Genomic DNA, 72,089 nt, shown 5'->3' with positions numbered 1-72,089 from the left:
AAAAGACCATTCAATGAAAGTAAAATTTGGATCTTTTCTTGCCAGTGATGCTGGAATGGCTAGGACCCCCGTGAAAGAGCAGAGAACTGGGTAATCATCTATCAAAGCTCACCTAGACGTTACACACCTCAGGGATATTTTTTAACTTAATGGAATTTTTTGGTCTTTATTACCTAAATGATTTTTTTAAGTTTCAAAAGTTAACTCTAGCCATGTGTACATTTTGTCACTTCTCTCAAGAAATCACTCATGAATAGCTACATGACTGTTTCATGTAATATGACATCATGCAAATAAACCAAAGCATATTTTCTGAAATACTACATATGACAACAAAAGCCAAGACACGGCTCATGTTCAACAATGGGTTCTACTTCAAACATTTGGCTGAAGGAGAAAAGAAATTACAATTTTTTTTAAAAGCTGGGAATATTTTTACACGAAACAGACAGCAGTTACCAAAATCATAACTTTTTTTGTTTTGCTTTCAGCATTGCTGGGTTTTCAGTACTTTTTTTTTTTTTTTGGTCACACTGTCTGCATTTTAGACACAGGACATCAGATAGCTAAAGGCAACATTCCTCACTCACATTACTCACGCGAGGTCTCGTGATGTGCAATAACCGAACTCATGGTCAAAACAAAAACAAGTTCATGATCCTCAAAACCACGACTTTTAATTATTTCACACAAGTAGAACATTGCAAAAAAGTATGCTGGTATCTTAGTGCCACAACAGCATTCAGAACTAAAAGTATTCTTTCCAGATAAGACGTGTGAAATGTGCATTTCCTAGTTTCATTTTCTCCTGATCTTGGGGCAGATTTTTGAGGTGACAGGAATCTTTAGTCATAAGATTTCCAGATGTGAGTTAGAAATACTGAGTCTTTCTGATTTCCCATTTAACCACTGGTTTCACCACTTTAGTCCTTGATTTCTTTATCTATAATTGAATGCTGTGAAAAAGACAGTATCTAAGACTGCTTTCATTCTACATTTTGGGAGTGTATGATTCTTTCAGAACTTGGTTGTGAATTCTGTGAGTGTTTGAGAAACTTTATCTCACTAAAAGAAGTACGAGTTTAATTCACTCACTAAGTTGTTTGCCTAAATGTATTAACCTTTGTGCCATGATTCTTAACATTTTCACATTACGTATTGCATGTTGCAGATATTAGTTCAGTGATGCCATCCGGGGAAAATCCTTGTTTCTGCATGAGGCAGCGTCACTGACTAGCAGCCACAGTTTCCTGTGGCCTTCAGGTTTTGCCTTAAGATTTCTTAGAGAAGGAGCTGGTGATAAATATTTCACAGTCTAATTAGAAAGGGTAAGATAATTTTTACAAGTTAGATATCCTCTCTAATTTACATCTCCGAGTAACTGAGGAGTGACTAATGTGAAAGCAAATATTATTTCAATACATAAGTTTATTTGTACCACACTTCCAAGATGCAGATTAATGATAACGCCTTATGAGTTGGTGTTAGGACATTATAGCCTTAAATATCATCTCAACATTTAAAAACACATCCTCCTAAGTATATCTTTTTTAGTTTAAGCTTATGTCCAAAGGAAGAGAACTTTGTTTTGTTTGTTTTAAATCTTGTAGTTATTTTAATAGATGTGTTTACACATATGTAAGGGAGAGAAAGAGTGAGAGGGAAGAAACCTTGTTAACTTAAAGGAAGGTTAGGGCAGGGAAGTTGAATGAGGAAAAAACAAATTCATCTTTGTTTGCAGCACAGCCTTACACATATATTGCAGATAATTTTAATTTCTTATATTTATTCCACTCATGTGAATATTGTTTTCTAGTCACTCTGTTTATGTCTATACAAACTAGCTAAGTAAGAAATTAAGACTTCCTATTAAATATGGTGGGGTGAATTTCTAACTTTATCTAAACTCTCTCCCAAAGCCCTACTAAAAAGATAATAAAATTTAAAAAGAGGCATAAACAGTGCTGGGCTGGAGCCAGCTCTTACCTGGTGTCAAGACACAATTGTTAAATATTCAGGACTCTTACAAGCCATTGTTAAATTATTGGTAGCTTGAAAACAGTCATAGTGTGAGTACACACCACTAAAATGAGCGAATGCTACAAAGTAGGGCCTTCTCTTTCTCCTCTTTCTCCTTCGTTTCTCAGAGAGCCATTTACCAGCACACCACTGAACAAACCCATCAGGAAAGAAACCTTCAGAGAGTGAAAGACAGGAGATGGGAGTTATCAGTATGAATCAGAAGCTAGAAAGCTGATGTTTAACTGGTAAATGACTTAGTTGACTGAAAAAAAAAACAAAGAAAGCCTTCAGTGAGGGAAAGTCTACCCTCTCACCCCAACCCCAAAAGTTATTCAATGCAGAAACTCCTGGAAAGACTTATGAATCTGAGACCTCAGTTGCCTGTGAAAGCAGAAGGGCAAAGTGGGGCTGAAAATAGGAAGAAAGTTTATTAAAAGAGAAATTGGATCCTTAGATCCAGCACTACACCCAGCCAGGTAATAACTACTCCCATAACCTGAAGAAGATGGGAGAGGTTAAACAAGACAGATATAAACTCTGGTGCAACAGTGGTGCTGAGAGTGAGTCCCATGTGCTGAAACCAGGGGAATTAATTGAGAAGTAATGTACTGAATGGAGATACCCAACCTCTCTTCTCCTGCTCAGCTTCTAGGATGCTGAGAACCAAGTATGAGATTGGAGGACTAAAATCTAAGGAAACTACCCTTAGGGATGGTGGGTAGTTAGTGATGCTCAGAGTTGGGGATCTCCCAATAATGGCCTGTTCCCTGCCAGGTTAGCCTGTGGTAAAGCCCACAGCTGCCTTCACCTTTGTGAAAACCAGAGTTTCTAGTCAAAATCTTACTCTTAAAAACTTTACTCTTACAATGTCAATGGACAACCAAGAGTCAACAGATATTACAGGAAAGACTTAAGTAAAGGAAATGACCAAAACAACTAGATTAAAAAAAAAAAGAATCTGAAGGAAATAGAGACAATGTAGAGAGTAGGAAAATATTTTAAAATTAATTAACATTTTCAGAGCTATAGAAGAAGATATTACATCCATGAAACAAGAGCAGCAGGCTATGAAGAGGACCATACAGAGAAAAAGGACAAAATCTTTGTAATTAAAAATATGTTAACATAACTTAAAAACTTACCAGGAAACTTGAAAGATAAAAATAAGGACAAATCTCAGGAAGCAGGACAACATAAAAGTAGGAAAATTAGAAAAATTAAAAAAGATATAGGAGATGGAGAGGGGGAAGGGTAAGCTGTGACAAAGTAAAAGAGCGGCATGGACATATATACACTACCAAACGTAAGGTAGATAGCTAGTGGGAAGCAGCCGCATAGCACAGGGAGATCAGCTCGGTGCTTTGTGACCGCCTGGAGGGGTGGGATAGGGAGGGTGGGAGGGAGACGCAAAAGGGAGGGGATATGGGAACATATGTATATGTATAACTGATTAAATTTGTTATAAAGCAAAAAAAAAAAAAAGATATAGGAGAAAGTCTAACTTCTGAATAATGTTAAATTCTAAAAAGGGAAAATGGAGCAAAATAGAATGGGAAAATTGTCAAATAAATAATAATGGAATATTTCCTAGGATGAAAATGAATGGATTTTCAGATTGATACGGTCACAGAATCACAGAAAAATAAATTTTAAAATACTCAAATAAAGGTACATGGATGCAAAAGTTCAGCATGCTAGAAATGGAAGATTCTAAAAGCAACTGGCAAATAAGGAATAAAAAAGTCACTTTGAGAATCAAAAAGAAATATTAGAAAATATAAATAATAGACCAATTCCTTGGAAAAGCTTCAGGAAAATTATTTTCAGACTATAATTCTATTTTAAGCAATATTAACAAACGAGTATGAGGGTAGAAAAAATATATTGTTAGTTGCAGGTAGAAAATAAATATTTTTAATTGCAAGGCCTCAAAATGATACCTCCCACATACCATGTCTTCAGAACTATTGGAGGGTGTGTTTCAGCAACATGAGGGAATAACACAAGAAAGAGGAAGCTAGAGGCTTCAGGAAACAGAGTTTCAGAAACAGAAAAGAGACAGAAATTCCCAGGACACTGATGAAGAGAAGTCCCAGGTCAACAATTGCCCTGCAGGCTGGTAGAGAAACTAGTTGAGAGAAAGAGATTGGAGGGCTCCAGATGGAATAACAGATATGTCGGAATGCCTAGTACACATTTGGAAGAGAGTTTGGGGATGAATTAGCTATTGATAGGAAAAAGGAAAATAAAGGAAAAAACTGGAGTAATGCTTAAGTACAGGGAAAGCATGTTATACAAAAAGAAATGTAATCATAATTAAGAACATTGTTCATTAATGGCTAATATTTCCACTGTAATAACAATTTTGCTTTAACCAAAAAGAGTAGTGAGGGTAAAAGGTAAGTGCACCTGCTTTTCTGTTGGGGTTAGGAATAGAATAGATTGAAAAAGCTAAATTTTTAAATTTCACAGTAGCAAGTCAACAGATAACATCTACAACTGGCTGCCTTCTTAAATCATATACATGTATTATTTTGATAAAAAATTAAATGTATATAAAGCAAACAACAAAAAAGAAAAGCAACTAAGGTGGAAAACTTAAGCCAAACTCCATCACTTTTCCAATATTTTGACACCATTATTTGAACAGTTTAGACATACCTAAAAACTGAAAATCATGACTTCGATTTTCAACGACCTCAGGGTCTCCCAAGGCTATAATCATGGTGTTGCCAGGGCTGCAATTTCATCTGAAGCTAAGGTCCTCTCTTTCAAGCTCATGTGGTTGTTTTCAGAATCCACTTTCTCACAGCTGTAGAACTCAGGGCAGCCTGCTTTTTCAAGGCCAGCAGAAGAGAACATTTCTGACCTCCAGACTTTCTTTGAGCAGATTCATGATTAAGTCAAACACACTCAAGATAATCTCCCTTTAGTTTAAATCAAAATTAACTAATTTGGGGCCTTAATTACATGGCATAATCCCTTTACCTTCCCAAATAAAGTAACTGAATCATAGAAGCAACAGTCCCTCATGTTTACAGGTCCTCCCCACATTCAGCAGGGGGAGATAACAGGACTGCAGGACATATAGACTAGGGTAAGGGGATCTTGAGGGCCATCTTAGACTTTTGCCCACCCCATCTGGTTTGAGGCTCTCATCTACAGCTGTATTTGCTCAGTCAACTTTAAAACTTTGCAACCCCTAGGAAAATATTCTAGGATGATCACTTTCCTTTTATATGCACTCAGTTTTTCTCTGTTTCATATAATCTAATGATACCCTTATTCTCTATTTGAATATATATTCCAAATATTTGTTACAAACTGAAATTTAGAGAGAAAAATTATAGGAATTCAAATTCTCCAGGTCAACTGCTTAGGTTAGTTTTTCCAAGATCTGCTAAATAGAGTTTAATTCTTTCTTAAATATTATTATATATGGATTCCACCCTCCTCCCCAATAAAACAGCTGTTCCTGAAAAGGCAAGGAATTCATGCCTAGATTTTACCTGAACAAGTTTTTCAAAAGAGAACATTGTGACTAAAGCTTGCATTCTGGTGACCTTTCCATTTCTATAAGGGCAAGTAGTTCATTTGAATTAAATAGAAATAATTTGTTTTTGTAATAAGCAATGGCTGACAAGACCTACATCATTGTTGAAATCTATTGTTTTTATCCTAATATCAGAAGTCCTTATGTTTCCCCTCTCTGGAGGCACAGTATTTACCAGTATTACTTCTAACTGGAACATTAAAAAGTCAATTTTCTTAGACTTTTAGAGCAAAAATCTTGGAGGATTGTGATCCTTTTATAAATGTGCCTGGAAAGATAGTAGTTACAAATACAACAGTAGAACTCTGAAGGGTTTACAAGCCTTGGAAAGTACCTTGAATCCAGCAGGCATTTTAGAATATATACAAACTATTTATTAAAAAAAAGAAAAGATGATGAATTGGGCAATTGGGATTGACATGTATACACTGATGTGTATAAAATTGATGACTAATAAGGACCTGCTGTATAAAAAAATAAATAAAATAAAATTAAAAAATTAAAAAAAAACCCAAAGTTATAGAAGGTTTGTAAAAGATGAATCTTAGGAAAGGAATTTTATGTGTGATCAAGCTGGATAAGATGAAATGAATTTATTATAATTGTTTTAAATATAAACTTTAAGATCAATAGTGTACTTATATAAAACTGGAAATTAATTTTCTTTCATCTGCTAAGAGGATGAAGTTTTCTTGGACTATTGCTCTGCTCTTGATAAGACATTATGAAAGGCTTTTCTTTACCTTTTAAATGATCTGCCTAGAAAACAAAGAATGTGTGCCTTTTCAAAAAAAAAAAAGAAGAGATTGTTCCTGAAATTCAGTTTTAGGAACATATGAACAATCTTTTTATCAAATTGAAATCAAGACACATACTTATTTTTACTCTTTTAGATCAAGTGAATTATTTTTGGAATGCAAATACTTGCTTTTTGTCTTATTTGTTTTGAAATTTTGTAAGATGAAATATTTAAAATGGGGTGTATTCATATAAATGCTTTAACTATGTATGGAATGTTTTATTAAAAGGGAGAACCCAGCTTGGAAATTATGATTTTCCAGCTCTAATGAGTGGAAACTCACCACACTTCTGGCATCACTTTTCCAAAGGGGAAAAAAATGATAAATGATTTCAATAATTCTTAAGTCTGTTCTTCGAATGTTTCATGAGAAAAGTAAATGAAGTTTGGAAAGAAATTCCCCTTATAAGTTCCAAAGAGTATTGCCAAACACTTATTTTGAATTTTCTTTTCTTTAATTTACAATTTTTATAAAACCTTCTGGAAGAGTGCTGCTAAAACAAACTGAAGAGTTCTAATAATCTATGTTACAGTTAAATATGTTAATAGTCACCATAATTGTCCCTTAAACCAATTAGATTTTAGTACTGATTTCTTGCTCTCTATTCCTATCTTTCACTTAATAACTTTACAGTTTTTTTAATAAAAAATTTTTTTCTGAGTATGTTTTCAGTTCCTCTAGTTCTAGATAATACAATTTTTCTCTTTTATATTGGTCAGCTCATTTCAGAAATAAGAAATATTTTGCCATTTTCCTTCTTAAAAATCTTTGTGTGATTTTTCAGCATTCAATAGGTGCTAAAATTGTGAATTTGGTCAACAGAGTAACTAAGTGGTATGATATGAGGGGAAGCATCTTTAGCATAGGAAAACGTCTCCAAAATAAAACTATTTTCAATTTTTTAACACCATTAGCAAAGCTTCCATAGTATATTATTCTCTATAGAAGAATCTTTTAATCTTTTTCATGTTTAACCAAAATTCACTCCTTTTATTTATTATAAAATATATTAATCATACTAAGGTAAATATGTTAAAAGAATTTTTAGCCAGTGTAAAAGGCTGAATGAGGAAGAAATAAATGTATAGCAATGATATATACTGAATTTAATACTCAATATCTTATAATAAGCTATAATGGAAAAGAATCTGAAAAAGAATATATGTATAACTTTGTATACAAAGTTTGTATAACTTTATGTATAACTTTGCTGTACACTTGAAACTAATACAACATTGTAAATTAACTATACCTCAATGCAATACAGACTATTTTCTGACCAAATGGGTCATGCAATAATGTGCATAGGTGTTGAACTCTTAAAAGAATTACAAAATGTTAATTCATTCATTCGTTCATTTCCTAATTAGAGTTTGGTAAAAACTTCTTGAAATTCTCATATTTTATAATATAGCAGATTTGGCTGTGCTAATGAACTCTAAGTTAACAATCACACTTTTTAAAAATACAGAACTTGGCTTCATAACGATTTTCTTTCTACTAGGCATTTTTGTGAGAAAAGCCATTTTATTTTTATTCTTAGAAGGACTTCATGCATGAGCTTGCCACTTCACAGTGTATTTGTCAAACATGGACCAGCTTATTTTTAATCAATGTGTTAGGAGAGGTAAGTTAAAAGGGCATATCATCCTACACATAGGAGGCAGGATGAATTTTCAAATTGTTACATTAGAGAAATGTCCCACTCTGTAGAGCTAAGCATCTTCAACTGGAGTTTTCACTGTTGATGGGTACTTCTTTTTTTAAAAAAAATAAATTTATTTATTTATTTATTTATTTTCGGCTGTGTTGGGTCTTCGTTGCTGTGCATGGCTTTCTCTAGTGGCGGCGAGTGGGAGCTACTCTTTGTTGCAGGCTGTGGGCTTCTCACTGCGGTGGCTTCTCTTGTTGAGGAGCACAGGCTCTAGGCACGTGGGCTTCAGTAGTTGTGGCATGCGGGCTCAGTAATTGTGGCACACAGGCTTAGTTGTTCCACGGCATGTGGGATCTTCCTGGACCAGGGCTTGAACCCGTGTCCCCTGCATTGGCAGGCGGATTCCTAACCACTGCACCACCAGGGAAGTCCTTGATGGGTACTTCTATGCAACTTGGTTAGAGAGATAGCATCTCCCTGTTAAAGTTATGATACTAGCAGTTCATGTTGATTTTCTTAAGAATATCACAAATCACACACACCTAACATTTTAAACAAATGTTATCCTTCCTAAGCACTGTTTGATTAAATTCCTCTTATTCATTTTAGTACTAATCTACACACTACTAGCATGGACATTCTTGAGAGCAAAAACTCTTTAAAACTGCATCTTCTCAATGGAATATTACTCAGCCATTAAAAAGAATGAAATAATGCCATTTGCAGCAACATGGATGGACCTAGAGATTGCCATACTGAGTGAAGTCAGACAGAGAAAGAGAACTATTGCATGATATCCCTTATACACAGAATCTAAAAAGGAATGATACAAATGAACCTATTTACAAAACAAAAACAGACTCACAGACTTAGGGAATGAACTTAGGGTTACCAGCGGGGGAAGGGTGGGGGAAGGGATAGTCAGGGAGTTTGGGATTGACATGTACACACTGCTATATTCAAAATGGATAACCAACAAGGACCTAGTGTATAGCACAGGGAACTCTGCTCAATGTTATGTGGCAGCCTGGATGGGAAGGGAGTTTGGGGAAGAATGGATACATGTTTATGTATGGCTGAGTCCCTTTGCTGTGCACCTGAAACTATCACAACATTGTTAATCAGCTATACTCCAATAAAAAAATAACAAGTTAAAAAAAACCTCATCTTCTTATGACTATTTACAGGGAGTTATTGGAAACCTGAATCAGAAAATATGGATTTAGGTAAATGTGATGTTGCCTATATCTATATATAATATTAAGATGGATTTCTCACTGTTTATGTAATCCATATTGTTATAGGTTATAAATGTTGAAAAGTAATTAATCTCCTATCAAAGAGAGCCCTAGGCAAAGTTTAATTGTATAAATGTTGTCATATGCATTCCCAACTTATTTTTTTAGCCATATCCCCTACTCTAGCCACTGCTCCTCTTTTGTCATACCCATGGTTAAAAACACAGACTTTGAGTCAGACAGAACTAGTTCTAATTTTAGCACTTTTTGAGCTGCTTTCTTTACTTCTCTGATCCTCCAAGTCTTCATCTGTAGAATGCTGACAACAATGCCAACATCATAGGCTTATTGTGAGAAATTCCTGCCTTAATGTATATGAAATGCTGACACCAGTCTCTGCCAGGTAGAACACATATATTCATGTTCCAATAGTCCTAATTTTTTACCTACTGGTGTTATCTTGGTCAGGAATTATTTCACTGCAAAGAACAGAAAACTACAAATATTATAATAAGAAAAAAAAAGAAATTCAAGGGAAGGGATTTATTATGAGGAATCAATGCTATCTCATAACCCAAGGACAGGATGCATTTCTTCCTTCACGTGGGCTTAATTCTTTCTTTATTCAGACTGTTGTTCTCAGTTTTTCTTGGCTCATGTGCCAAACATGACCATCCCTGTCCTGGTATTATAAGGAACTCTATGAAAGTTGTTTTGGGGAGCTTGTACTTCTCCTGTTTCACTTGCTACCTTGTAATAAGCTTTCTGCTTTGGATCACCAACTACCCCTTAAAGTAGTTGAAGCTGTCAGCCTTAAATGTAAACAAGATGAGCTAAATTGAGCCTAAATATTATACCCATTTTAACATATACTATGCTCTGCCTGGCAAGGTAATATGCTAGAGCAGGGTTCCCCAACCCCCAGGCCATGGACCGGTACCGGTCCGTGGTCAGTTAGGAACCGGGCGGCACAGCAGGCAGTGAGCGACAGGTGAGCGAGCGAAGCTTCATCTGTATTTACAGCCGCTCCCCATCGCTCGCATTACCACCTGAGCTCCACCTCCCGTCAGATCAGTGGCAGCATTAGATTCTCATAGAAGCATGAACGCTACTGTGAACTGCACATGCGAGAGATCTAGGTTGCACGCTCCTTATGAGAATCTAATGATGATGATTAGATTCATCATAATGCCTGATGGTCTGAGGTGGAGCTGGGGTGCTGATGCTAGCACTGGGGAGTGGCTGCAAATACAGGTTATCATTAGCAGAGAGGTTTCACTGCACAGAGACCATAATAAACGAATTGCTTACACACTCATACCAAAACCCTATCAGTGAGTGGCAAGTGACAATTAAGCTGCATCTGGTGGCAGGCTTTAAGTCAGAATCTGACACTTATTTTAGTCCTTGCATGGCCTGCCCATTATTTTATTTACCACTGCTGTCGGCGCCTCTTTCCCACACTGCACACTTGTCTCAGTCATAGTTTTGGTAAGCCCACAGGCTAACCCTAGCCAAAACGAGTAAAAACCAAATGTCAAAGGAGAGCTTCTTTGAAAAGGGGGAAAGACCCAGTGATGAGACAGCAGAAGACTCTACAACTGCCAACAAAACGAAAGCTGCATTTAAAAGAACATACCAAGAGTCCTACCTCAATTACAGGTTCATTGCAACAGGTGATTCACATGCTCCAAGCCCACTTTGTATAATATGTGGCGACCGGCTATCCAAAGAAGCCATGAAACCTTCAAAACTGCTTCACCACGTGGAGACCAAGCACCCTGAATTAAAGGACAAGCCTTTGGAGTTTTTCCAAAAGAAAACAAAGTGAATACGAAGAACAGAAGCAATTATTGAAGGCCACCACTTCATCAAATGTGTCTGCACTGAGAGCATCATTCTTAGTGGCTAACCTCATGGCTAAAGCTAGGAAGCCCTTTACTGTTGAGGCAGAGTTGATCCTGCTGCTGCTAAGGACATTTGTTGGTGAACTTTTAGGAGAGGCTGCTGTTCAAAAGGTGGTACGTGCTCCTCTTTCGGCTAGCACCATAACTAGATGAATTAATGAAACAGCAGAAGATACTGAGGCACAACTGTTACAGGGGATTAATGAGTCACCGTGGTTGACCAGTCTACTGATGTTGACAACAAGGCGACAATGCTTGCTTTTGTGTGATATATTTTTCAGGAGGATGTGCATGAGGATATGTTATGTGCACTTTTGTTGCCAACCAACACTGTAGCTGCAGAACTATTCAAGTCTTTGAATGACTACGTATCAGGAAAACTGAATTGGTCATTTTGTGTCGGTATATGCACGGACGGAGTGGCTGCCACAACTGGATGGCTTTCTGGTTTCACTACTCGGGTCAAAGAGGTCGCTTCTGAATGTGAGTCTATACACTGTGTCATCCACAGAGAAATGCTGGTTAGCCTAAAAACGTCACCTGAACTTAACAACGCTTTTCAGGATGTGATTAGAATTATCAACCACATTAAAGTACATGCCCTTAACTCACGTCTGTTCGCGCAGCTCTGTAGGAGATGGATGCAGAGCACACAAGTCTTCTCTTATACACAGAGTGAGATGGCTTTCTAGAGGTAGATCACTGGCCAGAGTTTTTGAGTTACTAGAGCCTCTCCAGAGATTTCTTTTAGAAAAACAGTCACTACTGGCATCACATTTCAGTGACACAGAATGGGTCTCAAAACTTGCTTCCTTGTGTGACGTATTCAACCTGCTCAATGAACTCTATCTATCACTTCAGGGCAGAATGACAACTGTGTTCACGTTGGCAGATAAAGTGGCTGCATTCAAAGCAAACTGGAATTATGGGGGTCGTGAGTGAACATTAGGATTTTTTTTTTTTTGCAGTACGCGGGCCTCTCACCGCTGTGGCCTCTCCCGTTGCGGAGCACAGGCTCCAGACACGCAGGCTCAGCAGCCACGGCTCACAGGCCCAGCTGCTCCGCAGCATGTGGGATCTTCCCGGACCGGGGCACGAACCCGCGTCCCCTGCATCGGCAGGTGGACTCTCAACCACTGTGCCACCAGGGAAGCCCCAACATTGGGATTCTTGACATGTTTCAAACATTAGCAGAGATTTTCAAAGAGACTGAGCCGGGGCCTTCTTTCTCCCAGCTGGTGCATGATCACCTATCTCAGCTTTCAAAAGAGTTTGAGCATTACTTCCCAACCACAAAAGACCCCCTAACTGGGAAGGAATGGATCCACGACCCAATTGTGAATAAGCCAGGTGAATCGACTTTGTTCGTGCTAGAAGAGGATCAACTGCTTGAGATCACAAATGACGGTGGCCTTAAAAGTATGTTTGAGACAACGTCAAATCTCCATACATTCTGGATTAAAGTCAAGGTGGAATATCCTGAGATCGCTACAAAAACACTGAAAAGCCTGCTTCCATTTCTAACATCCTATCTTTGTGAAGCAGGGTTTTCTGCAGTGACAGCAACCGTAAACGAGATTACAGAGTAGACTGGACATAAGCAACACACTTCGGGTGTCACTGTCTCCCATCGCCCCAAGATAGGACCATCTAGTTGCAGGAAAACAAGCTCAGGGCTCCCACTGATTCTGCATTATGGTGAGTTGTATAATTATTTCATTCTATATTACAATGTAATAATAATAGAAATAAAGGGCACAATAAATGTAATGCGCTTGAATCATCCCCAAACCATCTGCCCACTCTCCACCCCGGTCCGTGGAAAAACTGTCTTCCACGAAACCGGCCCCTGGTGCCAAAAAGGTCGGGGACTGCTATGCTAGAGTCTTTATTCCTATTTAGATGGGAATTCTCCCCTTTTTTCCCCACACTTTGTTTTGGGGGCATGGGAAGTGGTATTAAATTTCCTTTTGTTTTATTCATACAATGTGAGTTTGTTTCTATAAAATTATCTCTATCTCTATTTGTTTCTATCTATCTACCTATCTCTCTATCTATCATCTATCTATATACATATTTTAATTCTATCTTTGGGGCTAGAAAATTAGTCTTTAATTAAGTGAATGCACTTGCTTTGTATTGCTTCTCAGTTCCCAACAGAGGTTGACCAGTCTTTGAGTCTGAATGACAGTTAACTAGAGAGAGTGGCTCATGGGTCCATTTTGGTTCAGGGCTCCATCTTTGTTCTACTTAACTATGGACAATAGCAGGGACCATGGGACTCAGACCCTTTAGGTGCAGAGTGAAGGCAGGTTCTTCAAGAAAAGAGTGAGAGAGGGGGAGGGAAGATTGGAAAAGAAACTTACAGGAGTACCCTGCAAACTACAGAAATCCCACCACCTAGGCCAGCAGGTTTCTATTTTTGGTATTCATGAGAATTACCAGGGACATTTGTTTAAAAAATGCAAATTCTCATGCTCCATCTTTTGAACATGACTGTTTATGTTGAAATAACTAACACGACACATTGTTACTTGTTGGTAAATTCCACATTACTAAGCTGTGGTAAGAACAAAATGTATCATATTTATCTTTTCAGCATAAACTGGCTTTTCTAAATAACATTTTCTGAGTTCTTAATGCAACCAACAAAATGGGAGTGAAAATTCTTTAAATAAAAAAATGATACATGAGGCGATATTTGATTAAATTGAATAAACAATATATGAGAAGTAACCCAAAGCTTAATTTCAGGACCACTGTGATTTGATTATTGTTGTTGAATATAATTGTTTAAAATTTAAACCATCTTTCATGAAGCATTTTCTTTTTTTAAATATTGAAGTATAAATGACTTATTATATTTTATTAGTTTCATGTGTACAACATAGTGATTTGATATTTTTATATGTTAGAAATGATCCCCATGATGTCTAGTAACCATCTGTCACCATACAAAGTTATTACAATATTATTGACTATATTCCCCATGCTGTACATTACATCCCTGGGACTTATTTATTTTATAACTGGAAGTTTGTACCTCTTAATCCCTTTCACCTATTTCACCCTTTGCAACCCTCCCGTTTGGCAACCATACGTGTGTTCTCTGAGTCTGTCTTTGTTTTGTTATGTTTGTTTTTCTTTAGATTCCACACATAAGTGAAATCCTATGGTACTTGTCTTTCTCTGTCTGACTTATCTCATGTAGCATAATAACTCCTAGGTCCATCCATGTTGTCATAATTGGCAAGAGTTCATTCTTTTTTTACAGCTGAGTAATATATATATATATATATATATATATATATATATATATCACATCTTTCTTTATCTATCAATGGATTTTTAGGTTGCTTCCATATTTGGCTATTGTAAGCAATACTGCAATGAACATTGGCATGCATAAATCTTTTCAATTTAAATGCCCAGGAGTGGAGTTCCTTTTCTTTAAATAAATGCCCAGGAGTGGAGTTCCTTTAAATAAATGCCCAGGAGTGGAGTTCCTAGATCATATGGTAGTCCAATTTTTAATTTTTTGAGGAACCTCTATACTGTTCTCCAGAGTGGCTGTACTAACTTACATTCCCAAAGCAACGCATGAGGGTTCCCTTTTATCCACACCCTTAGCAACACGTATTTCTTGTCTTTTTGATAGTAGCCATTCTGACAGGTGTGAGGTGACACCTCATTGTGGTTTTCATTTGTATTTCCCTGGTGATTAGTGATATTGAGCCTCTTTTTCATGTGCCAGTTGGCCATCAGTATGTCTTCTTTGGAAAAATATCCATTCAGATCCTTTGTCCATTTTTTTTTTAATGAGTTGTTTGGTTGTTGTTGTTGTTGTTTTTGATGTTGAGTTGTATAAGGTCTTTGTACATATTGGAAATTAACCCTTTATCAGATATATCATTTGCAAATATGTTCTCTCATTCAGTAGGTGGCCTTTTTGCTTTGTCGATAGTTTCCTTGGATATGCAAAAGCTTTTTAGTTTGATGTAGTCCCGTTTATTTATTTCTGCTTTTGTTTCCCTTGCCTGAGGAGACATGTCCAAAAAGAATTCTGTCCTCCAGATCACTGACCCATTCTTCTGCATCATCTAATCTGTTGTTGATTTTCTCTAGTGTATTTTTCATTTCAGTTATTTTATTTTTCAGCTGATTGGTTCTTTATATTTTATGACTCTTTGTTGAAGTTCCCACTGTGTTCTCCATTCCTCTTCCAAGTTCCATGAGCATCTTTATGACCATGACTTTGAACTCTTTTTCAGTTAAATTACTTATCTCCGTTCCATTAGGTTTTTTTTGTTTTTTTTTTCTGGGATTTTATCTTGTCCTTTCATTTGGGACATACTCTTCTGCCTTTCATTTTATTTGACCTTCTGTGTTTGTTTCCTTGAATTAAGTGAAACAGCTACCTCTCCCAGCCTTGAAGGCATGACCTTCTGTAGGAACATCCCCTGTGTAGACTGCATGTTTTGGGCACCTCTGGTAGGCCAGCTGGAATTAGAGCAGGCATGGGCCAGGGGATTCTCAGGGTGCAGTGTTTGAGGTCACTTGATGGGATGACTGGCACTGGAGTTGACATTGCCAGGGGTTCCTGGGGCACATTGTGCCAGGGCCACTTGGTGGGATGTCTAGAACTGGAGTGGGCCTTGGCAGGGTGGCTAGAGCAGACACAGGCCAGAGCATCCTGGAGCATACAGCACTGTGGCCACCTTGGCAGGACAGTTTGAGCTGGGATGAGTATAAGCAGGGGGGCCTGGGGTGCCCCACTGGGGCTGCCTTGGGGGGACAGCTGGAGCTGCTCTGAGCCAGAGGCTTGGGACATGCTGGGGATCATATTCCATGCTATCAATGTGTTTATATATGTAAGGTGCTTAGCATAGATACTGGTAGGTGAGAAACACTCAATAAATCTTAGTTTTTACTTTATTACTTACAGAAGTTGGATATAACATAGTCAGTAATAAGGTGTTGACCTGTGCTCTTTCACCATATATGTGTTTACTTGTAGATGAATAACAGAGATTTATTAGGAAATCTATGGATTGATGTCATAGAAACTTCAGACTATAACTACAATTAATACTATCATTCCCCCTAATATATTGTTCTTATAGCTTTTCCTTTTCCAAGGATAACTAGGTAAACAGGTAGATAGACAGATAGATAGACAGGTGAATTAACACATAAATATATAAAATGAATATATTCAGTATAATTAATAGTCATACAGCTTTTAGTGCTATGGCTTATGCTTATCTAGGTGTTTGTGTACATATGTATGTAAAAATTTTTTTTATATAAGAACTTAAGTATTTTTCCAGTTAAATGAGTATACATTTCAGTATTATTGTTTTTCCTTTTAAAAAATACATTTAATGTTTCCATATATCCAGTGCTGAAACCTTCATCAGACCTACTTTAAACTTATTTTGTGACTGGATCCTTGAACCCTGCCTACAGTTAAATAAGTTGGGAGAAATATCTACTTCCTGGAAAGAAGCACTGCTGGGACACTTGGGATATTTAAAGCCGGTTACACTTCTCTAAATTTTTAGAATTACTAGCTGTTTGACACTTACTTCTATTTCTATGTTCCTCCTTCTTCTCTAAAACATATCTTCTTTCTTTTGAGGAGGCCTGTTCGGTGACTTCTTCCCCACCCTTTTGTTCAACATGCTAAGGTAGTTTCTCTGTTGTTTCCACTGACAGATATCAGTTTTCCATTTGTAGAAAGGATCTGGGGGAAATTGAACGATGATCTAGTCAGCTCGCCTTCCCAAGTCAGGAAAAAGGGAAAAGAGTAAGATTCTATCTGCTACAATTATTATTTTGGAATTGTGGTGTAAACATTCCCCTCCAACCTACACCTGACAAAAAACATGGACTATTAACTCCAGTCTGCATCTTTTGGCACCAGTGACTGCTCAGGCATTGAAGGCTGAGTTGATAGTGGCTTCCCACAGTGGGGCTGAATTACAGGGCAAAGAGTTGTCATGAGGACCAGTGTGTTTGCACATGGCTGTGTCAACCCAGGAGTCATAAATGTGACATGCAAGCTCTAAATTTTCTAAGAAGTGTTAATATTTAAGAGTACATTAGATCCAGGAATTTGTAAATCAGCAGTTTTACTTTGAACAGATCTCCTGCCAGTTTTGACATTGTTGAGTAAATTGGCAGCCTGTTTGCTGTTGTTTCCTCTTGAAATTTAACCTCTTGGAAAAACAGCAGTCTGAGCTGTTATATGTCTCAACATAGGCCACCAGAGAAGACCACTTAAAATTGTTTTTTTGATCTGGAGTATGAATTCCCCTCTAGCCTTCTAGCAACTTTCTTTCCTCCTTTTAAATCATTTTGACAGGGCATCTTTGCTGGGTTCAATTTTTGTGCCCTTTGAAAAGCTGGGGGCATAGGATTTAGGATGGAATATTCACCCTTGGAGTTTCCTTCAGCTCACATTGTAAAAGAAGAAAGTTCTCAAATTTTCACGCTGTGAATGGACACCTTTTTTACTCCAGTTAACTGATGTTTAATTCCATGCAACAGCATTTCAGATGTCAGATTTTTTACCATTTTTTTAAACACATGCAGACTTAGAATTAGCTGTGTTTGAATAATTAACAGTAATATAGATAGTGATCACAATGATTCAAGTCATTGTTGTAAATAATATATGTTTAATATATCACAGCTTCATTATTTTTAAATTGCAAACAGAAGTTTACCATTTTTGAGTGGATTCAGAGGAAAAGTTTGTAGGGAAGGGATAGGCTTTGAAAAGAAATCAGTTCTAGGATATTCAGCCTCTGAATGTGTCTCTCCATGCAGTGTATAGAGATCTGGATATAATAAGATGATGATTATGATATTTCTCTTGGATTAAAATTGGTTCAAGTCTTTCTCTGCCACTAGTAACAAATTATATAGCTGGCCAAAATCTGCTTTTTTGGCTTTTTAGTCTCAAATGTCAGTTGGTAGAATTCCATAGAAAGGAGACTTTGAGACAATCAGCCATGTTGGTAAAACAATGTTTTGTTTGGAAATATCACAGACTGCTGCTTCAAAGTGCTTAATGAATGGGTATGTGTGTGTTTCTACATTTTTTTTAAAGGAAACCAAAAGATAGGAAATACAAACCTACACATTAAAGAGTTCTGCCAAATGAAGAGCTCTGTCCTTTTAATAAAGACATTCTCTGCCAAGAGTTTCCCAAAACCTAATTGCAAATGAGCATCAAAACTTCTCACAAACAAATCAGGAAATCCTGTGAATGGATGCCCAGTGTTTTCATGTGCATTGCCAAGAAATCACTGCCCACTGGACAGAGATAAAAGGAGAAATATATTGCAATGTCTATATATGGGTGTACTAATATCCTGCGGTTCAGACCATAGCTTCATAGCTATGATAATCCCTCATTTACGAAGCCTTTGATTATTTCCATAAATGGTGAGCAAACAGTGGTCCAGACAGTTCTAGTTTCTTGTAGAAAAACAAATATTGGTGTCTCTTTTCCAAATACCTGGAAATATGGATTCTAATTTTTTTTTAAATCTAGAGTTAGTTCAGTTTTATTTTGGTGCTAAGAGGCCAGAAAAATCTCAACTAGTAGAGCAATAATTTTATGGATTTTTATTTTTAAGGCAGTACTTAATGAGGCAGTAAATAGTAAAATATTTTTGAAGTCAGATTTTTGGTCAAGCTTTCAACATAATGAATATCATTTCCTATCACTTTGTGATAGGCAGTATGTTACTCCTTTAAATATATGCAATAATTTTAATAGTCTGGATCCCTATGAGCAAGTTCATACATTTTCAAAGAGTTCAGGAAATTTATCTCAAATTATTTAGCTAGCAAATGGCAGGTCTAGATTTTTAACAAAATTTTGTCTTACTCTAAACCTCTGCTCTTTCTTTTTTATAAAGTTATTTATTTATTTATTTTTGGCTGTGTTGGGTCTTCGTTGCTGTGCACGGACTTTCTCTAGTTGTGGTGAGTGGGGGCTACTCTTTGTTACGGTGCGCAGGCTTCTCATTGTGGTGGCTTCTCTTGTTGCCAAGCACAGGCTCTAGGTGCACGGGCTTCAGTAGTTGTGGCTCATGGGCTGAGTAGTTGTGGCTCAAGGGCTCTAGTGCGCAGGCTCAGTGGTTGTGGCACACGGGCTTAGTTGCTCCATGGCATGTGAGCTCTTCCCGGACCAGGGATCAAACCCATGTCCCCTGCATTGGCAGGCTGATTCTTAACCACTGCGCCACCAGGGAAGTCCATAAGCCCTCTGCTCTTTATGACTATATTCTAATGATTTCCTTATATCAATAATAAGGCAAAGCATCTCACTTGACTCCAAAAAGGAAATTAAAAATTCCACTTATAATTTAATCCACAGAACTAAATTAGTATTTATTTTCAAAATATCTCTCATAACTTCCTTTATTATTTCTCACATTATTGAAGTGGCATAACTACTTCCACTATCTTTACCCTTAATCTGACCCGGGGCCAACAAATGTACAGCACAACTGCTGCACCCTCCTTTCCCTCGCCCCTGTCAGACATCACTAATAGAAAACCATGCTCTTCTCACTGAGGCCAGCCTCAGCCTTGTGTTCTTCATCACAATGCTCCAGACAAACAATACCAGTCATCTGAACTTGTACTGCCCCCCCCAAAAAAAAACTATATTTGCCATTAGAGATTCATTTCATCCTGTGCACTGTTACCAGAAAAATCCCCTTAATATATTTCTCTTATAATTTCACTGTTCTGAACAAAGTTAGTCAGAGGCTCAATATGGCCTACTACTTAAAATCAGATTCTGTAGCTCCTCTGAGAGCTTTCCAAAAGCTTCTTCTCAGCCTTTTCTTCCCCTCTCTTTACTCTTCTCCATAGATTTTACCTTTCATGTCCTGAATTTTGCATTCTCCTATCATTTGTGTGTTTGCTCTTGATCTAAGAATGTTGCTTTGTTACTTTCGAGCAGGGGTCCCCAACCACCAGGCTGCAGACCATTACCAGTCCACGGCCTGTTAGGAACCAGGCCGCACAGCAGGAGGTGAGCGGTGGGCAAATGAAGCTTCATCTGCCGCTCCCCATCGCTTCTCATCACTCGCATTACCACCTGAACCATCCCCCAGCCCCTGGGTCAGTGGAAAAATTGTCTTCCATGAAACCAGTACCTGGTGCCAACAAAAAGGCTGGGGACTGCTGCTTTAGAGTGATATAATTGTGCCAGTCATTTTAGGTCAATCTCCCAACTATTTCAAAACCAACAGATTTCTTCTTTTTCCAAATTTCCAGATTTTCAATATAGTAGAAGTTCTCTAATTTAATGAGATCAAGACCAGTGGTTGACTAGTCAAATCAACAACAACAACGAATGCTAAAGGAAAGAATCATACATTTAGTAAATATTCTAACATAAAACTTTAAAAACTGTACATTAATTCATCAAGCTTCTAATACAGGACCATTTTTCTTCTTTGATTAAGAGTCTGTTAAACAGCTCATACAGCTCAATAGCAAGGAAACAAACAACCCAATCAAAAAGTGTGCAGAAAACCTAAATAATCATTTCTCCAGAGAAAACATACAGATGGCCAAAAAGCACATGACAAGATGCTCAACATCACTAATTATTACAGAAATGCAAATCAAAACTACAATGAGGTATCACCTGACACCAGTCAGAATGGCCATCATCAAAAAGTCTACAAATAATAAAGGCTGGAGAGGGTGTGGAGAAAAGGGAACCCTCCTACACTGTTTGATGAGAATGTAAATTGGTGCAGCCACTATGGAGAATAGTATGGAGGTTCCTTAAAAAACTAAGAATAGAGTTACCATATGATCCTGCAATCCCACTCCTGGGCATATATCTGGAAAAGATGAAAACTTTAATTCAAAAAGATACATGTTTGGGCTTCCCTGGTGGCGCAGTGGTTGAGAGTCCGCCTGCCGATGCAGGGGACACGGGTTCGTGCCCCTATCCCGGAAGATCCCACATGCCGCGCAGCGGCTGGGCCCGCGAGCCATGGCCGCGGAGCCTGTGTGTCCGGAGCCTGTGCTCCGCAACGGGAGAGGCCACAGCAGTGAGAGGCCCGCGTACAGCAAAAAAAAAAAAAAAAAAAAAAAAAAAAAAAAGACAAAAAGATACATGTACCCCAATGGTCATAGCAGCACAAGACATGGAAGCAGTCTAAACGTCCATCAACAGATAAATGGATAAAGAAGATGTGGTATATATACATACAATGGAATATTTCTCAGCCATAAAAAAGAGTGAAATAATGCCATTTGCAGCAACATGGATGGACCTAGATATTATCATACTAAGTGAAGCAAATCAGACAGAAAGAAAAATATCACATGATATCAGTTACATGTGGAATCTAAAAAAAATGGTACAAATGAACTTATTTACAAAACAGAAACAGACTCACAGACATACAAAATAAATTGATGGTTACCAAAGGGGAAAGGTGGGGCAGGGATAAATTACGAGTTTGGGATTAACATATAGACACTACTATATATAAAATAAACAACAAGGACATACTGTATAGAACAGGGAACTATATTTAATATCTTGTAATAACCTATAATGGAAAATAATCTGAAAAATTATATACATGTATAACTGAATCACCCTGCTGTACACCTGAAATTAACACAGCATTGTAAATCAACTATACATCAATTTTAAAAGTCTACTAATAGGAATTTTACAGCATCTTTCTTGCATAAAACACATTCATAATGCTTCCTTCATGATTCCCAATTGTGTTTTTTTTAAAAAAGTGGAGCAAGAACCTTCCAAGTACCACGAGTGCAAAATCTACCTAAATTTTTGTGATTTTTTTCCCCTAATATTTTAAGTTTTCTTGCAATACTTAATCTGTTAGTGATTGTTTCTAGCCACTCACATTTAAGTCTTTATAAAGCAATCAATTTAGTTTTCATACAAAAAATCCCCACAACTCTCTTTATGCCCTATATTCCACTGATTTAATTATGTGATTTTAATAACAAGTACCACTGATATATTTGGAACAAACATGTTTGGGCAGCATAGCACTCAACCTGCCGCTGTTCTTGAGGGGTCTTGAGAGCTGTGGGCAGGCAGCATGCTGTGACAATGTACTTGAGTGAATGGAGAGCCGAAGTTATTTGAGAGAGTTGGTTAAGTGAATGGTGAAGAGAAATTCTTCTCATTTATATGCATAGTCTATCTCGTTACTTGGCTCTGATTATACACGGTTTTTGGGGGGAGGGACATAATTATTTTTTAATGTAAACTGTTGTAGTTGACTCTACAGAGCTGGAACTTCAAGATTTCTTCGGAGTCTTCCTCACAGCAAATCATACTGACTTTATAATGAGAATATATAAAGTATTCAATACATTCTATTTGCTGATTAAACTCGTATGGCAAGGTGAAGAAGGGAAGAGACTTTTTAGAAATCCACAGAAGGGAAACACTCCAAAGATTCACAACCTCAAACAATATATTGTAATTGGACTGGGAGAGATAATCAGAACATAAGAACATTTTGGAAACTAAGAGTATGGTTCCTGCACTAAAATTTTGGATACATTTATGGATATGAAGTAGTGTCCAAAGCACAAAATAAATTAGTGGTAATTGGGGTAATTGTTGAAATAAACTTACATTGAATAATTAAAATGGCATTTTAGAATTTCAAAAAAATTTTAAACATTTTTGTTTCCATTATTTTAGATATTGTCACTCTATCATTTTCAGTTTAATGAAAGAGAAATGGAAAGGCTGAGAGATTTGTCCTAGTGATCTAAACATCGCTAACCAACCACAGGGTACCCAAAATGTTCTTAGTTCTTAGTCAAAAGACTTAATAGCTTTTTACCAAAAATAACTACTTCAGTCAAAGAGAGAAGGATAATTGCTACTTCCATAGACAACTTAAGAAACCAGCATCATTCCAGCCCAGAAAACAACATTAAATGACCACCCACATACCCCATCACAGATTTATCTTCTCCAGCTGCAAGACCCTCTTCTCTTTGGCTTCCCACCAACCTAGAAAGAAGAACTAATGAATACACAAAGTTTGAAACAGATGCAAAGGCCGTATGTGTTAAGAAGTGCCACTGTGCTTAATTTAATCTCTGGGTCAGCTATTTCCTGCTCACTGGTGCAGTCAAGGATCCAAGCCAGACCTTTGCAGAGACTGTGGTGGCTCTATATCTGCCAATAAAAATACCCACTGTGCAGAACAGGAAACCTCAGCCAGGCGTTGAAAAGTCCTCAGCTTAGGCAACAGGCAACCTTCTTTTTTGTCTGGACAACAAGCTATTGGTGGTTCCCAAAGGCAATCGTGATTGACCACGTGTGGCTGTGTCAGGTGCCCACTCTCAAGAGAGTGCTCTGGAGGGACAGCTTAAGATTCATCCATTAGAGATTCATCTCTTTATTAAAAAAATTTTTTTTCACATCTTTATTGGAGTATAAATGCTTTACAATATTGTGTTAGTCTCTACTGTACAACAAAGTGAATCAGCTATATGTATACATATATCCCCGTATCCCCTCCCTCTTGAGCCTCTCTCCCACCCTCCCTATCCCACCCCTCTAGGTGGTCACAAAGCACTGAGCTGACCTCCCTGTGCTAAGAGATGCATATCTTTAAAGGTCAAAAACCAGGGGCCCACAGGCCAAATTCAGCCTTCAGATGGATTTTGTGTAGGCAAAACAGCTGTCTACTTTTTCATTTTTTTTTTTACCGTGAATGCATTTAGATGGGGTTTCTGCCAGTTTCTGTGATGTAAATACTCTTACAATGTCTGATTACAGGCACAGAGTTCAGAAGGGATGTGCACAGCGATTATATAGCATTTCCATCATACACATACAATAGGAGTAAATAAACTAATGTGCTTATATAATTTAAAAAACCTAGTAAAATAATCAGAAAATGATGAGTTTTGATTATTTATCACCATTGTTTAATTTAACTTATTTAATTGTAAGTTTTTATAATTTAAATTTTCATAACGGCTGTGTTTAATAACCAGCTCTCAAAATTCTTGAAAATTTAACACTTGGCTTTTGTGAGTCAACATGAGCCACCCACAGCACACCCTTGAATACCTTATTGTGACCACAGCAGCCATGGTCATCATTGTTCAGGCTCTGGAAACTGAATTTGGATCCCAGCTCTTATACTTACTGTGGTGTGAGCTCACACACACTACTTAACTTCAGAGAACCTCGATTTTCTCAGATCAGAAACTAAGTTAATAATGTTTATTTTGTTAGTCAATAGTGAGGAATAAATAAAATAACATGTGAAGGTCTTAGCACTGTATTTGGCACATAATAATCACTCAGTAAATAATGACTGTGTGTTTATTTTAACTCTAGGTAGGAATTACTTGATTAGATTTGTTTTGCTGCTACCTTGAAAACCTGCCTGCAGCACCTCGAAGAAATAAGAAATTTTATGAACAGAGGAAGGAAAGAAATCAAGGATGCCTGAAAAGACTGGGACGGAGGGCAGCATGAGGTTCCCAAGAAAGAAAGAGAACAAAATAGGATCAAATGATACAGAATTAGGATGAGGGAAAGTAACTCAAAAATGCAGTTGAAAATCCTACATCAAGCCATATCTATGCTATCCATTAGGGATTCAGTGTCAGTTTCTCACAAAGGCTGTATATTCTCTTCATAAATTATTGAAATAATTTCCTTGAATGGACATCAAGTATCAAATAATCCCATCCTATTCCTTTGGCCCAGATAATTCAATCAATAGTGGACATGTCACCCGCGCTCAGAAAGTTAGATGCTCTCATCCTGAAATTTGAAATTTACACCCAGAGACTGGAGTGAGTCAGTGTTGAGTGCTGCCATACTGCCAAACTCTGATTGGCCACGAGAAAACAAGGAAAGGAAGTCGATCAGCAGAGGTGGAGAAAAGCGACATAGCAACACGTAGAAATGGAGACGGCCTGGCCCCATGCAGAAAAAAGGAGACAGGAGACAAGTGATGACTTTTCAGTTCTTATAAAGTCTGGTTATATTCCTTCAACTTTGTTTCTATGAGATGAACTATTTTCTTTATAATAAATGTCCTTAACCTAAACAAGCTGGAGTTGGATATCTGTTCCCTACAACCAAATGATTCCTGACCAGATAATCTCTGCCAGTTTTAAAGTTCTATGAAAATACAGAAAATCACAGTACTTTACAGCTTTAAGTGGTGAGATTCCAGCCCCCTTGATTGAGGTATGACCAATAGACTCAACGGAATCCAAAGAAATTAAAAGACGTGCATCAAGTCACTTATTTAGCGAGTAATAGAGTTTATTCTAAAGCTCACTTCAGCTGGGTCCTAGGCAGTGCCGCGATACTCCCCGCAGTACAACCATAATGGTGAGCTTCCAATTTCAAGCGGTGGCGTGTTAGAGTCCCTGAGAGTGATACTGTTCTCAACCGTCACATCTCAATAACTCTTTGTCTGGTATCTCTTTTATGAATAATATCAGGCAGAACAGAGCCAAAGCAGGAAGTTGGTCTACTGAGAGGCAAGGTTAAAGCATGGACTTTGCAATTCAACTGACCTGTGTTTAAATGTTTACTCTTGCTCTGACAGTCTATGTGGTTATGGGAAAGAGGCATGACCTCTCTAAGCTTCAGTTTCTCCTCTAAAGTGGAGATAAATAAAATTATCTAATTTACAGAGCTGTTGGAAGATTAAATAATGCATAAATGTATTTAGCATATGCCCCTGCCATGTAATAAACATTCACCGAATGTTAAAATTGTTCTTGATCTTAGTATTGTCAATGATAACTGGTCAGGTAGGAGGCAGGAACTAAGTCCAGTAGGTTCTGTGTATTTTCACCTTAGGATGCAATGATTTTTCTCCTTGGCATAATGATGTAAGTTGATATAATCAGTAGCAACACCCATACATGTGTATTTCTACATGATACAAGTCATTCTTTCAAAAATAGATATTTATTAACTCTTTTCTTAAAAATGCGACTGGGACTTCCCTGGTGGTCCAGTGGTTAAGAATCTGCCTTCCAATGCAGGGGACGCGGGTGGGTTCAATCCCTGGTCAGGGAATTAAGATCCCACAGGCCCATGTGCTCTGGAGCCCACACGCCACAACTAGAGAGAAGCCAGCACTCCACAAGGAAGAGCCTGTGCACCGCAAGGAAGTTCCCACATGCCACAACTAAGACCCGATGCAGCCAAATAAATAAATAAATATTTTTTTAAAAAATGTGACTGACTTCAATCCAGAATACAGTTGAGATTTAATGTCCTTTGAAAATGGAAACTTTTTTACTGGGTGATTAAAAATGCGGCAGTAAATGTAATAAACCGTGAATGTTAATAGTTAGCATTAAAAACAAGCAATACCTTTCCCGGGGCTTCTATGAGGCAGAGCTATAATAATGACTAACTCAGCAGCTCAAATCAGGAAATACTGTGCAAGCACAGCTACACTTCATTAATGCAGAAGAACCAAACTGTTTTCAGCTAAAAGGAATGTGTAATGCAACATAATTAAAACAAGTGGCGATGGATCAACCTGGAAACTTTAAAGGACATCACTACAGCTCTAAAATTCCATGATGCAGTGTTTACTAGCAAGATCATGATAATCTAGAGCAACAGTTCTCAAGCTTCTGTGACATAAGAATCCACCTAAGGAACTTGTAAAAAGTGCATTTTCCTGGATCCCACCCCTAGCCATTCAAATTCAGTGATTCTGTAGTGCTAACCGGTTATCTATATTTTTAAATCAAGCTCTCTGGGTAATTATAACCCAGGTGATCTTGGGAGGACTCACTCTGAGAAACACTGATCTAGAATCTCAGATAAAGTAACTTTTTGGATGAGATGGAAGACAGTGTTCTGCAGAGACAGCTCTTCTTCACAGGCTCGGAATGGAGGCAGATCTAATTCTTCAAAAAAGAAAAAACAGGGCCTCCCTGGTGGCAGAGTGGTTGAGAGTCCGCCTGCCGATGCAGGGGACACGGGTTCGTGCCCTGGTCTGGAAAGATCCCACATGCAGCGGAGCGGCTGGGCCCATGAGCCATGGCCGCTGAGCCTGTGCATCCGGAGCCTGTGCTCCGCAACGGGAGAGGCCACAACAGTGAGAGGCCCACGTACAGCAAAAAAAAAAAAAAAAAAAGAAAGAAAGAAAAAACAACTCACAGTATGCCAGTCTTTTCAATTAGCTGTACCTTGACTCTCACTGAATCTTAAATGGTGGGTTCTGTCGAAATACCAGGTGTTAGTAATAGCTCAGTTTGTCTCAAGGGAATTGAATGACTACCATGAAACTGCAGAAGCATAAAGGAATCTCAGGTTTAATGAATGATTCAGTGCACAAAAGAGGTATTTTTTCCCTTAATAATCTGTAGATATAAATAACCAAACATACATTTCTGCAATAGTGATTGCCAAGTATTTATTTTTAAAAAAATCTCAAAGACTAAGGGATTTAAAATTTTAGTAATAATACACTTCACCTGAAATACTGTTGTTGTACTTACCCAGTCAAGGGAAGCAGCAGCAAACCTTTCAACAGTCACCAAACTGGTATTTAGGACATTAGAATTCTAATCTCACCTCTGATGTCAACTCATTCTGCAATTTTGGGCAAGCCATTATACTTCTCTGGATCTCAGACTGGACTTGATATCTCGAAAATTCTTTTCTATTCCAGTGGTCTGTAATAAAGTGTTTACTATGTGCCAGAAACTGTTCTAAGCACTTCAGTTAAAAGTGAACCCATTTAATCCTCACAATCATCCATGAAATATGTACCCATACTTTAATCCCATTTTATAGACAAGCATACTGAGGCACAAAGAAGTTAAGTAACTTGCCCAAGGTCACTGTGCTGGTTTATTTTGTGTCAACTTGGCTGGGCCACTACTGTGGTACAACATTATTCTGGATGTTTCTGTGAGGGTGTTTTTGGATGAGATTCATGTTTAAATGGTGGACTTTGAGTAAAGCAGATTACCCTCCATAATGTGTGTGGGCATCATACAATCAGTTGAAGTTCTGACTGGAACAAAAGCTGACCTCCCAGAAGTCCCAGGCTGCCAGCAGACCACCTTCAGACTTCATCTATAACATAGGATTTTCCTGGCTCACCAGCAGACTGCCTTTGGACTTGAACTGTAACTCTTCCCTGAGTCTCCAGCTTGCCAGCCTCCCTTATCAGATTTTGGACTCACCAAGCCTCTAAAATCTTGTGGTCTTGTGAGCTAATACTTTAAAATAAATCTCTCTATATATATATGTATACACATCTTATTGGCTCTGTTTCTCTGGAGAACCTTGACAAATACAATCACAAACTAGACTACTGGTACTAGTAGTGGTAGAGCCAGGCTTTGGCCCCAGACAGCCTAGCTCCCCAGGTGGAGGGTAAGAAGGATACTATGATACCACATGTCGGCCAAGCATCCCCTCTAAGAATCCAGAGTCATCAGTGAATGTAGACTTGTAAATAGAATTTGCTCTTGTTTTTCTCTGTATGTCTATACTGATGATATTGTTCAACTGGGCATAATAAACTCATGAAACATGAAGCTCCAACTGTGATACTGAAGAAACTAACACAATGCATGTTTGATTACAGGAAGCCATGTGTTTGGGATACATACTCAATCTTTCAGAATTGAGTTTAGGGAGTAACTGCCATCTTACAAAAAGTTCCTTATTGACAGAGACCTCCTCCCCCCACCCCCACCCCAAATTCTGAGTGTCTGACTCACTGTGGCAGTCTTTTTCTTATTTGTTTATCTTGCTATCTGCTCAGTAGACACTGTCCTGGAAGATTCTTGGAATACTTGGTGGTATAGGTGGATTTAAAACTCTCACTTTAAAATGTTATCCTGTTTTATTTCAATGTAATTAAATAATCAAGCAATAGTAGGTTCTTATGCTTCCTTTGTAATGTGTGCATATGATCGCTTTCTTTCTCAAGACCCAAATTCAATTCTTGACCCTTATATAAAGGTGACCCTAGAGACGTAGTTTTGGACTGGCCCAAGAATAGACATCATCAAACTATCAACTATCACCAACTATCCAAATATCTGGTAAGGAGAGAAAAAGCCAAAGATGTCCTGCATCTTCTTTTCACTAGAAGTTAGTTTTAGATTCCTATGGGAAAGTCAACAAAGGTTTTTGAAACTCAAGAGAAGCCTCTACCTTCAAACGTACTCAGTATTAAGGCCAAGAGGCTTCACTGGTGGAGGTCAACCATCTCCCCTACAGATGTCTGGTTCAAGCACCTGAAGGCTGATAGCCTGGGAAAAAGAGGGTGCCTCTAAACGAAGGAAACACTTAGCTAAGGTTGGAGATCAATGGACAATTTCTGGTTTTTGTACGTGGCTCAAATGTTGTCCATAACTCCCCTGACCCAAACTATGAACTCTGAAACTTATATATTATAGCAGTGGAGGAAGAAGAGGAGAAAATGTGAGTTGTTCTATTTAAGACAGAGGCTGAGCCACTGCAGCCAGATTCAGTCAGTGCGAGAAAGAGGGGTTCAGAACATTTGGTTAGTTTCCTTCCTCCCAAATGTCTAGACTCCCAAAGGGGTGTGCAGACTTGCCTCTCACTATTCTGGTTAAAGTCCTCTCTTCATATAAAATGTCACTGGTTATATCAGTTTGTTTGTGTTATCTTTGAACTTGATGTATATTATTCTACCTTTGTCAACATCCATTCCCATTTTCTATAAGCTTTAAACTATCCCAGATGCTGAGCAAATGTGAATTCTTTGGAATGTGGCTGGCCTCTGTAATCTAGTTGCACAATCACTACTTTCCCTCTCCAAATTCTGTGTAACTGTCAATTTTAGGCATGCATTGTCTAGAGCATTTATATGCTGTAGTTTAAGACAGACGCCAAACGTGTAAAAACATAACCTTGATCGATCGCTATCAGCCCTGATGCTGTTTAAAAAGAAAATGGACTCTTAAGTCTGAATGCTTATCTGCTGTTCACAATTGTTTAATGTTTCAAAGTGTGTGCTCCCAATGTCAATTCTTTAGATGCCTGTCAAGGCACTTCCCATTAGGCATTTAGCTTCCAGCATGTTCTGTACACAATATAGCCAGAGCTTTAAGGATGCCAATTTAGATGTTAAATATATGAATCAGCATCAAAGCCACATGATGCTACTTTTCCTTGGCACCATAGTGTGACGACCTTCCCTGTGTCTAAACTGCAGAGACACAGTGTCTTGCTTGATAAAGTTATGTGTGATAAAATCACACCCTAAACCGACCATGCAATGAAGACTAGACTTGGGCATAATAAAAATGCATGGCCCACATACTTTTTGCTGAGATTTAGATCTCCTTCCCTATCCTCAATCCTCTGCTATAGTTCTATTATTTTTTTGCTTTTTTATATGATGCTGTAAACATGAAAGGAGGAAGGGCAGTCACAAACAAATAAGAACAAAGAGAACAAAGCTAATACAGGGAAGCATTGGCTTGGTCTCAGTAGACATTTGCAACGCAGTTCTGTGTATTATTTATGAGTTATGGAGATAGGCTATGTTAATAGACCAAGGAAAGAATGTTAAAAAAATAATAAATCAGATAACTTTAGAATACATAGCACAGGCCTGGGGAAAATATATTTGCTTTTGTCCAGAAAAAGATCAATACCCTCTTTTTAAAAGGAAGCTTTTGAGAAAAATCTCCATACGGTATACAAACTTCCTGGAGCTTCCTAACATCAATAGCTGTCTTCTGGTTGGCATTTTAATTGATTTCCCCAATTCTTTTTTTTCTTTTTGGGGTGTCTTTTTAATAAGCAATTTTGTGTGGTCAGTTTCGTCAACAGATCTAATAGATCTAATTCTGTTCATAAAGAAGACTGAAAATAAATATGGTCCTAAAAATCCAGCTTATGCCATTAAATCATTGATTAAATAAAAACCACATCATATTTTTGGTTAAACCACTTGTTTAAGTTATTGTCAGGCTTTCTTCTATAGGAGTTGAGAAACTTGATTAATGAAAGCTGGCCTCTGTGGAAAAAAAGAGCTTAGTCGTTCCACATGTCATAAAAAGCTTGATTGGAGACTGAGCAGAATATAATTCTTTCCTTTCTGGAGGAAAACATGAAATTCTTTCCATAGCTTTTGTACTCCGATCTCAAACCTAAATGAATTATTTTTGTCCTCGGGATTTTTCTCAATTTGAGACCAGCCATGTTAGGGTAGACTGATCACTGGTGGGATGAGCTGCTGCAAACAGAACCTGAGCTTACCCCACTCCTCTGATTAATACTTCATGGCCTAACACATCATTATTAACAATGTAGTGGGTCTTTAAAGATTTTGAGTTTTCAAAAGCTGTAATCAGTTAAAAACTGCAGTTTGATCAAAGCCTTGTGTATTAGGAAAACAGTGCTAAAAAGAGAAAATCTTTTGGGAAAATCTTAATTTTGCCTTGGGCTAGATTTGGAGCACTAACCTGTTGAGTTATCCTCTTGGAGTTTAGGAAAGTGCTGTGTTTTTATCTTGCATACAAGCAATTTGAGAGCCTAATTCAATTTTATTCCAGCCGATGCCCAGCAAGAAGATGCCCATGGAGCCCCTCAGGATTCTAGATTTCTTCACTGTCCTTTACTGGTTTCTTGAACAAGGAGGTGCGAAGTTGGGAATGGGTGGTAAACGTGAGTAGATTTGGCACATGAGAGAGTTGCCCACCACTGGAAGGAGAGATGGTTAATATTGCTCCTAGGAATCTTCTTATCCTGAAACTTTGCTCTGAGGGAGAGCTGGTGATGGTGGATAAGGAATGCTGCTGGGGATACGAAGGTAGGACTACTCAAGACTAGAGGAATGGATCAGACATACCAACCCGTCTAATATTTGCCAAGAATTGTACCATATGCTGGAGACAAAAAGGTGAGTGGGCTCTCCTGCCATAAATAATCACAGTATGCTCAGGGAGATTTGTATGCAAAGATGACTTTGAAAACAAATACAATATGTGCATTAATATTTCAACTATGTACAGAACATAGAAGTGGTACAGAGATAAGTGATCACTTCATTGTTCTGAAAACAAGTTCAGGTTTTCTATACATTAAGTTAATTAAGAGAGAACGTTTATCCAGAACGTACAACTGACAAGAGATTTTAACACTAAAATCTGAGCTTTTATCTGTACTCTAATATCCTCACTTTCAAGAAATAAGACATAGTGTTGGTGTGCTCTGTGTGTGTGTGTGTTAAGTGAAAAGGGTGATGAAGCAAAAGTTTTTCTTCCTCTCCTTTCCATCCTTCCTAAGTGGACCAAATTGTCCTTAAGTCTCTTTGCTGTTACTTCTATTTGCAGCCAAAATTTGACTTTTACAGGCTTATGCTGATAACTAAGCCAGAATAAGTGAAGTGGGAGCCATATAGATTCATAACTAAGATGTGTAATGGGTTTGCACTTAAGGAAAATATCATATGCAAGGGAGTCATTTTTTCATGACCTCAGCTGAGAAGAAATTGGATTGAAAGAAATTCTGAGGACATGGAAGAAATCAAGCCAGTTTATAAAAGGTATTAGAAAAATCGTTTGCTACTTATTCATTCTGACATAGCCCAAGCACCAGAACTGACATTTGCAGAAGCAAGTGAAAATAAATAAAGACCAAAAACACCAAAAGAGAAATAGAAGATTCCCTTAAGGGAGAATGTGTTATCAAGTATATCCCACAAAGGGGGAAGGAGGGGACTAGAACAGTACTGTTGAAAAGAACTTTCTGTGATGATGGAGTGTTCTACCTATTACAGCAACCACAAGCCACACAGGGCTGTTGAGCACTTGAAATGTTGCTAGTACGACTGAAGAACGAAATTTTTACTTTTTCTTTATTTTTTGTCAACTTAAATTTAAATAGTTATATTTGGCTAGTGGCTTCTGACTGGTAGAGGGTTGGGGTATTATAGATTTGGGATGAGTGTGATGGAGCGAGGAAGGAAGGCCATCCCAAGCACAGGAGCACATCATTGGCAAAGGCACAGAGCGGGGAATCAGGGCTGCTGGCTTAGGCTGGCATGGCTCTAATGTAGTGTATTGAGGTTAGGACTGGTGAGAAAGGTAGGCTGAGTTATTTCCCTGAAGGGCCTAACATGCCTACTCAGGATTTGTAGGCATTTGTACAGGATTGTACAGGATTTGTATTGTTATTCTGCAGGCAATGGAGTGAAACTAGAGGTTTTGGGGGTAAATGAGAAAAAGATCAGATCTGTGATTTAGAAAAATAACTCTGGTGTCAGTGTTAATGAACTTGCAGAAGGACGTGGAGGGATGAAGACTAGTTAGAAGGATATAAGAAAGGGTCAAGCAAAAGGTGAAGGTTAACTAGGATCCAAACAAAGGGCCAACAAAACAGGGACTGAATATGGTTGAACAGAATGCACAAAATTTGGTGACCTAATACATGTGGGTATTTAGGGAAAACAAGAGACAAAGGTAACTCTGAGGCCTTAAGATTGGGTGCATAAGTGATAATATGCATCAGGCTAGGGTAAAAAGACAAGACTGGGCTTATTGACTTAGAGGTATTAGCTTGTCATCCACTTAAAGATGAACAAACAAATACAGAAATGAATTTAAAGTCTTCAAATGGGTCTTAGGCCAGGATCTCAAAACCAACATGCCCAAACCTGAGCATGCAATTACTGGATGTCCAATTGGGGGATGGGAATGCAAATCTTGAGCTCAACAGAGAGGTCAGAAATAGAGACATGATTCTTCTGACTAGAAATGGTAATGGAAGTCATAAAAATGTGAGCTTGATTAAGACAAGAACATTGTATAGCTTACTAAGGAGGATAAGGACAGAATAAGGAAGCATAAGGACTCATACTTGTATGAGTCAGTAAGGGAGACAGAGAAGTAAAGACAGAGAATTTGGAGAGGAACTCAGGAGAAAATGACCAAATTAAGAAAGAATAAATTTTGTATCCTGGAGTCTATGAACTCAATAAGATGCAAACACCAAAACAAGCCATTAATTACTTTCTGTAGACTACCTTCCACCTCAGTAGGCCCCAGGGGAGGACAAAGACAGAAAGACCAATGTCTGGGGGTGGGTCAGGTTGGAGGGGCCATGGATACAAGAAAGGAGTACACCGTATGGTGTGTATTATTGCACATAAGGGGAAGAATGAGTGCGGCCAAAATCACGTTAACAGAGGCTTGGGAGGGGCCAATGACAGTGGGAGGAATGGGCCAAGATTGGCTGTTTCTTTCCCTCTAGATTCTGAACAGGTATCTTCGATTCTCTGAATCTGTCTCCTCCCCTCTAAATGAGGTATAATTATAGGATTCATAGGATAGTTGTGAGGATTAAGTGAGAGGTTGCACTTGGCATGACAGGGGTTTGACAAATGTTAGTATCCTTCCACTCTTGCCCCTCTTCACAGTTTGGTATCAGGCAGGTGCCCCGTGACTATTAACTGTAATGTGTCAGTTGAATGCGGAGTGTTTCAGTGTCCTTTGAACAGATCCCAAGCCTCTAGAAAAGGACAATTTCATCAGAGTGCTTGCACTCTTAAATCATCTCAATTCCCTGGAAATCAAAACTCTTTGGGTCAATGTCTCTACATTCATTTTGAAGCTTACCAATTGTGGCTTTTAGAACACAAAATTTTAAAAAGAGTGGGAGATACCTAAAATAAGTAATTATACATACCAGAGAAGTTTGAAATTAACCCAACTATATATCCATATAGCAGCCAAGTTATTGGTGACTAATTTCCAGAAGGACAGGAGGAGGTTGCGGGGTGGGGGAACAGAACTAAAACTCCTCAAAATTTTCCCTGAATGGTAATAACATGGATAATTCAGTGAGAAAAAATAAGGCGTAACTGGGTGATCTAAGTCAATGCATATTTGGTGGTTAGGGAAAAGAGGAGAGTTATGGGTTGCATTGATCTATCAGTCTGATTCATATCTCTCCACTAAAACTATAAGTATAGTTTTAAAAGATATGTTCAAAGCTTCTACCAGAAATTAGTGCTTCTCTGTAATGAGTGAGCGAGTTCAAAACATATGCTTTACTTCAGAAAATTGGCATGTAAAGTGTCCTAAATGAGCAGTACTGATTGGATGATTCATTGGTTTATTCATCCATTTATGCAACAAAGTATTTATTGAGCCATACTATGTTCTACTCTGTCTACCAGAAGCTGGGATAAGGTCCTTGTTTTCATGGAGTATGCAGTCTAGTAGGTAAGACAGGCATTGTACAAGTAATTGTAAGTAAGAAGTTTTAGAAAGGCACACAAAGGGGCTCTCAACCTGGGGGGGGTATAATAGCAATAATAATGATGAGATAATACTTGTACAGTGTTTACTGTGGAACAGACATTGTTCTCAAATATTTTACATCTATCATTTTATTTAATCTACTCATCAACCCTATGAAGTAGGTACCTACTTCATATTGCCCCTATTAAAGAGAGGAAGAAACTGAGTCACAGGAACAGTCAGTAATTTCCCAAGGTCACATGGGCAGTATGTGGTGAAGGCAGAATTTTAATCCAGGATGTGATGTCTGAGGGCCTATGAGCTTAATAACTGCAAATTAGAAAAACAGATATATCTAAGCAATCTAAGAAATTGATATTTCATCTCATGTATTTCAGGCCAGGAAAAAGCACAGAGAAATCTACTTTTAAATGACTTTTTAAAAGCCTGATTTGTGAGGCCATAATTGACCAACTCCTTTGATCACCACAAATATAATATTTTTTGACCTGTGTTTCTTAGATTGGATTTAGTTTTAGTGTCTGTCTCCAAAGGCAGCCTGCTCATCAGGCACTAGGGTGCTCCTTTTCAAGTCACATGGCCTGTGTTTGTTCTCATGGGAACAAGAACAGCAACAACAGTAGCTGTTGCTCAGAACACAAAAGAGAAGATAAGCCTGAAAGCTAGACTGTGTGAACCTATCAGCCTTTGTCAAAGCCTTTCCCACACTTACTGATGCCACAAGGTGATGCAACCTGAGGCTCAAGCGTGATATCAATGCCCAACTGATGCTGCGGGAATTAACACCCACCCTTCCGGAGATGCTGGAACAGGTGCTTTTGGTGCTCAAGTCATATCCGTGGATTCACCTCAGACTCCAGTGCAGTTGTGTGGAGAGTTTGGTGCAGGCTCTTGATCTTCTGCCTCAGGGCCTCCATCAAAGTCTACTCAGCCTAAAACGAAGTAGGGGGCTGGAAAAGCTCCAGGGACAACCTTCAACACATGCAGTGTGGCTGAGCAAAATTATTTGTCTTCACAGTTAAGTTACGAAGGATGAAGAATACTTAAAGACATATAGTCATCCAAAAATTGGATGGTGTCAGGAGAAGGGGCTAGGAAACAGAAGAATACCTATTCTGTCATTGTTCATAGGAGGGAATTAACAGAGACTTCCAAAAGGAATGGAGGATTAAGGACATTGTATAAAGCTATATAGTGGCAATCATACAGAACAAACATGAAAACCTTTCAAATTTCAAGAATAAAGATACACACACAACAATGGAAATTCAAACCTTATAGAAAACCATACAAAGTAAGAATAAAAACAGAGATGATGACATCAAATATTACACATACCTAAGATCAAACATTATTTTCATATTAATAAATATATTAGTGGATAGATTTGCCTATTAAACAAACATGTTTTATTAGAGTTACAAAGCTAAACTCAATTATATGTTTTATATAATAGATACTTCAAATGACTCAGAAAGGTTGAAAATTAAAATAGGGGGAAATGCATATGGGGAAAATGCAGACAGGTAGAAAAGCAGGGGTTACAATCTTAGTACTAGAAAGAATGAACTTAGGGAAAATACACTAGTAATAGAATTATAGGCAACTTAGATAAAGGATGAAATGTGTGATATTTAGCAGTTATGGATATCCATGTACCAAATAATCTAGCATTAATAATCATAAAGCAAATAGTACAGGAACTCCAAAGAAAAATAAGGAGAATCACATTAGGATAAACAGACTCTGATTTACTATCATTCTGAGCTTTATCAAGTTTAAAAAACAATTAAGGATATCAGAGACCTGAATAACATAATTAATAAGATAACTCGATTTTCAACACTGAACACAGAACGTTATTTGGGGGGTACTCGTGGAACAGTCAAAAATTTGGCCACAAAGAAAATCTGATCAATTCATAAAAGTGGATAATAACAGAGGCAACATTCTCTGATAACTATGTAATCGTACTAAAATTAATGCAGAAATTAAGAAACAAATAAAAATAGCATGCCACCTCTAAGTCAAAATATCTCCTCTAAAAAAATTCTTGGGTCAAAGATTCAAGCATATATTAGAACTATGGACTTAGTTAAAGTGGTTCTTGGAAGAAAATACCTAGCACTAAAATCTTAGGTCAACCACCAAGAAAGAATATAAATAAATGAATCAAACACCCAAATAAAAAAGTTAGAAAAAAACCCAAAACAAGCCAAATGAAAGCAGAAATAATTAACTAATAAGACAAATGCAAAATTTTATATTAAAAATAATTAGATAGGGCTTCCCTGGTGGCGCAGTGGTTGAGAGTCTGCCTGCTGATGCAGGGGACACGGGTTCGTGCCCCGGTCCGGGAAGATCCCACATGCCGCGGAGCGGCTAGGCCCATGAGCCATGGCCGTTGAGCCTGCGCGTCCGGAGCCTGTGCTCCGCAATGGGAGAGGCCACAGCAGTGAGAGGCCCGCGTAACGCAAAAAAAAAAAAAAATTAGATAACCGTTATAAAATTAATAACCAAATCCATGAGTTGTTTCTTTGAAAAGTCTATAAAGTTTCAATATATTAGCTAACCTAATTATGAAAAAATGAAGAATGTAAAACTACATAAACAAAAAATTGCAGTGTGGGAATAACCAAAGAGTTTAGATACTACTCAGTTCTACACTCTGCAAGTATGTTTGAAGAGGTTAATGGAATAATGACAACCTAAAGTTATAAAGTCCTAATCCTTGGAATTTGTAAGTATTACTTTATTTGGAACAAAGGTCTCTGCAGATGTGATTAAGTTAAAGATTTTGAGTTGAGGAGGTTACCCTGGATTATTCAGATAGGCTCTAAATCCAATGACAAGTGTCCTTATAAAAGAGAGACAAGAGAAGGAGACACAAAGAGGAGAAGGAGGCAGTGAGACTGGAGTGATGTGTCCACGAGCTAAAGAATGCCTGGAGCCAACAGAAGCGGGAAGAGGCGAGGCAAGCCTCCTCCCCTAGAGTCTTCAGAGGGAGAGTAGCCCTGCTGACACCAGGATTTCAGACCTCTGGCCTCCAGAACTGTGAAAGAATTAATTTATGTTGTTTTAAGCTTCCCAGTTTGTGGTAATTTGTTACAACCCCCCCTGGAAATTAATGCACAGAGAATGAAATATGTGAACCTTAAGTGCACGATTCTCCAATCATTGTTAACGTAAAGTGTTGTATCTGCCTCTTGCACTTCCTTTCTTCATGCTACCTCCTGCCCTCATAGCCTGGCCTTCTAGTTCCAACAAACAGCACATGCAAAGGTCTTCAGGCAAGAGAGAAAGTAGCCTGTGCAAGGAAGCGGAGGAAGGCCAGTCTGTCCACAGCGTGGTGTAAAAGGAAGCAGGTGGCACCAATGAGTGCTTTTCCTGACAAAAGGAATCTAAGGGGAATTTTGGTACTAGCTATTAAGATAATATGTATTTTAACTCATCTACACACTTTTCATCTGAAGTGGTTCCAGGTCTGGCTGAGTTAGATAATGGAAGAATCAGAGGATCACACAAAGGAAAAGGAAAAAAGGACACATTAGCAAGGCAGAAAGATCTCCTAGGAACAAAAGTAACCATACTGACTTCTCATTCTTCAACACAAAAATGGATTTCACACACACACACACACACGATTGGTGCCATCACTGTGCTGACAGTCTCATAAAGAATAACAGTTATTTCAACATCTCAACCCGCTCAGTGTATTCAAATAAAATGGAAGGAGTTAGAGCTAATGATTTCTTCTGCCTGTTTTCAGTTCATTGTTTGGCTGTTTGCATTATGATACACTCAATATTTTTGTCATGGATTATTAAAAGAAATCAGGAACAGCTGCTGGCGGCTGTAAGATTATTTGTTTGAAGTACCATACTACTGCTCTTAAAACACACTCATGCACACACACACACACTCTCTCTCTCTCTCTCTCTCTCTCTCTCTCTCATGAATTAGCACTGAACCATGGTTGAGTAGGCAGTGAAGAAAAATGTCCAATCAGAAATGATCTGCATCCCAATCTCCCTCTGACTCCAAAATAAATACATCAAGTCTTTAAAGAGCAAAGAATTAATAATTGTTTCCATATTCTTCCTTCCTTCCTATCCCCTTAAAATGCTGGATACCCTTATTTTGGTCTAAGATTGTTGTTGAATCTGGAAGGGCATCAAGCCTTCTTCCAAATGAACTAGCCAGTATCATTTTTGATTGTCTACACCTGCTTTCATCAGTTAGCACTGTCTTGTTCTAAGCAGTTATTTACTGAGGCATATGGTAATTTATTCGGTACAGCCTACTTCTACATCATTACTCAGGTACAGCTATTTTTTTCTAATAAGAACTGCTTTTCAGATCCAGGAGTTTCAGATCAATGTTATCTTCTGTGTTTTAGAAAGCTAAAATATAATTCAAGGATTTCTGTTATTTATTTATTACAATTCTCTTATAGTTTTGGAGGTATACTTGGAAAACTAGATCCTTTTCCCTTCAGTACAGCTTGATTTAGATTAGAAGCAGATATGGGAACATGACATTAAATAAATGTACTACACAGTTAAATTATATAGCACGTTTCAGGCAACCTTCATCACCTTACTTCTGATACGATTTTATGAAGAGGTGGCAGAGATATAATTATCACATTTTACAAATGAGAAGTGTGATAAACATTGAAATAAATTAACTTGTAAGAAATCACTGACCAGGTTAAGCAGAGAGCCTGGAAGAGAACTGGACACCCTCCCTCTTCACCTAGGCCTTTCTCCATTTTTTTGTTTTCTTTTTTTGATGAGACTCTGCCTGCAGCTCTCACCTCAACTGATTAGAGATATGTGCTTGTGCTCATTCTACCTCTCGGAGAACCTGCTCAGGTAGCATAGGGTGAGTGACTCGCTTAACAAGTGAGCAAATCTTCAATGAGAGAAGATGCATATGATAACAGTGACATCTACCTCTTTTATTTAGGTATTTATTGAATTGTTTATATGTTCCAGAAGATTTGCTAGTCAGTGGGAATACAGTAAGGAATAAGTAGACATAATTCCAGGTCTATAAGACCTTAGACATTTGTGGGGAAACAATGAATTCAAAATCACACCAATAATCATATAACTAAAAATAGAAGGGAATTATGCCAAAGAAAAATACAGGTTTTATGAGAAAGTAGGAGAAATCAAGTCTATGAAGCCAGGGGAAATTTCCTTGAAGGTCTGACATTTAAGTTGAAACCTGAAGGCCAGCAAGTTGGAATAAGGGCATTTTAGACAGCGTGTGCAGAGGCCGGGCAGCAAGAAAGAAGGAAGATGTTCAAAGAACTGGAAGAAGGGCCAGTATATTGAGAGGAGGGTGAACAGGGGAGTAGGTGGCACCTGATTATGCTTCAGAGGTAGACCCAAGCCAGTTCATATGGAGCCTTGTATGTATGTTGAGAATTTCATATATTTCCAAAGTGAGACGGAAAGCCACTGAAGAGTTTCAAATAGGCAAGCAACATGATCTGATATTCATTTGTAAACCAATCACTGTAGCTTCTAGGTATAGAGAAGGATGGAAGTAAGGAGGCTATTACAGTAGAATTATTGTAATGATAAAAAGGGGATGAGGCATACACACATACACACACACACACACACACACACACACTAATTTAGTACCTGGCTCAAGCTCGGGATGCAATAGATAACTGATAGGTTTCTTCTTCCCTTCCCACATGACAATCTCATTTTGCTAACTCCCATAATCTGAGATCTCAGACAACTAGAAACATAAATAGCCATTTTGTTCTTTATCTGCAGCTGATTTCTTATTAATGTCATTACTCCATCCAATTTGCTTTCATAGCCACTTCAGGCTCAATTCTTTAGAAAACAGTGATTTTTCTAATGCTCACTTTTATCTGAAGCTGCACATTTCATGGGGACATTCTTATATATGCAATTTATGCAGAGACATTTTGGTTGTTGGAGATAATATCATTTACCAGGATCTTGGGCTGACCTACAGCAATGCAGGACTCACAATTTTGCAGGATCCTTAGTTCTTTCTACCACATATTTTCTTAAGAGGCTCTCTGGTAACTTTGATTCCAGATCAGTGAAAAGGATGACAGAAATTGTTGCTATTATAGCTCATTTACACAAAAGATGAAACCAGCAGGGCAGGTGTTCCCAGAAAAATAAAATGCAATTTAAGAAAATAACTCTCTTTCAACCTCGAAAATGACATGGAGGAAATTTGGGTTCTGATTTCAAGAGGTAGGCTTTGTGAAGAGTAGTTATTTTAAAGCCTCTTGTTCCCACTCCCATCTTCAGGGTTGAATTGATGGATGCTGTAGGATGTACAGCATTTGTACTGCTTCTACATTGATCCTTTTTGGCATTGGGTCTCTCTTGAGGGAATATGTCAGCTTTGGGTCAAGAAAGCAGTAGTTATTAATTTGGCCTTTGATTAGTGAGCTCAGGGATGGAGACAAACTTAGTTCAAGATTGTGTTTATTCACTTGAGACGTGCCACATAAGACATTTGGCTGACATGCAATAAAAATAAAATGTAGATTTCTCTGGAAATACCTGTTACTTACAGAGCTCACTCAAATGGGCATTAAAAGGCTTTAACATGGGTGTTCTCCTTCCCCAAATACTGTACAGGATTTTTTGATAGGGACTTAGTGGAGAAATGAATAAATACCATACGGGTACCTCTTCCATCTAGAAAAGAAATCTTGCCTTTTTTTTCCTGTTAACACAGACAGAGAAGAGTGGTGTGTGTTTGTTTGTTTTACAAATAGTTGTCACTCAAAGTTCTTCCTTTTCTCAAAAGAAAGTCTAATTATATACGACCAGCCTTATCACTAAAATTCAAGTCCACAATCTCTTATGCAGAGTTCCAAAATTGAAATCCCAGAAACTGTATATATTTTGGTAAGTTTGACTCCAAAGCTCATTGGGTGGCAAAATCTGATGTGAGCCTATTAATAGACTTCATTCTACTAAGAAAGAATATTCATTTCACAGCAGAAATATCAGCATATCTGTTATGTGGTGCTACTTCATGTCTCTATATATTTACATATAGACATTTCAAAATATGCATTGCATTTTCTTTTTAAAATCTTAAATATTTTAAACTTTTGCCCAAGAATTTGGGGTAAGGAAATATGGATCTATGCTACAGACAGCAGAAAATTCAGCTCACTGAGTCTGACCACCTCTCAGCATCTATCAATGTGGACTAGTCCTTTTTCAAATGACTTGATTATTGCCTGTGAATCACTTCGTTCCTCTTTGGCCAGTCTGATCTGTTCATGGGTCACTAAGGATCAGAATTAAAGAATCACTGTGTTCCAGAACAAGGGTGCCAATATAAATTCTAGATTCTAAAATATGCTCTGTTCACTAAACTGTACTGTTCAGTAACAAAGATAATTAACAAGAAGTTTCGTTCATTTGTTCATTCGTTCATTCATCCAGTGAATATTTATTAAATACCTGTTATGGAATATCAAATGGTATAATAAAAAATAATAGAGCTACAAGTCAGGAGACTGGGTTTTAACTGGTTCAGCCATTTAACTGCAGTATAAAGTTTGGCAAGTCACTTAATTTCTTTGAGTCATTTAATGTCCATTTTACAGAAGAAAAAATCTATTTCCTTTGACTTTCTAGATAAGTGTAATAATTAAATCTAATGATATATATATACTAAAAAGCACATTTGTTCATTTTATTGAAGTTTTGTGCTAAATGCTTTAATAGTGTCATACAAAGAATTAATATGCATAGGGCATAAGATTCGGTGGGCGTGCTAGGATGGCCAAGACACATTACCTGTCCTCCAAGAGCAAACTGATAGAGGTGTAACATGTGAAGCGTCAGAACTATTCTAGGTTTTCCTTTTTTAATCACTGATATGCAGAACCAAGAAAATTTGCAAGAGAAACTTCTCTGAGTCCTTGCAAAAAATGTATATATGGAAGGGGGAAGGGAGAGAGAAGCATTTGGAAGGAATTTCATCTAAAACAGCTGCCTTGCTAAGTCCCTGTTTCAAATTGCCTGTTAGCTGATCTGACTTAAGGCTTTTTTTTTTTTAATCAAGAAACAAAATCTGTGGGGTTTGCTAGTTCAATTCATTTGCACATTCCACACAGCTACATATGGCAGGACTGGAATGATCAAGTTTCCTTCAGCTTTATCATAAATCACAGAGATTCCAATGTGTCCTTCACAGCTTTAAGTTTTCAAAACCATCATGACTAATGAAATATTTACTCTAAGACCTACAGCCACTTGCATGGAGTCACGTTTCTTAGAAGACAGACTTTGACAAAGAGCCCATCAAGAAAGCAGCTGGAGGCCCCCGGCCCCCAGCCTCACCACCATCCTCACTGTTGGCCTTCACATCTGCCACCTTCAGGTTACCAAATGGCATCCCACATAAACCGTGAACACAGTCTTTTTGCTCAACCCAACAGCTTTCATTTGGAAACTAATCAAGCTTTAAGGATTCTGCTTCAGAGCAGAAAAAGGCTTTCTCAAGGTTTTATTACTCTGTAAAATGTATTAGGTTTCAAATCATGTTAATTTTAAACGAGAAGCTAGTTGTTTTTTGCGGAACGTGGGCCTCTCACTATTGTGGCCTCTCCTGTTGCGGAGCACAGGCTCTGGACGCGCAGGCCCAGCGGCCATGGCTCACGGGCCCAGCTGCTCCATGGCGTGTGGAATCTTCGCGGACCGGGGCACGAACCCGTGTCCCCTGCACCGACAGGCGGCCTCTCAACCACTGCGCCACCAGGGAAGCCCAGCTAGTTGTTTTTACTAGATGGTTTTAAAGTTTTCACTTTAAAGCCAAATATTCATGATGAGGAAGTTTTCTCTACAGGTTGAATATTGGCCAGCTGTTTACAGACAGACTAGAATGTACCCATTCACCATGAAAGCAGCAGTGATGCAAACAGCAAAGGAAATAAGTTGACAGAAATGCCCTTACCTATTGAAATTGATAAACTGATTTGGAAGAGCATTTTCAAAGATGGCTCTCTGGGGAGGGGGAAGGGTAAGCTGGGATGCAGTGAGAGAGTGGCATGGACATATATACACTACCAAATGTAAAATAGGTAGCTAGTGGGAAGCAGCGCATAGCACAGGGAGATCAGCTCAGTGTTTTGTGACCACCTAGAGGGCTGGGATAGGGAGGGTGGGAGGGAGGCTTAAGAGGGAGGGGATATGGGGATATATGTATACATATAGCTGATTCACTTTGTTATACAGCAGAAACTAACACAACATTGTAAAGCAATTATACTCCAATAAAGATGTTAAAAAAAAATATGGCTCTGGCAATCGCTGCTATGGTCCTTTGCAATGTGACTTCGTCACGCCTCCCACTGAGGAGTAAATACATTTTTCCTTTTACCTGGTCTCATTGTGTGACTAGTTTTGAGCAATAGAATAGGACAAGAGTGACACTGCCATTTCTGGGCCTAGATCTTAAGAGAGCTTGCAGCTTTTCTTCTGCTTTGTTGGAAGACTGAGACTACCATGTAAGGAATCTGGTCCAGATCCCTTGAGGACATGAGGCCACATAGAAGAGAGCCCAAGTGCCCCAGCTGATACAGCAGCATCAACTGTTAGACAAGTGAGGAAAGATCTTGTTCCCTTCCATCCACATGACCTTCCAGCTAAATGCAACCATGCATATAAGCTCAAGTGAAACCAGGAGAAAACTGACAAAATCATAAGAAATATATCATTGTGGTTTTATGCCCCTAAATTTTGTAGTGCTTTGTTAATCAGCAATAGATAATGGAAACACCGGCATCTGGTTTTGGCCTTGCCACTAATTAGTTGTTTTATGTGGACAAGGTATTTCATTCTATGTACTCTTGCTATCTCACATCTTAAACATGGAAATGTGAACTATGTAAAGCTGAAGTCCCTTCTTCCTCCAGTGTTATGGGAACTCCCCCCAAATCTGCTAACTTGAATCCCTGAGCTGATAGAAAGCCATTGAGTTTTTTCAGTAAGAAGGATCAGCAGAATAAATCTTAAAGATGGATAACCAAAATGGGTACCAATGGGGTAGAACAACATGCATCTCTAAAGCATGCAGGCAAACAAATAGTTGTCGCGTGGTTCATTGATATGTAAATTAGAAACTCATGCTTTTGGAAAAACTAAGGGGTTTAGGCAGCCAAAGTATAAGAGAAATAGAATCAGTTTGTACAATCATTGCTCTCCTTTGTTTTCCATCATTGTGGCTGAAGAGCATTTTGCAAATGAATGTAGATAGCAATGAATGTGACATTATAAGTTGGCTGTTACCACCGGTCATAATCTGTTTGAACCTGTGCATATAGTTTGTACAAGTCAACTGTCAGGAGCCAAAATGGGCCCATGTGCTTCCTTTAAAAATCGTATTCAGTTATTCATTTCAGCACTTTTATGAGCTAACATCATCTCTTGCAGATACTCTGCATAATTGGTGATTTCTGATTGCCTGGCTGAAATTTTTCTCCATGCTGGTTGTAATCATTGCCTGATGGGAACATTTCATTCTTCAGCATGTGTAGTCAGAATTGTTTTAGATTCCTATGTAAAGTTAATCAACCCTGAAGGAGACTCCCTGGATGTCACCACAGAAGTAACAGCTAACATTTCTGCTGTTTTACTTTGTCTGATCTCTGTTGAATAGGTAATCATCTTCTGTTTACAAAACTAGCCTAGCAAAATTGGACATGTTATGTAAGACACAATCTGCATCTTTGGCAGGTATCTACACCTGGTTATTGATATGTGTTGAATATCATTACCGAAGAAATGAAGTTATTCTGAGTGAAAGAAATGTGCATGAGGTAACATATTTCATTCTTTTAAAATTGCCTAGGAAAGCTAAGTTAAACAAGGAATTGGGAATAAATCCCTTCCCTACAACTTGCCTTAGATTTTTCTTACCTGCCGTGACTGTTACCAACTAATGTTGAATGGAAAATCTGTGACATTTTCTATAATAAGACAATTTCAACACCGACATAACATATAATCTCAAAGATGTTTCTAGCCTCAAATACCTGCTGCTATGGCAACTTCCAAAGAACTCACTTTTCAAAATATTTGGATATACTGAGAGCTCTTTAAAAATTTACTAACTTTACCAAAACTCTCTGGTATGAATTAGGGCCTATTTTTATCTGCCTGTTAAAAAATATTCCTATTCATTGTAATTTTTGTCAGCATGTTTTAGAGGTTAAAGTCTAGGGGATAAAACAAACAAACAAATATAGCAGTATTTTGAGAAGTAAAACATTAAATGTTTGAAAACATTCCATGAACATTGAGATTGTGCTGCAATTAAGGCCAGAATTATTCTGGATTCTGTATTGTAAAACAAGCCCAATATGTGTAAAATAGTAGGATTCATATTAAGTTATTTTAGGCAGCTTTATCTACAAAGGAGATTAAGCCATGACCCATGGCTTGTCCTCAGAAAACAGAGCAATTTTGGGAAGTAACAACAGGTTATAGAAATTGCAAGGAAACTTTCTCCACACCTGCCATGCTGTCACATTTGAATGGCAGCATCAGTTGCTGGAACAGTCCATTTTCTCTGCAGTGGGAGTCCTCTCCCTCATCTCTTTGAAGGAAGCTGTGTAGTTGAGGAGAGAAGGCAGTCTGTACAATGTTGTCATTGCCCCCAACATGGCTGTGTTTGCAGCCAACATCCACAAGATATCAAGTCCAGGAAAAAATATTCCAGAAAACTAAGTCTTCTCTGTAACTTTCTAAAGAAGGCATTTTTGTGAGGCCATTCTGCCTAGGAGCTGAAGTTTGCTGTACAGAAGTGTGTTAATCAGATGAAAGAAGTTAACCATGTGGAAACTTTCCCCACCTGAGGAAAACTTAATGGTAATCTTCTGAATGCTATCTTGATGTTCTTTCTTTTAATTTTTCTAAACCTGATAATAAACCCAAATCAGATAGTATACTTTGCCTTGATATTAAAAAAGGGGAAAGAGTTTATTTGACTTATGTATAAAGTCGTTATAAAAAGACATGGACTTTAGGAAGAATTGCTTCATAGACAGAATTTCATTGATTTTTCTTCCGAAGTTCAGACTTCATTCATTATCTATGAATTGTTACTGTCCTAGAATTAAATTGAATTGAGTTGAAACAAACTGAAAAAAGTCTTTGGAAAGTTCCAGTTTTAACATTGGTTAACAAAAGTTTGTCTCCCTGGAAAGCCTAGCCCCTCAGGATGTTTATATTTCCATCATGCTAATTGACAGCCAGTATAAACCTGAGAACAAGAGCAAAAGTGCAAAATCCACAAGGGGGCTCAACTTCTGAAAGAAGGTTCCAGCCTCAGCTCTTTCACTCCTCATTTATAAGCCTCAGTGAAACTCCCAGATCAGAGCTTCATGGTACCAAATAATTTAAATGTTGGGAGGCTGAAAAGACACTCAACATCACTAATTATTAGAGAAATGCAAGTCAAAAGTACAATGAGGTATCACCTCACACTGGTCAGCATGGCCATCATCAAAAAGTCTACAAATAATAAATGCTAGAGAGGGTGTGGAGAAAAGGGAACCCTCCTACACCACTGGTGGGAACGCAAATTGGTGCAGTCACTATGGAGAACAGTATGGAGGTTTCTTAAAAAACTAAAAATAGAGTTACCATATGATCCAGCAGTGTCATTCCTAGGCATATATCTGGAAAATATGAAAACTCTAATTTGAAAAGTACCCCAATATTCATAGCAGCACTATTTACAATAGTCAAGACATGGAAGCAACCTAAGTGTCCATCAACAGATGAATGGATAAAGAAGATGTGGTACATATATACAATGGAATATTACTCAGCCATAAAAAAGAATGAAATATTGCCATTTGCAGCAACATAGATGAATCTAGAGATTATCATACTAAGTGAAGTAAGTCAGACAGAGAAAGACAAATATTATGTGATATCACTTATATGTGGAATCTAAAAAATAATACAAATGAACTTAATTACAAAACAGAAACAGACTCACAAACAGAAAACAAACTGTGGTTACCAAAGGAGAAGTGGGGGAGGAATAATTAGGAGTATGGGATTAACAGACACACACTATCATATATAAAATAGATAAACTATGGTATACACAGGGAACTATATTCAATATCTTGTAATAATCTGTAATGAAAAGAATCTATAAAAGAATATATATATTCTTTTTCAGAAAAAAAATATACATATATATGTATAACCGAATCGCTTTGCTCTACACCTGAAACTAACACAATATTGTAAATCAACTATACTTCAATTTTTAAAAAATGTTAGGAGGGATCTAAGACATCATCTATTCCAATTCTTTCACTTTAGAGATGGACAAATTGAGCTGAGAGATGGTAAGAAACTCGCCTAAGATCCCATGTTTACTTGGAAGAAGCGCTAGGAGCAGAAGCTCAGTCTCCAGGGCCTATTTTCCTCATCCATAAAATACAGAGGTGGACTGGATATACTTGAAGGTCTAGCTTTATTGTGTTATATGATCTCTGTATGCACTAAGCCCTGGAAGAGACCAGAGGAGGTGGATATCTATGGTAACCCTGCTCTACCTCAAGAGATATGTCTATCCAAGGAGAGGGAGGAGGAAAGAGAAAATGCGAAGTGCACATTATATCCTGGAAACTCCCTTTGTAACCCACCATTGATGCAGTCAATGCCCAGTAGGCTCTTCTTGCATACTCATGAGAGATTAAGTCATTAAAATATAACCCCTGCTTCCCAGGAACAGTAACCAGAAAAGCCCTCATTAATATTGCATTTGTGTTTATGCAAATGGCTGGTTTTGCTTCAAAAATTGACCAGTTAGTGGTGGGCATGAGTTTGCATCATGGCTGCATAATGGATCATGGATGAGGGAAAAGACTTCAGCTCTCAAACCTCGTTGGACAGAGTTGGAAGTTACAGGACAATATAATGCAGAGAAATAGTTGCCCCGGCCATGTACATTCTACCCTTTTAAGTAACAGAATCCCTGATTTGTTAATAGATGTACAGCCTCTCAGAATGTAGGTTACAGATTCCTATCTTCCTTGCAGCTAGGTACAGCCATACGATCAACTTACAGCTAAACTATGTAGTGTTTCTCAATATCAACGCTATTGACAATTTGGGCCAGATAATTCTTTGCTGTGGGGGCTGTCTTGGGCATTGTGCAAAGTTTACAGCATCCTCGACCTCTACCCACTAGATACCAGTAGTCCTCTACCTCCTCCCTATCCCAGTTGTGACAACCAAAAAGTGCCTTGAGACTTTGTCAAATATCGCCTGAAGGGCAACACTGCCCCCAGTTGAAAACCATTGAATTAAAGGGATGTAAGTGGAAGCATCTGTTCTACTTCTAGGAAGTGCCATTAAGTGGTTCATTCGTTTCTCCTTCCCCTTTCCTGCTGTGATGGCTGGAGCATGAGCCGCTATTTTGGACAAACATGAGAAATAACATTATTAAAGACAGAAGGGCAACAAGATGGGAGGGGAGAGGGTTCCTATGATCTGTGGAGCCATCATACAGCCATGTGTCTGCCCATCTCTGGACAGTTTACATAAGAGCAACATAAACTTCTATCTCCTTTACTTCTTTGCTCTGCTGGGTTCTTTAACTGACACATGATTTCCTTACCACATCTTCAATCATTTTCCATAACACAGTAATCTCAAGGGGGAAATGTTTATGTTCACAACTCAGAAGCAACTGACTTGTCATTAAGGAATCTACCTTTAAAGCTACCTCCTTCCTCACAGAAGGTTTTTCTTCTTCTTTTTAACTTTATTTATTTTTTTATACAGCAGGTTCTTATTAGTTATCCATTTTATACATATTAGTTGACATATCTACACAGAAGGTTTTTGATAAGCTAACTTTGAGGTGCACAGATGTAGATCAGTGGTTCTCAAACTTGGCTACACATTAGAATCATCTGGAGAGCTTTGAAAAATCTTAAAGCCCAGGCTGCACCCCAGGCAACCTCCATGAGAACTTTAGGGAGCAGGACCCACACATCAGTATTTTGTAAAGCTCTTCAGGTAATTCCAATGTGCAGCCAAGTTTGAGAACCATTCATATTGAGCATTTTCCTTCAAGTTCTGATTGTAATTAATTAACCTTGGTTGCTCTTATTTGCTTTGGAAAGGTAAGGCATGTGTTACGCTCTGCACTGGAGACATTCTTTTGCAAAGTATTATGTTTCCACTTCTGGATATTCTCACATTTGGGGTGCAAATGGTGAGAGTGAGTCAGATACAGTTTTGTACCAGTCAGCAAAATCTGGCTGGAGGAATATTTTGATATTTCATGCTATTGAAAATAATTGAACTCATTCAAGGTAAGCCTGTGCTCTCACTGTTCTCAACACACACACACACACACACACATGCACACACACACTTAATCAGTAAGCCAGATGACTTGGGAGAAGCTAGTTTTAGTCTGACAATTAAAAATTGAATACAGGGAGTATGAAAATAGACTGAAGTCCTCCATAGGTGAGTGTGGGGCTGCTATTGGGTCTAGATATATTTTTGAAACCAAACTAGATTCTTCTTAATTTCTCTCAGAAGAATAAGCAAACAACTCAAAGTGGGAGTCCAGCATCAGCCATGGTGCAGTCCTGGAATAAGAAGAGTCTTGAACACCATCAATAATCCTGTGTATCTCAATGAGGACCACACCAATCAGCAGGGCAAAGGACAACTGCCACCATTATTTCCTGTTTGTCCACTATCTTTGATGAATTAGCCCTATTTCTTTTCAGTGTTTATTGTTAAACTGTTCTTAATTTAGTCACAATATGTGAGTGATCTAAGAAGAATTACAATAGACTGTTATCACAGAAACTATTCTCCAATAATGGAGTTTCTCTTAATGCTAAGGGAGGCGAAAAGGGGGAAGAAGGAAGAAAAGGGAAGAAAAACACATTGCATCCCTACTAAATGTCAGGCATTGTAGTAAACAATTTACTTGTGTTATCTTTAAAAAGCAATTTCAAAGCAATATTCATATATCAAGATGCTTATGAGAGTCACAGCAAGATGAAGATGGAGATGAAACAAACCTGAGAGATCATCTATAGGTGAGAAAACTGATGATTTCTCCAGGCTCACTCTGCTGGTTGGGACAAACCTGGATCCAGAATAATGATTTCTACCTCAAGTTGGGAGTTCTCATTTCCTGCCTCTCTCTCCCCAGTGAGCTACACCCATCCTCACTCACTCATTATTTACAGAATCTAGTGAGCAGGGGCTTTTCCTCTTCACCAAGAACAGATTAAGGAAATTGGTCCAAACTGTCTAACACAAAGGATTTACATGAGGTGCGAGATATATTTCCTGGTGCCAGAATCTGCTTGTCATAAGAAGAAGTTGTGGAATATCCTTTCCTAGATCTCTTTTAAGATATAATTCATTGTCATCCACTTATGAGAGTAAAGAACAGCAGACTTGCCTAAAGGTAGAGTGGGTGGTCTAGTGTGACAATTCCTTGAAATGGCTGCAGCACCTATAACGCGTACAGAAAATGTCAAGAGTTCTGCCTGGGCTCTACTTACTACCACATGCCTGGCACTGGTCAAGGGTGGCCTCCTCCTCCTCATTTATCCCAAACCGGTAACAATAATAACTAATATTAATTTCACACTTACTATGGGCTAGCACTGTCCATGGCACTTTACATGTTCCTTTTATTATTCTCATTTTATAAATAAAGAGGTTTAAGTAACTTGCCTAAGGTCATGCAATGCAGCCAGCAAGTAGTAGAAGCAGGATTCAAACTCACGTATCAGTGTCTACAGTTCTGACTTTAAACTGTTCTGCAATTCTGCCTCCTATTGTGAACTGTGTCATAAATACAATGATAGTATTTAATAGTATTAATGTGGTTCTAAAAAAATACATATGGCCCAAAGGCTATATTTTAAGTTTTACCAAGATAACCAAAGCATCACATCATTTCCAAAATCACAGTTAATCACTTTTTAGAAATACCCTGTCAAAAGTGAAATAGACAGTGGTGGCCAGGGTTTGTATTATACTATCATGCTTGGGCTTGGGTAGTAGAGTCTGCCCTTGCCCATCAGATGACCAGCACCTGGGGGAGGATGATCCTGCAGGGTTTGAACCTTGTTTTGTTTTGTTTTAGCAACTGACTTGGTGGGAACACCAGAAGTTAGCCTCTAGGAGGGGCAAGAACTGGAGGAGAACAAAGCCTAAAGAGATTGGGAAAAGTGTCCCTTGAATATTATTTCTAGGTAGCCGGCGGTCTAGATCCCCATTTTCCTGGCTTATAAAGAACTCGGACCTATTGGTAACTGACAAGTCCAAGGTAAGCAAATAACAGAGAAATTTATAGCTCATTTAATGTGTTTTTCCCTCAACACCTGTTATGTGCTGGGAGGACTGGGAAATGCAAGGGGCGGAGGGGTGCACAGACTTAGCACCAGACAGTGGATTGGACAACATAGTCTTGAAACTCCCTTTCAGCCCAGAGTCCTGTAAGCCTAAACAAAATGGACAATTAAGGTAATAATGCTACGAATTCTGGGTAAAACACAGCAAAAACAACAAAATAACCCCAAGACACTTTTATATGCAACACCTAGGAAACGGAGAGGGCATGTTTCTGTGGTCCACGTTGCTTCAGTTACTCTGTCACTGCTTGTGAGCCTAGCAGCCATCTGAGCTCACAATGAAATGACAGAAGGCTCAAGCCCTTCAGTACTATTTTCCTGAGCTTACTGCCTACTGATTTAAACACATGTTCCCAAAGTGCTAAATGAAATCTTATTCCCAAATTATGAAACTAAATATTTTTCTTAGACATATCTCACATTGCTCTGTATGTCAGGGAAATTTCCCATGACCCTTGGAATCACCTCCATTTTTTTGTTCCCATACACACTTCTTCTGGGATGTAAGAAAATCCGGTTGAAGGCTAACGTATAAGTATCCGGTGACATGTCCAACAAAGCTGTTATTTTATCAGGAAGAAGTGAAAGCTCATTTCAGAAACTGAAGCTTCTTAGGAATGAAGTAAATGGTTTGGTAGACATGGCTTGAAGCCTATCAGAAAACTACGAGTATTGTTTTGTTAGGAGATAGGAATTAACTGATGTTTCTAAAATGCCTGAGTATTAGATCAAGAATTTCAGCAACTTGATGCACTCAAGATGGAGAACCCAATTAAAAAAAAACTGCCACCCTCACAGCTTTTTAACTGTAAGAACAAGGAATGGGTTTAAGCTATTATATTAACAGAGATTTGAATATATACCCGGAAGAAGATCGCATTTCAAGCAGCCAACACCCCAAAAGAGGTTAAATTTGGTTTAACTGTTGATTGCTTTTCAGAGACAGAAAATTTATTAAAGTCAATACTCAGGAGACACAGTTGCTCTTAAGTAGCATTTGAAATCTGATTTAATTCACAAAGTGGCTGATGGAAAGAACAACATTCTAATTTTTCAAATGAAACAAAATTTATTATTAAACTCACTGATAAACGTTTAGATCTAAATGAGCCAGAGAACACAAACAGGCACAAGTGGCAAAACCAATTTAAAATCTACAAACATGCACAGTAATTATTAAAGCAACTGACAATGGTAAATATTTCAGTGACATAACAGCAAGGAGTTATTTTGCTGAGTACATTCAGTTCAAGCTGTCCAATCACTTAAATTCATTCTGTCTTCTCAAAGTATCCTGTGTCTTTCTTTTTTCTTTTCATTTATTTATTTTCTTTATCTTTGCCTTGAGGGAAAAAATGGATTTGTTTCATCTCTAAGCTAAAGCTAAGAAACCAGACTGAGAGAAATAATTATAATGACTTATTCAGGCTTGACGGCAGGGAGTGTTGTTGAATAGGGGATAGAAAACATTTAAAAATATTATTCCATATGTTTTCATCCCTCTTATTAGACTCTTATTTTCACATAACATGCTGGCTGACAAAAGTATCTGTCTTCAAGACTCTTTCCAAATATCCACAACTAGATTTCTGAAATTAGTCTCCTAATATTTTACCTGCTAGGTTTTACTATTCCAAATGTATTTTGTCTTTGTCTTGTCTTGTTCTGAAATTATTGCTTTGAGTATTGGCCATGACAAGATAACAAAGAATACATAAAATTTCTGAATTTCAACACCAAATTTTCTATTTAGCTTGTGCACAGTTAGGGATGGGCAAAACATGTACACAATTCCTATTTTTAAAATTTTTGGTCTTGAGAATATGCTGTAGTTTTAAATTGTATTTGGTATGGTGAAATTATGTATATTCAGTGTTTTTTGTAGCATTAGATTCTATATTATTAGATGATCATGGATTTCTTGAATATTGCTTTTTGAAACGCTGACCTATAGGAACAGTTGGTGCCACATTATTTCTTCCAGTGTACAGAGTCTTCTATTTTTGTACCATTTGTTTCCATTACTAACCATTGCTAGATCTGCTGGAGAACTTCCATTGTCACCTACAGAGCCACTCACCACCCTTTTCCACTCTGTTCTCTGCCCCTGACAGAGACTGGTCCATATGGACTGCATCAATGAGCTCCCTTGCCCTCCGTCTTCCTGTGGGGTTTGACTGCTGGCAGGAGATCAGAAGGCAAGGAAAAAGCAAAGTTGAGGTATTTATTCCCCCTTGGATGTGCTATTCATTTCTGTCAGGACCCAGACTGATAATCAGGGAGGATGTATTTTCATTTGTATGAATATTTTTTTAAAATATGTGATAAATAACGTTTATTCCATGCTGTGTTCTATGAAGGATTTGGCATATTTAAAAATAATGCATCAACTATACAAGGTTAAATAAATGAATATTGGTAAGAAAAAATGAGGCAAAGGGAAAATAAGGGGCAAGGAGTTAACTGAAATCAGTACCTATGTTAGCATGTAAAACAAAACCCAAGAAACCCTTTCCATTGGCTAAACTCATCTTTGAGCTTACTAGCAGACAAAGAAAAAGAGAAAAGTGTTAAAAAAAAAAAACTTTACAGAAGTACAATATTCTCATACCAAGAACAGAGATATTTCCATTAAGATAAAGAGGAAACTGTAATGCAGTAAATGACATCTTTAACCACATTCTGAATGACCCATTGAATCACAAGAGAATATTTTCCAATGATGCTTTATTCCTCAAAACATCAAAATGGTACTGTCTGACCTTTATGATTTTTGCTAAGGAGAATCTGTACATAGTTTACTAACAAAGTCATGTGTTCAGTTTTGTGGGGTGGTGGGTGAGGGAGGCAGAAGTAGACGGTTAGGGAAGCTAACTTTTAATGAGACAACTTTTTTTTTTTTTTTGAAGTACACGGGCTCCTCACTGTTGTGGCCTCTCCCGTTGCGAAGCACATGCTCCGGACGTGCAGGCTCAGCGGCCATGGCTCATGGGCCTAGCCACTCCGCGGCACATGGGATCTTCCCGGACCAGGGCATGAACCCGCATCCCCTGCATCGGCAGGCGGACTCTCAACCACTGCGCCACCAGGGAAGCCCAGAGACAACTTTTAATGAGCTATAATGATGAGTGTTTGGAGTAATATGATATATGCCTATTTTTTGTTTAAAAGATTCAAAAATTTGTTGGCCACCATCAAAATGATCAGGCACCAAGATGAACAAAGCTAAGTTGACGATATATTGCATTAAAAATATTTAATTAACCCAGCATTGAAATGATCACAGATGGGCAGAATTCTGATGTGGGATTGGCATGTAGATTATAAATTAAGAAATCTAAAAATCATTTTCCCTTTAAAAAAAACCTTGCAATTATTACAACATCCCACTGGTGGCACTAATCTAGACAGACCCTAAAACTCCTAGAATACAAACTCATATTCAACATCATAATAATAGATCCATATGGTGGTTTACAATGTTAAGAGTACTATGACACACACTGTTTTAATCCTACCATAATTTAATAAGATAGAAACTGTTGTCCTTATTTTATAGATTAAAAGAATGAGGTGCAGAAAGGTGCCCAAAGTTTTGGAGATAGTATATGGAAGAGCTCAGAGTAGAGTCCAGGAGGTCTGTCAACTTTGATCTAGAGTCTGTTTACTAACTCATGGTCTTAAGGCAATGGTGGGGGGGGGAATCTGTATGTGAAAAAACAATGCTACACTCACATGTTGAAAGAAAAGATCTGAGTGTATAAATTCCAGAGATCAAAGTTTAGAAAGAATTTTAGAAAACTTTTAGTCTAGCCCCACATTTTTCTACTGAAGAAACCCAAAATGGCTGAGACTCAAAATAGCTTCATCTTCGTTCCCTTCCATTCATTTGTAACACTTGTCTCAAAGGAGTACTAAGCCAAGTGAAAGAATCTCTCAAATATATATAAAACTTTGAATAATCAAGCTAGCAGCTTTAATGCAATTTTTCAGTAGGTGTTTTTTTTTTTTTTTTTTTTTTTTTTTTTTTTTTATTTTTATTTTTATTTTTGGTGTGTGGTATGCGGGCCTCTCACTGTTGTGGCCTCTCCCGTTGCGGAGCACAGGCTCCGGATGCGCAGGCCCAGCGGCCATGGCTCACGGGCCCAGCCGCTCCGCGGCATATGGGATCCTCCCAGACCGGGGCACGAACCCGTATCCCCTGCATCGGCAGGCGGACTCTCAACCACTGCGCCACCAGGGAGGCCCAGTAGGTGTTTTTTGAATTAAAAGCAATCACATTTTATTCCTCTACTGGATTTTAAGCGCAAGTGGCAACATTGCCTCAAACTACAGATCCCAAACTTCACTGAGATGTCCCAGGGTCCCAGAGGAAACTCACAGGGGCTACACCAGGTATTTTAAACCTCAGAGGGAAACATGGTAATAATTGACATCTGTTGACACCATTAGAACCTCTAGATCAAGGTAGTTCATAGTTTAAACATTAGATCATACTACATTGCTTTCAATGATAGCTTATTATTATAAAGCTGAGTTTTTGGCAGTTGCTATAATAAAAAGGAAATGTGGTGCCATAATCAATGTGAATCAGAAATGAGGGTAGTGATGTCTAATCTGATTCCAAGATTTGAGATGCTGTGCAGTGTCCAACAGGTGCACACATCACATTCACAAGTAATTGTGTCTGTGTAAGAATGAAATAAAATAGCTTTTCTTTCACCATATTTGAATTCTTTTAAAAATGGCTAGTAGGTTGTTAGGACATAAAATCAAGTTGTTTTGACAACTACTTAATAAAGGAAACTGATGTTTCTGGTGGCATTGGGGCAATGTTAAAAAAAAAATTCTGAGATACTAAGGGTGCCATGAACCAAAATACTTGGGAATCTTGGGCTTCCCTGGTGGCGCAGTGGTTGAGAGTCCGCCTGCCGATGCAGGGGACACAGGTTCGTGCCCCGGTCCAGGAAGATCCCACATGCCGCGGAGCAGCTGGGCCCGTGGGCCACGGCCACTGAGCCTGTGCGTCCGGAGCCTGTGTTCTGCAACAGGAGAGGCCACAACACTGAGGGTCCCGCGTACCACAAAAAAAAGAAAAAAAAAATTGAGAATCTATATCCCAGCTTCAATCCTTACCAGGTGTGCCACTTTGAACTTAACCTGTCTGTGCCTCCATTTCTTCATCTATAAAATGGAGATTATAAAGGGACATGACCGAGCAGAAGTGAGAAGAACTATAATCCTGCAGCCTGTGGAACAAAAACCACATTCACAGAAAGATAGACAAGAAGAAAAGACAGAGGGCTATGTACCAGATGAAGGAACAAGATAAAACCCCAGAAAAACAACTAAATGAAATGGAGATAGGCAATCTTCCAGAAAAAGAATTCAGAATAATGATAGTGAAGATGATCCAGGACCTTGGAAAAAGAATGGAGGCAAAGATCGAGATGCAAGAAATGTTTAACAAAGATCTAGAAGAATTAAAGAAAAAACAAACAGAGATGAACAATACAATAAGTGAAATGAAAACTACACTAGAAGGAATCAATAGCAGAATAACTGAGGCAGAAAAATGGATAAGTGACCTGGAAGACAGAATGGTGGAATTCACTGCTGTGGAACAGAATAAAGAAAAGAGAATGAAAAGAAATGAAGACAGCCTAAGAGACCTCTGGGACAATATTAAATGCAACAACATTTGCATTATAGGGGTCCCAGAAGGAGAAGAGAGAGAGAAAGGACCTGAGAAAATATTTGAAGAGATTATAGTCAAAAACTTCCCTAACATGGGATAGGAAATAGCCACCCAAGTCCAGGAAGTGCAGAGAGTCCCAAACAGGATAAACCCAAGGAGAAACATGCCGAGACACATAGTAATCAAATTGGCAAAACTTAAAGACAAAGAAAAATTATTGAAAGCAGCAAGGGAAAAATGACAAATAACATACAAGGGAACTCCCATAAGGTTAACAGCTGATTTCTGCAGAAACTCTATAAGCCAGAAGGGAGTGGCATGATATACTTAAAGTGATGAAAGGGAAGAACCTACAACCAAGATTACTCTACCCGGCAAGGATCTCATTCAAATTCGATGGAGAAATCAAAAGCTTTACAGACAAGCAAAAGCTAAGAGAATTCAGCACCACCAAACCAGCTCTACAACAAATGCTAAAGGAACTTCTCTAAGTGGGAAACACAAGAGAAGAAAAGGACCTACAAAAACAAGCCCAAAACAATTTTAAAAAATGGGAAGAGGAACATACATATCGATAATTACCTTAAACGTGAATGGGTTAAATGCTCCAACCAAAAGACACAGGCTTGCTGAATGGATACAAAAACAAGACCCATATATATGCTGTCTATAAGAGACCCACTTCAGACCTAGGGACACATACAGACTGAAAGTGAGGGGATGGGAAAAGATATTCCATGCAAATGGAAATCAAAAGAAAGCCGGAGTAGCAATACTCATATCAGATAAAATAGACTTTAAAATAAAGAATGTTACAAGAGAAAAGGAAGGACACTACATAATGAAAAAGGGATCAATCCAAGAAGAAGATATAACAATTATAAATATATAGGCACCCAATATAGGAGCACCTCAATACATAAGGCAACTGCCAACAGCTCTAAAAGATGAAATCGACAGTAACACAATAATAGTGGTGGACTTTAACACCTCACATACACCAATGGACAGGTCATCCAGACAGAAAATTGATAAGGAAACAAAAGCTTTAAATGACACAATAGACCAGGTAGATTTAATTGATATTTATAGGACATTCCATCCAAAAACAGCAGATTACACTTTCTTCTCCAGTATGCATGGAACATTCTCCAGGATAGATCACATCTTGGGTCAGAAATCAAGCCTCAGTAAATTAAAGAAAATTGAAATCATATCAAGCATCGCATCTTTTCTGACTACAACACTATGAGATTAGAAATCAATTACAGGGGAAAAAAACGTAAAAAACACAAACACATGGAGGCTAAACAATACGTTACTATATAACCTAGAGATCACTAAAGAAATCAAAGAGGAAATCAAAAACTACCTAGAGACAAATGACAATGAAAACACGACAATCCAAAACCTATGGGATGCAGCAAAAGCAGTTTTAAGAGGGAAGTTTATAGCGATTCAAGCCTACCTCAAGAAACATCTCAAATAAACAATCTAACGTTACACCTAAAGGAACTAGAGAAAGAAGAACAAACAAAACCCAAAGTTAGCAGGAGGAAAGAAATCATAAAGATCAGAGAAGAAATAAATGAAATAGAAACAAAGTAAACAATAGCAAAGATCAATAAAAGTAAAAGCCGGTTCTTTTGAGAAGATAAAAAAATTGACAAACCATCAGCCAGACTCATCAAGAAAAAGAGGGAGGGGCTTCCCTGGTGGCACAGTGGTTGGGAGTCCACCTGCTGATGCAGGGGACGTGGGTTCGTGCCCTGGTCTGGGAAGATCCCACATGCCACGGAGCGGCTGGGCCCGTGAGCCATGGCCGCTGAGCCTGTGCGTCCGGAGCCTGTGCTCCACAACGGGAGAGGCCACAACAGTGAGAGGCCAGCGTACCGCAAAAAACAAAAAAACAAAAACAAAAAAATTTAAGAAAAAGAGGGAGAGGATTCAAATCAATAAAATTAGAAATGAAAAAGGAGAAGTTACAACAGACACTGCAGAAATACAAAGCATCCTAAGAAACTACTACAAGCAACTCTATGCCAATAAAATGGACAACCTGGAAGAAATGGGCAAATTCTTAGAAAGGTATAAGCTTCCAAGACTGAACCAGGAAGAAATAGAAAATATGAACAGACCAATAACACGTAATTAAATTGAAACTGTGATTTAAAATCTTCCAACAAACAAAAGTCCAAGACCAGATGGCTTCACAGGTGAATTCTATCAAACATTTAGAGAAGAGCTAACACCCATCCTTCTCAAACTCTTCCAAAAATTGTGGAGGAAAGAACACTCCCAAACTCATTCTATTAGGCCACCATCACCCTGACACCAAAACCAGACAAAGATACTACAAAAAAAGAAAATTACAGACCAATATCACTGATGAATATAGATGCAAAAATCCTCAGCAAAATACTAGCAAACAGAATCCAACAACACATTAAAAGGATCATATACCATGATCAAGTGGGATTTATCCCAGAGATGCAAGGATTCTTCAATATATGCAAATCAATCAATGTGATACACTATATTAACAAACTGAAAAATAAAAACCATATGATCATCTCAATAGATGCAGAAAAAGCTTTCGACAAAATTCAACACCCATTTATGATAAATATTCTCCAGAAAGTGGGCACAGAGGGAACCTAATTCAACATAATGGCCATATACGACAAACCCACAGCAAACATCATTGTCAATGGTGAAAAACTGAAAGCATTTCCTCTAAGATCAGGAACAAGACAAGGATGTCCACTCTCACCACTCTTATTCAACATAGATTTGGAAGTCCTAGCCACAGCAGTCAGAGAAGAAAAAGAAATAAAAGGAATCCAAATTGGAAAAGAACAAGTAAAACTGTCACTGTTTGCAGATGACATGATACTATACATAGAGAATCCTAAAGATGCCACCAGAAAACTACTAGAGCTAATCAATGAATTTGGTAAAGTTGCAGGATACAAAATTAATGCACAGAAATCTCTTGCATTCCTATACACTAATGATGAAAAAAGAAGATGCGGTACATATATACAATGGAATATTACTCAGCCATAAAAAGGAATGAAATTGGGTCAGTTGTAGAGACATGGATGCATCTAGAGATGGTCATACAGAGTGAAGTAAGTCAGAAAGAGAAAAACAAATATCGTATATTAATGCATATATGTGGAACCTAGAAAATGGTACAGATGAACCGGTTTGCAGAGAAGAAATTGAGACACAGATGTAGAGAACAAACATATGGACACCAAGCAGGAAAAGCGGGAGGTGGGTGGGTGTGTGGGTGATGAATTGGGAGATTGGGATTGACATGTATACACTGATGTGTATAAAATGGATGACTAGTAAGAAATAAATAAATAAACATTAAAAAAAAAAGTGACATGCCCTAGTAGAGTAATCTTGTGTATTAAGTCAGTATATGCAAACCAAGGAGAAGTGAACCAGGCACAGAACAAATGTTTTCTCTCTCTAAGTATCAGCCATTCTGCTTATAAGATGCTAAGCCTTAACCAAAAGCAGTCTGGTTGCAGCGTCCACCTGCTGCTGCAGTCCTTAAACGCAGATGACACGAGCTTGGGGACCTGTGTGGGTGAGGTGCATGAGCTAGAGAGCCTTCCTGCCCTATTACTCACCCCCCCATTACTCACCCCGCCCCCCCGCCCCCACTTTACATGAGAGGAAACCTGCTGGAAATTTTTGGAGAAATTTCAGCTAGTGTTGAGTGTTCTCTTGGTCACAATTCCAGAAAAGGTAAGGAACTTAATGTCCCACATGAACTCTCAGGAGCTCTTTATGTGCCCCCTTTTCTTCATAAACAGAGCTGGAATAACTTTAGACCCTGTAGCTAGAATGGCAGAGTGTCTGTACTGACTATTCCTAGGAGGAAATGAATTTTTATTCCCACACTCAAAAGTTAACTCTAGCTTTCTTCTGTTTTGATCTGTAAAGCTATTCACAGCTATACTTTGGAAATGTCACATCTCTTAGGTTGTGTTTTATCTGATTTCCCCATGTAATTATTAGTTTCTGAAAAAGGGGTATATTTTAATTTCCCTTAAAAAGTTTTTTTCTAGCAATTACTGTATATCCACTCTTTACACTGAAAGTGACATAATGACTTCTAGGAAACAACATTTCTGTAAATGTTACACAAAATAAGAAAGGATGTATTCATCCAGGACTATGTAAATTAATTATGGCAATTCATATTATAAATCACAGTTTTAGAGGTTATTCCACGGCACTCTAAAACATAATATAATGACAAGTAAAAAGCAGAATACAAAATTGCATATCAGTATGAGCCTAGTTTTATAAAAGTAGAAATAAATATATTTGTATATGTATAGGAAAGTAAAAGGAAATGCAGTACATATTTTTAATAATATATGGTTATGGATATTCAAGAACTTTTTTTCTTACATTTTGGTTTGGATATAATTATTTTGACTGAAGGAAACAAAATCTACAACCAATATGGCTTAAATAATAATATTTCATCATCACAGGTGTCTGGAGATGTGTGATTCAAGTGGTTGGTTGAGTAGCTCAATAACATAAGTGCTCAGGTCAATGTTTCTGGATTCTCTTGGCCCTCACAGAGCAAGGTGGCTGCAGCAGCTTTAGTGTCATATTCTCAGATGACAATGCTCAAAGCAGGAATGAAGTGGACATGCAGCCCCTCTTATGCAGCCCTTTCTTTTCATTAGGGAAGAAAATATTTCCCCAAAGCCTCTCCACCATTATATCACATTGGCCCAAACTGGGTCACATGTCCTTCTGTGGACATAAGACTACCACATGTGTCATAAAGCAATTATGATTCATCCCTGGGAGCTAGGCATGTAGCCACTGGGAAAAAGTCAGGGTTATGTTGTCAAGGAGGATGATGAGAACTGCTGTAGGATAAGCAATTAACTATAGACCCTACATCTTTTAATATATTTCCCAAATAACCTATGGTGATTTATCCAAAATCAGAATTTAAATATTATAAAATAAACAGAAAGGCAAGAAATATCAATCTCATTTCTAAAATGACTCATCATAGGATAAGAGAAATAGGAAATAGGAAAATGTGAATATTTTCATTCTTCTACAGTCACATCTGGCAGACTAGATGTGGAAAATTCTGCCATTGTATGTGGGGCACTTACCTAACATCTATGATCAAATTCCTTCTTATAAATAACTGCAACAGCTTGAACATCTCATGAGTTGACAAAAGCTGGTCCAAAACCAAGAAATGCTCACAAAAATTCTGGAGGAAAAGGGTTGTTTTCCAAATACTAACATGCCAGGAAAAAATCAGGCATAATAGACTCTTTAAAATATCAGCTCACTGGGCTGATGAAGCCAAAAAGATTAGCAAAATGTTTGGTATCATCAGAAAACATTGTAGATTTCCTGTAAAATGACTTAGTGTCTTGGAATAGAATAGTGCATGGAGTTTAGAAATATGTACTGGATTTAGAGGTAATTGACAAAGAAATGTTGGGATAATTAATAGGTTGTGAAAATAGTTTAGAAATCTATTTCTATAAAAATTCTGGACCAGAAGGATGCCTAGACCAAATTCCAGTACTATAGAACAACAGGCAGCCTTGAATTGGCCGTGACTCATAACTTTTAAGTACCAGCTGAGAGGTTGGCTTTCATGATGGCCACCATGACCAGAGAAGGAGCCAGCCCCAGAGATGCTGCTAAAACTGTCAGATGACTCTGCAAAGCAAAGGTAGAAGTCAGAGGAGAAACCACATTCAATGATGAAAAAGCAAATAAGGCAGATCTTGTCAGGAGGGGAGAATTCCAAAATAGAATGAGACTGTAAATAAAAATGGGAAAAGGCCAATTATGTAGTGGGAAGAAACCACAGGACTGTATGAAAATTTGACATCATTACTTTTCTAGTTTGTAGCGTTTATTAAGGCACAGGTTCCTGACTTTCCTCCTGCACTCTAGAGCATCAAAGGCACTTCCCAGCAGTATGTGTACCAGAGGAGGGAGGATTCAAGTTTCAGATAACTTTATGAATGGGTGATGCACCACTGGGGGTGGTTTGAATCATATTCTTCATTTTGGTTACTGTAATTTAAAAACAACCTTTCTTGGGGTCTCTATAATTTGTTCACTTAACAAGTAATGACTGAATATCTATATACTGTTTCAGAACCTATGCTATGTTGTGAGGCTAGTGCAATGATAAATCAAAGTTCCTACTCATGGGCAGAATCAGGGATGGATGGACCCAATTGGGCCCAATGTGGCATTTCCTCTGTCCTTAAGTTTGCATGTGGCAAACATCCAAAAAAGAAATAGGGTCTTATTAGAATTCTGCCCTAGCCTCTTCATGACCAGAGTTAAAAAGGCATTAAATGTTTATAATAAGACAGTCTACTCTTCCTAGAAGCTCTGTTATTCAGACAGTAATTTATTGAGAATTTTCTATGAACAAAGCAAACTCTGCTTGGTTTGTGTAGGTACAAATGAAAAAGGAAGAACATGTTTTTGTCCTGTAGACACTTACTGTCTAATGGGAAGTCCAAGTTCATCATGCAATTAGAAGGCTTAGAAGCATATCAAGGAACTCATATATCTCATTTTATTAAAATGATCAGTAATGATAGACAGCATATGTACATGATCATTTGATTTCTTAAGAAGTTCATCATGTAAGTCCATGTGCTTGAGCTTACCTAAAATATAATCTAGAGCAAAGTACCTGCTTTGTAAACCTCTCAGGAAAATGTGTAGTAGAATAAATGAACTGGTTTATAAACTAGGCATTTGTGTACTTATTCTCATATAAAACCTCAACCAGAGTCGACTGTTTTATTATATTTGAACATTGAAACATAAAAGCAATAAAATTAATGGCATGTGAATGATAAGGCTTCATGATTTGAGGTTATTGTCAAATTGTCCCAACAGATGTTAGTTAGTTTTAATAGTGTTGAAGATTTTGGTAATTATTTATTTGGCTGATTAGAGACTGTGTATGGTAACATTAAACTGATAATATTAATTATATACTTTAATTATTTCTAGGCTCTCATAGCTTTTGTTTTTACCTGGAATGCCATGAAAATTCAAGACACTAATTAAATGTGAGCTTTGTTATACTCCCCAGGGCAGGAAGCTTGTGCAGGGTGTGCTTACAAATGATAATAACAATAAACAGTACAAGTAATGAATTATGTTAAAATCATTTAAAACCACAATGACTGTTTTTTTAAAAAATTACTCAACATAGGAATAATAAAATAAGCCCTAATCATTGGGTTAATTAGCCACCACTCTGATTAAAAATGGTGAGGAATTAGAGATATAAGGAATAAGAAAATGTATTCAATAGAAAAAATAATGAGCAAGTTAATAAGTACTTTGCCAAATAAGATCTGAGATGCATAAAACCTCCTGTAGCTCTATAACTGAGGGTGGGTTGTAGGGGAATATTCAAAGCTTGGGGATAGTGCAGTGAGACAAAATTATTTTACCCCTACATTCCACCATGAAAAACTTCAAATATACAGAAAGTATTCAAATATACAGAAAATCTGAAAGACGTGTACAGCAAATACCTACATACCTACCACCTAGATTTATCAAATAAGATGATTTGATACCTGAAGAAGCATGAGAAAACATTAGAGAAAAGATGAGAAACCACTCAAGGTGGCAGTTAAAAAAATTAACACAATAACTAAGTGCCCTTTATAAAATATAAGAAATGAAATTAAACAAAAGATGCCATTTAAAATATTAGTAAAATGTCAAGAAATCAACAAGAAATGCACAGGATATATATGAAGGGAAATACTTATATTTTACTGACTCACATAATACAACTTGAGCAAAGAGAAAAGCATACACTTGTTCTTGGAAAAAAAATCACTCAACATTATAGAGATGCAAATTCATCCTAAAATACTGTTGAAATTATTTGCGATCTCAGTAAAAAAAAAGAATTATTTTTACAAAAATTGTTTTTAAATTTATTAGAAAGAATAAATTCATGAAAAGTGAGGGAAAATGTGAAAAATAACAAGGGGAAGAAGAATATACAAAATGTTAAAATGTTTCAAAAAGGAATAATGTTTAAGTAATAGCACAAAAATAGATAGGGAGGGCCTCCCTGGTGGCTCAGTGGTTGGGAGTCCGCCTGCCGATGCAGGGGATACGGGTTCGTGCCCCGGTCTGGGAGGGTCCCATATGCTGCGGAGCGGCTGGGCCCGTGAGCCATGGCCGCTGAGCCTGCACATCCGGAGCCTGTGCTCCGCAACGGGAGAGGCCACAACAGTGAGAGGCCCGCGTACCGCAAAAAAAAGAAAAAAAAAAAAAAAACGGGATCTAATCAAACTTAAAAAAAAAAAAAATAGATAGGGAGATCAATGAAAGAGAATGGAACATTCAGAAATACATTCATGGAAAAATGGAAATTTTCATATATGTTAAAATGGATTTTCAAATGTTGGGAAGAGATTCCTGTTTAGTAAATGTTGGTTCAAATGTGTAGGCATTTGAACAAAATACAATATTTACTCTTTACTTCATAACAAATTCAAAACACATTAAAGGTTTGAACATATTTTAAAAGTGTAAAATACTTGAGATAAAAATGAAATCTTTTTTGGTAAACTAGAACTATGAAAGACATTTGTTAGCATAGCAAGAAATAGCTAAGAAATAAGAAATAAATGGTAAGAAATAAGCTAAAACCTAGATAAGCTTGACTACTAAAATTTTCAAACATTTATGTTTAACACAAAACATTATAAACAAAGTAAAACAATAATGTAACAGCCTGGAGAAATACAGTTGCCACAATATGACTCTTAAAGGGTTAATTTAATAAGTGAAAACTTCTAATAAATCAATAACAGGAAGACAAACCACACTAGGAAGTTGAAGAAAGGATATAAGAATACAGTCCACATGGAAAGAAGTACAAGTCACCAGAAAGGTTATTAAAATTGCACAGCCTTGCTCATAAATAAACATAATATGATACATCTCAAGTCTTTTAAGCAAGTAAGTTCAATCTAAATTGTACAATAGTTAAAATATCAAAAAAAATTTAAATGTACTGATTTGGAAAGCTGACCCAAATACAATTGCTAAGGGAAAAAGCAAGTCATAGAACAGCATGTGTAATGTGGGATTGTTTTTGCAAAGAAAAAAAGTGCATAGATCCACACCTATGCATGTTTGTATACAGACAGAAAATGTGTAGCAGTGCATACACCAAACTGTTTAGAGAGTCTGCTTCTCTGGAGTGATATGATAAAGAGTAGAGAAAAAGGTTCATAGGGACTTATGATTTTCCCTTGATAAAATTTCACCCTTTTGAATTTAGTATAGTTAGCTTTTTATTATTTTGAGATAATTATATATTCATGAGTTTTTTTAACAATAAGCATTTGTTTTATAATACAAGAATATTTAGCATTAAATATTAATGAAAGTTTTTTAACATTCTGAAACATTTCAAGGAAAAAGAAACAAAATAATAACTGGAAAAAAGAATCAATTCTACAGCTTCTTTAGTGAGGAGAAACTAGACATTAATATCCTAGGCCCACGCTTATGGTGTCTTAATGTGTTTGAGTTAACTGTGTAGTGACCTGTATATAATTTTCATTCCTTTGGGTAGGCCCAGTCATTTTCAGCTAATCATTTTTTTATCTTCATAAAGTCCTCATTTAAGGCGCATGTCAGGCATTATTATGGATAGGTATCTGGAATAAGAGGACTCCACCTGCCAGTTGTGGCTGAGACTCCGTTGCTCAAGAGGGGCAGGACAGAGGCATCTCCCCTGCAGCAGGATACTTTCATAAGCCTCATCTGCCACTGGGTGCACCACACCTTCAACTCAAGCAGATATTTTTTAGAGGCTACAACTGATACTCGTAAGAGCTACCCTTTGTTGTGTACTTACTGTGTCAAATACTGCTCCTAGCTCTTTTTTTTTTTTAATTTTTTTAATTAGTTTCTGCTTTATAACAAAGTGAATCAGTCATACATATACATCTGTTCCCACATCCCTTCCCTCATGCATCTCCCTCCCTCCCACCCTCCCCATCCCACCCCTCCAGGCGGTCACAAAGCACCGAGCTGATCTCCCTGTGCTCTGTGGCTGCTTCCCACTATCTATCTACCTTACGTTTGGTAGTGTATATATGTCCATGCCTCTCTTTCGCTTTGTCACAGCTTACCCTTCCCCTTCCCCATATCCTCAAGTCCATTCTCAAGTAGGTCTGTGTCTTTATTCCCGTTTTGCCCCTAGGTCCTTCATGACTTCTTTTTTTTTAAATTCCGTATATATGTGTTAGCATACGGTATTTGTCTTTCTCTTTCTGACTTACTTCACTCTGTATGACAGACTCTAGGTCTATCCACCTCATTACAAATAGCTCAGTTTCGTTTCTTTTTATGGCTGAGTAATATTCCATTGTATATATGTGCCACATCTTCTTTATCCATTCGTCCGATGATGGACACTTAGGTTGTTTCCAGCTCCGGGCTATTGTGAATAGAGCTGCAATGAACATTTTGGTACATGTCTCTTTTGGAATTATGGTTTTCTCAGGGTATATGCCAAGTAGTGGGATTGCTGGGTCATATGGTAGTTCTATTTTTAGTTTTTTGAGGAACCTCCATACTGTTCTCCATAGTGGCTGTACCAATTCACATTCCCACCAGCAGTGCAAGAGTGTTCCCTTTTTTCCACACCCTCTCCAGCATTTATTGTTTCTAGATTTCTTGATGATGGCCATTCTGACTGGTGTGAGATGATATCTCATTGTAGTTTTGATTTGCATTTCTCTAATGATTAATGATGTTGAGCATTCTTTCATGTGTTTGTTGGCAGTCTGTATATCTTCTTTGGAGAAATGCCTATTTAAGTCTTCTGCCCATTTTTGGATTGGGTTGTTTGTTTTTTTGCTATTGAGCTGCATGAGCTGCTTATAAATTTTGGAGATTAATCCTTTGTCAGTTGCTTCATTTGCAAATATTTTCTCCCATTCTGAGGGTTGTCTTTTGGTCTTGTTTATGGTTTCCTTTGCTGTGCAAAAGCTTTGAAGTTTCATTAGGTCCCATTTGTTTATCTTTCTTTTTATTTCCATTTCTCTAGGAGGTGGGTCCAAAAGGATCTTGCTGTGATTTATGTCATAGAGTGTTCTACCTATGTTTTCCTCTAAGAGTTTGATAGTTTCTGGCCTTACATTTAAGTCTTTAATCCATTTTGAGCTTATTTTTGTGTATGGTGTTAGGGAATGATCTAATCTCAAACTTTTACATGTCCCTGTCCAGTTTTCCCAGCACCACTTATTGAAGAGGCTGTCCTTTCTCCACTGTACATTCCTGCCTCCTTTATCAAAGATAAGTTGGCCATATGTGCGTGGGTTTATCTCTGGGCTTTCTATCCTGATCCACTGATCTATCTTTCTGTTTTTATGCCAGTACCAGACTGTCTTAATTACTGTAGCTTTGTAGTATAGTCTGAAGTCAGGGAGCCTGATTCCTCCAGCTCCGTTTTTCGTTCTCAAGATGGCTTTGGCTATTCGGGGTCTTTTGTTTTTCCAAACAAATTTTGAAATTTTTTGTTCTAGTTCTGTGAAAAATGCCAGTGGTAGTTTGATAGGGATTGCATTGAATCTGTAGATTGCTTTGGGTAGTAGAGTCATTTTCACAATATTGATTCTTCCAATCCAGGAGCATGGTATATCTCTCCATCTATTTGTATCATCTTTAATTTCTTTCATCAGTGTCTTATAATTTTCTGCATACAGGTCTTTTGTCTCCTTAGGTAGGTTTATTCCTAGATATTTTATTCTTTTTGTTGCAATGGTAAATGGGAGTGTTTTCTTGATTTCATTTTCAGATTTTTCATCATTAGTGTACAGGAATGCCAGAGATTTCTGTACATTAATTTTGTATCCTGCTACTTTACCAAATTCATTGATTAGTTCTAGTAGTTTTTCGGTAGCATCTTTAGGATTCTCTATGTATAGTATCATGTCATCTGCAAACAGTGACAGCTTTACTTCTTCTTTTCCAATTTGGATTCCTTTTATTTCCTTTTCTTCTCTGATTGCTGTGGCTAAAACTTCCAAAACTATGTTGAATAAGAGTGGTGAGAGTGGGCAGCCTTGTCTTGTTCCTGATCTTAGTGGAAATGGTTTCAGTTTTTCACCATTGAGGACAATGTTGGCTGTGGGTTTGTCATATATGGCCTTTATGATGTTGAGGAAAGTTCCCTCTATGCCTACTTTCTGCAGGGTTTTTATCATAAATGGGTGTTGAATTTTGTCGAAAGCTTTCTCTGCATCTATTGAGATGATCATATGGTTTTTCTCCTTCAACTTGTTAATATGGTGTATCACATTGATTGATTTGCGTATATTGAAGAATCCTTGCATTCCTGGAATAAACCCCACTTGATCATGGTGTATGATCCTTTTAATGTGCTGTTGGATTCTGTTTGCTAGTATTTTGTTGAGGATTTTTGCATCTATGTTCATCAGTGATATTGGCCTGTAGTTTTCTTTCTTTGTGAGATCCTTGCCTGGTTTTGGTATCAAGGTGATGGTGGCCTCGTAGGATGAGTTTGGGAGTGTTCCTTCCTCTGATATTGTTTGGAAGAGTTTGAGAAGGATGGGTGTTAGCTCTTCTCTAAATGTTTGATAGAATTCGCCTGTGAAGCCATCTGGTCCTGGGCTTTTGTTTGATGGAAGATTTTTAATCACAGTTTCAATTTCAGTGCTTGTGATTGGTCTATTCATATTTTCTATTTCTTCCTGAGTCAGTCTTGGCAGGTTGTGCATTTCTAAGAATTTGTCCATCTCTTCCAGGTTGTCCATTTTATGGGCATAGAGTTGCTTGTAGTAATCTCTCATGATCTTTTGTATTTCTGCAGTGTCAGTTGTTACTTCTCCTTTTTCATTTCTAATTCTATTGATTTGAGTCTTCTCCCTTTTTTTCTTGATGAGTCTGGCTAATGGTTTATCAATTTTGTTTATCTTCTCAAAGAACCAGCTTTTAGTTTTATTGATCTTTGCTATCGTTTCCTTCATTTCTTTTTCATTTATTTCTGATCTGATTTTTATGATTTCTTTCCTTCTGCTAACTTTGGGATGTTTTTGTTCTTCTTTCTCTAATTGCTTTAGGTGCAAGGTTAGGTTGTTTATTCGAGATGTTTCCTGTTTCTTAAGGTGGGATTGTATTGCTATAAACTTCCCTCTTAGAACTGCTTTTGCTGCATCCCATAGGTTTTGGGTCGTCGTGTCTCCATTGTCATTTGTTTCTAGGTATTTTTTAATTTCCTCTTTGATTTCTTCAGTGATCACTTCGTTATTAAGTAGTGTATTGTTTAGCCTCCATGTGTTTGTATTTTTTACAGCTCTTTTCCTGT

This window comes from Mesoplodon bidens, assembly GCF_964165515.1.
Source record: "Mesoplodon bidens genome assembly, chromosome: 8".
In the NCBI taxonomy this organism is placed as follows: Eukaryota; Metazoa; Chordata; class Mammalia; order Artiodactyla; family Ziphiidae; genus Mesoplodon; species Mesoplodon bidens.
Note: the sequence above shows the minus strand (reverse complement) of the source record.